The sequence below is a fragment of the Pongo abelii genome, chromosome 20, assembly GCF_028885655.2.
Source record: "Pongo abelii isolate AG06213 chromosome 20, NHGRI_mPonAbe1-v2.0_pri, whole genome shotgun sequence".
NCBI classification, from domain to species: Eukaryota; Metazoa; Chordata; class Mammalia; order Primates; family Hominidae; genus Pongo; species Pongo abelii.
The window spans coordinates 57,344,288-57,408,878 of record NC_072005.2 but is presented as its reverse complement, the minus strand read 5'-3'; the positions used below and the strand labels follow the sequence as shown (position 1 = coordinate 57,408,878).

Genomic DNA, 64,591 nt, shown 5'->3' with positions numbered 1-64,591 from the left:
TCTCTTCTCTTCCCCTCTCTGACCACATCCATTAGAAAACCATGTGAGCTTGACCGCGTCCTGAGGAGGGAGAGGCGAGTGCCAGGGTCCTGGCGAGGATGGAGAGCCCAGGAGTGGCTGCAGCTGAGACCTCGAGGGAGCCGAGGAGGCTTTGTCGGGAGAAGGGGGATCTGGACCGTCCCTGACCAGAGTCTTTGGATCCTTTGGGCTCAGGACTTGGTCCCGGGTTCCTCCTACCCCGGGCTGTGCTGCAGTTCAGGATGCCGTCCCGGGGCGCTCCATCCGCAGCGCAGGCGTCACTCCGGAGCCCCAGGTCCCGGAGCGTGCGCTGTCCATGGTCCTGTAGACAAGAGGCTGCCAGGGGAACGAGTCCCAGGCTCTGGACACATTTGCAAATATTGCTTTTCCAAATGACTGCATTCATTTTCATTGCGCCTACATATTATGACTGTGCTGTCTTTGCGGCACTTCGAAAGATCCAACTTTCTGCCAGGGGAGCATATTTACGCACGACGTCACCATGACCACCCCACTTCCCTCATCCCAACCTCACTGTCCCTAAAATGTAAAATGCTTCCATATCTTCCTCCTCGTTACAGCGTCATTCTCAAATGACTTCCAACCAGGAACACTAATGCGCTCCTGGGGGCTCTCCAGGCCACATGTCTTTGCTTTGCCTGAGTCGAGGTCGTGTCTATTGCAGAGGTTCTTAGCTGGGCCTCCGTCCTTTCTCCTTCAAGTCAGAATAGCACATTGCAGGGCAAGAAGGAGAATGAAATATCACTAGAGGAAAAACTTGGATTCACCCTAATTTCTAGTGAAGGAAACATTTTGCAAGTGCAGCACTTTATTATCAGATGTAATAGTTACTCACTGGTGTGTGAGCGTGACTTCACTCAGTGTGAAGTATTAATTTTTCAAAAGGAAATATCAACTCTTTGTTAAAAGCCAAGGTTGCCTGTGATCTTACCTCTGTTACATTTCATCCTAGTACCTTCTTCCTCTTTTTCTTTTTTTTTTTTTTTTTTTTTTTGAGACAGAGTCTCGGTCTGTCACCCAAGCTGGAGTGCAGTGGCCGGATCTCGGCTCACTGCAACCTCCACCTTCCAGGCTCAAGCAATTCTCCTGTCTCTGCCTCCTGAGTAGCTGGAATTACAAGCATGAGCCACCACGACTGGCTAATTTTTGTAGAGATGGGGTTTCACAATGTCAGCCAGGCTGGTCTTGAACTCCTGACCTCAGGTGATCCACCCACCTCAGCCTCCCAAAGAGCTGGGATTACAGGTGTGAGCCACTGCGCCTGGCCCCATCCTCATATCTTCTTACCGAATTACTTTTTAAAGTTTCCTTTACAAAATAGTGGAGCATCCCTTAATGTGCAGAAGCTGGCCTGGCACTCACAGCCGGGTCTTGGTGCAACTCCTTTTGTCAATCACTGCACAGGACATCAACACCAGACAAGGACATTCTTTGAGCATAATGGATCAAGACAAGAATAAGACCACGGCACAGTCATGCCTCAACACAGACACAAACAAGAACATTGTCCAAATTGGAAAATGGCTACATATTTCCCATCTAGGGTAACAGGAAAGACTGATGATTATTTACCAATTACAGCCACAGCCTTTCCTATAGACTGAATGTTGGTGTCACCCTAAAATTCATGTATTGATGTCCTAATTCTTAGTGTGATGATATTTGGAGGTGGGGCCTTTAGGAGGTAATGGGATTTAGTTGAGCTCATGGAAGTGGAACGCCTATGCTGGGATTATGGCACTTGTAAGAATGAGGAAGGGACCAGAGCTCTCTCTCTCTCCCACGTGAGCATACAGTGAGAAGGCAATCATCTGTGACCCAGGAGCGGGGACCTCACTAAGAACCCAATTGTACTGACATCTTTATTTTGGTCTTCCATTCTCCAGAACTATGAGAAATAGATGTTTCTTTTTCATTTGTTTGTTTTTTGAGACGGAGTCTCGTTCTGTCGCCCAGGCTGGAGTGCGGTGGCGCGGATCTTGGCTCGCTGCAAGCGCCGCCTCCTGGGTTCACACCATTCTCCTTCCTCAGCCTCCCGAGTAGCTGGGACTACAGGCGCCCGCCACCATGCCCAGCTAATTTTTTGTATTTTTAGTAGAGACAGGGTTTCACCATGTTAGCCAGGATGGTCTCGATCTCCTGACCTCGTGATCCACCCACCTCGGCCTCCCAAAGTTAGATGTTTGTTTTTTAAGCTACCCAGTCTGTGATATCTCTTATTCTAGCCCAAACTGACTAAGGTAGCTTTGGTCTAGTTCTTTCTCCTTTTTTATTAGATGTATGAAGATCCAGTGTTAGAATTATGCTGACTTCCTGACATCCAAAGAAGCAAACACTGCTTTTTAAAAAGTTTCCCCAAATCACCTAACACAAGTCCAAATCCTATAATAAGCCAGTTATAATTCTCTCTTACTGATACACCTCATGGTTTTCGTGGTTCCTCACTGCAATGAGTAATAACCCAACTACACAACTATTCCTGGTGCCTGCTGATCTCTGGCCAGAAGACACTGATATGTTTATTGATTTGGTCAATGTTGACATTCGTTTCCTTGAAGCTGTTCCAGGATTTGGATTTTATTAATGACTTTTTGTTCTATTGATGGCAGCTAGGGTTAGTGATATGAGGTGGGTTCCCATCCCCTGCTCACTGCTGACCCAAGGACTCTGTCCCCCTGTGTTTGGAAAGCATCAGCCCTGCCCTGTTTCCTTACTGTCCTCCAGCCCAGCCAGAAGAACATAGGCCAGGTGCAGTGGCTCATGCCTGTAATCCCAGCACTTTGGGAGGCCAAGGCAGGTGGATCACCAGAGGTCAGGAGTTCGAGACCAGCCTGGCCAACATGGTGAAACCCCATCTACTAAAAATACAAAAATTAGCCAGGCGTGATGGTGGGTGCCTGTAGTCCCAGCTACTCAGGAGGCTGAGGCAGGAGGATCACTTGAACCTGGGAGGTGGAGGTTGCTGTGAGCCAAGATCATGCCACTGCACTCCAACTGGGTGGCAGAGTGAGACTCCATCTCAAAAAAAAAGAAGAACGTAATAGAGTGGAATGCATGTTTTCATCTTTTCTAATTACTCTCTCTGCTGGATGTTTGTCTAATGATCTTGTTTTCTGATTGGAAGCAGGAATGTCAACCCTCTCTTAGGAGTATTTTCATTGCAATGAACATAGTCACACTGGAAACTGGTGTCCCTCTAAAGTGGAGAAGTTTGGATAAGTTGTTCCACAAGTCACTTTGCAAGGTAAGATGGAACAACCAAGTTGAAGGAGGGATGGTAGCAGCTGCAGTGAGGTGAATAGTTTTATAGTCAGGAAAGGGTCTCTATCACTGCACTGTGTTTATTTCCTCTTAAGCCAGAATCAAGGTAATCTTCTGAGAGTAAGATGGTGGGAGGCAGCAGAGAATAAAAGAACCCAGTTCCTGAGTTTATGCAAGATGCCCATGGGAGCCCAGAGATGTTCTATGGCGAGACTGGCATGTACTCACACAGCTGAAACCCTCTCAAGATAAGGGTCATTCTTTGACCAGAGGAAACAGCATCCTTCATGCCCTTCCATATTAATCTCTGCCTCCACATCCACTCTGAGAAGCAACCAGTGTTCTGACATTTGTCACCATCAACTAGTTTTACGTTTTACAACTTCCTATAAATGGATTCACACAGTAAGCACTTGCTTCACCCTCAGCATCTCTGCTGTTTCTTTAAAATTTCAGTAATATTTGAAAAGCAGAAAAGAATTTCTTCCATTTGCTAATTTAAAGTATAAAATTCAGGCTGGGCCCGGTGTCTCACGTCTGTAATCCTAGCACTTCAGGAGGCCAAGGCAGACGGATTGCCTGAACTCAGGAGTTCAAGACCAGCCTGGGCAACATGGTGAAACTCCATCTCCACTAAAAATACAAAAAACTAGCTGGGCATAGTGGTGGGTGCCTGTAATCTCAGCTACTCAGGAGATGGAGGCATGAGAATTGCTTGAATCCAGGAGGCGGAGGTTGCAGTGAGCCGAGATCGCACCATTCTACTCGAGCCTGGATGACAGAGTGAGACTCTGTCTCCAAAAAAAAAAAAAAAAGTATAAAATTCAGTGGCATTTATTGCATTCACAGTGTTGTGTAATCATCACCACTCTCTGGTTTCTGAACATTTTTATCACCCTGAAAGGGAAACAGTCACTTTCTATTGCCTGCTTCCCAAAGCCCCTGGAAACTACTAACGTGTTCCTATTTCCACGGATTTATCTATGCTGGATATTTAATGTGAATGGAATCATTTCAGTCTTTCATCATTGGGTGTAATGTTACCTGTGGGTTTTCTCTAAATGGCCTACTAAGCTTGATGACTTTCCATGTCTGGCTTCTTTTACCAAGGGTAATGTTTTCAAGGTAAATCCATGTTTACGAGGATAATCCTTGTTGTAGCATGCATCATTATTTCATTTCTTTTCTGGACTGAGTAATATCCCATTGCATGGAAAGACCACATTCCATTTATCCATTTGTCAGTTAATGGGCATTTGAATTGTTTACACTTTTTGGCTTATGTGAGTAGTAGTGCTGCCATGAAAATTTAGGTACAGGTTTTCATTTGAATATCTGTTTCCAATTCCTTTGGGTACATCCCAAGGAGTGAAATTGCTAGTCAATATGATAACTGTATTAGTCTGTTCTTGCATTGCTATAAAGAAATACCTGAGACTAGGTAATTTATGAGGAAAATAGGTTTAATTGGCTCACAGTTCTGCAAGCTGTAGGGGAAGCATGGTGACTTCTGCTTCTGGGGAGGCCTCAGGAAGCTTCCAATCATGGCGGAAAGTGAAGCAGGAGGGAGGAGTCTCACATGGCAGGAGCAGGAGTAAGAGAGTGAGGAAGGAGGTGCTACACACTTTTAAACAGCCAGATCTCATGAGAACTTACTCACTGTCTTAACAGCGCCAAGGAGATGGTGCTGAACTATGAAAATTCCACCTCCATGATCCAATCACCTCCCACCAGGCCCCACCTCCAACATTGGGGATTACAATTTAACATGAGTTTGGACAGGGTCATAGATAAACCATATCAATAACTCTATGTTTAACCTATTGAGGAACTTGCAGACTCTTCCAAAGCTGCTGAATCCTTTTACATTCCCAAATACAGTGTATGAGAATTCCAATTTCCCCACATCCTCACCAATATGTGTTATGTTCTGTTTTACTAATTATAGCCATCTTAATAGTTGTAGAGTTTTGATTTCCATTGCCATAGTGACTAATAATGTTGAGCATCTTTTTGTGGGTTTGTTGGTCATTTCTATACCTTCTTTGGATAAATGTCTATTCATGACCTTTGTCCATTTTAAAATTGGGATTTTTGTCTCTTTGTTGTTGAGTTGCAAATCTTCTTTGGGGATACTAGACTCATTAGATATATTATTTGCAAATATTTGGTCCCATTCTTTTTACTTTCTTGATAATATCCTTTGATGCATAACAATTTTAAATTTTAAGACCAATTCATCTATTTTTTCTCATGTTGCTTGTGTTTTTGGTGACACATCTAAGAAACACCTTCCAAATCTAAGGCCATGAAGATATACTTGTATGTTTTCTCCTAAGAGTTTCATAATTTTAGTTCTTACACCTCAGTCTTTGGTCCTTTTTGAGTTAATTACTATACTGTGTATTTTCTTTTTTTCTTTTTCTGGTGGGGACAGGATCTCACTTTGTCACCCAGGCTGGAGTGCAGTGGCATGAACACAGCTCACTGCAGCCTTGACCTCCTGGGCTCAAGTGATCCTCCTACCTCAGCCTCTTTGAGTAGCTGAGACTACTGGTGCATGCCACCACGCCTGGCTAATTTTTGTAGTTTTTTTACAGATAGGGTTGTGCTATGTTGCCCAGCCTGGTCACAAACTTCCTGAGCTCAAGCAATCTACCTGCCTCAGCCTTCCAAAGTGTTGAGATTACAGGTATGAGCCACTGCGCTCAGCCTATACTGCATGTTTTATGTGGAAGGAGTCCAACTTCATTTTTATTCACGTGGCTTTCCAGCTGCCCCAGAACCATTTGTTGAAGACATTATCGTTTTTCATTAAATGGTCTTGATATCCTTACTGAATATCAGTGGACCATAAATTTATCGCTTTATTTCTGGCTCTCAATTCTATTCCATTGATCAGTATCGGTATCATCTAGTTTTTTATTTTATTTTATTTAAAGGCAGCAAAAGTTTATTTAAAAGCTTTAGAACAGTAAGGAAAGCAAGGAAAGGAAAGAAAGGAAGGAAGGAAAGTACACTTGGAAGAGGGCCAAGCAGGTGGCTTGAGAAACCAAGTGCCTCCCCGGTCTAATTCCTGTGACTTTGTGGTACATTGTAAAATCAGGAAATGTGAGTCCTACAATGTTTTTATTTTCAAAATCATTTTGGCTATTTGAAGTCTCTTGTGATTCCATATGAATTTTAAGGATAGTTTTTTTTTCATGTCAGTAAAAACATCCACCAGGGTTTTGATAGGGATTACACTGAATCTTGATTTGAGGAATATTACCATCTTAATATTAATTCTACCAATCCAGGAACACAGGGTGTTTTTCAATTGATTCAGGTCTTCTTTATTTTATTTCAGCAATATTTTTTATTTTTCAGTACACAAGACTTACACCTCCTTGGGTAAATGTATTCCTAGATATTTTATTACTTTTGATGGTATTATAAATGGGGGTGGTGTTCTTAATTCTTTTCAGATTATTAATTGCTAGTGTATAGAAATACAACTGTATTTTGTGTCATAATCTTGTATCTGGCATATATGCTAATTTGTTTATTAGCTTTAATAGAGTTTAGTGGGTTACTTACAATGTTCTATATATAAAAAATACTCATCCTTTCCAACTTGTATACCAGTTATTTCTCTTTTTTTTTCCTGTGTAATTGCCCTGGCTAGAACCTCCAGTACGATGTTGAATAGAACTGGTTGAAGTAGGCATTTTTGGTCTCTTTCCTGATCTTAGAGGGAAAAGGTTTCAGTCTTTCACCATTGAATATAATGTTAGCTTTGGGTTTTTCACAAATGCCTTTTATCATGTTGAGGAAGTTCTTTTCTACTCCTTGTGTGCTAATCGTTTTAACATGGAAGGGTGTTGGATTTTGCCAAATATTTTTCCTGCAGCAATTGAAAATGATTCTGTGTTTTTTTCTTCATTCTATTAATGTACTGTATTACATCAATAGGTTTTCGTATGTACACCACCTTTGTATTCCTGGGATAAATCCCACTCAGTATGCTGTAGAGTCTTTTATGCCCTGCTGGATTCAGTTTGCTGGCATTTTCTAGAGGACTTTTTGCATCTATATTCATAAGTGATATCAGGCTGTAGTTGCATTTTCTTGTGATGTCTTTGGTATTATCAGGCAATACTGTGTTCATAGAATGGGTTAGGGCATATTGTCTCCCCTTCTATTTTTCAGAAAAGTTTGAGAAGGATTAGCATTAATTTTAAAAAAATGTAATCTCAGCACTCTGGGAGGTCAAGGCGGGCGGATCACTTGAGGTCAGGGGTTTGAGACCACCCTGGCCAACATGATGAAACCCCGTCTCTACTAAAAATACACAAATTAGCCAGTCATGGTGGCATGCACCCGTAATCTCAGCTACTCAGGAGGTTGAGGCAGGAGAATCACTTGAAACCAGGAGGCGGAGGTTGCAGCGAGCCAAGATTGCGTCACTGCACTCCAGCTTGGGTGACAGAGCGAGATTCCATCTCAAATAAATAAATAAATAAATAAATAAAATAAAATATTAAAAGCAGTCAGAGAAAACCACAAACTACAAACAAAGAAGCAATGATAAAAATTACAGCAGAATTCTCATAAGAAATTACACAAGCCAAAACAATTTAAGTTACTGGAGAGGAAAATGTTAACCTAGAATTCCACATAAATTTCAATAAAAATATTTTTAAGTGAATGTATATGAAATGTTTCCAGACAAACCACAGTCAAGGGAATTCACTGCCAGCAAACCTATACTGTAAGAAATACAGGAGATCTTCAGGCCAAAGGAAAATGATGCCATAGAGAAACTCGGTTGTATACAAAGTAATGAAGAGCAATTGAAGTGGTAAACATGTGGATAAACATAAAATAGTTTATTTTTCTAATAAAAAGTATCTTTAAAAATTGACTGTTTAAAATAAACATATTATGGGATTTGTAAAAATATGTTATGGGAATGAATTTGGAGCTCATGAAACCCACACTAAAGTAAGCACACAGAAGCAAGGTATTACAGGGAAAATAATTGAAATTCTGGTAAAGCATATCAGTCTATTTCCTCACCTGTCCTGACAACCGCTCCTGTAGAGCCATAAGGAAGAGTCATGGGGAACAGAGGTGAGGGGTGGAGAGAGGTTATCCTGCATGAGAGGCGGGGCCAGAGCACCCAGGAGCTCTTTGCTCCAGCCCTGTGCAGGGTAAGTCTCAGGACACGTGGTCTGAAGGACCCTCACCCCTGTCGGGCTCTGGAGCCCAGACCTCAGCCTTGCTGTGAGGAGGAAGCTCAGTCACTCAGTCACCCATAGCAGCACTGCCTCTTGGGATCCTCTGAGCCAGTGGGGTAAACACCGTTCTGAGAGGAGAGACCAGCACTATGGAGGGTTACTTTGGGGAGAAGATGGGTGAAGTCAGCCAAATTTGGGGACTCAAATTCCAGGACACCTTGAGAAGAGTTTCTTCCCTGGTGCAGTAGATCCAGGTGAGGCTGTGAGTAAAAAGAAAGCCATCCCCCGTTACCCACCCCCCTGCCCCCACTTAGGGCCTCCTTTAGCAGTGTGAGGGTCAGAGGTCAGGAGCCTCACTGGTCTCCAGAGATTTGGGGTGAGTAACAGATGGTACCAGGCATAAGAAAAGCTGGAGGCGGACTGAGGTGGGAGTTTCCTGAGTCCACACTTACCCTGCCTATGGCCCCCTAGAAGCAGGTGTTCTGCTAACACTCACCCTGCACAGCCAGGCTCAGGGAGATGGGGTGGGAGCCCAGCAGGGGCTACGCCCAGCAGGTGAATTCTCCTTCATCTCCTGAAACCACCTGGGGCAGCTCCAGGACCTGGGGATGCAAGAGCTGGGAGGGGATCATGGTCAGGCTGCCCTGGGACCAGCACAGCCTGGCAGGGGGTCTGCCATCAGCATTACAGACCAGGTGTAGGGACTGCCCTCCTGCCCCCACCAGGAGGGGGCATTGCCCAGGACCTGAGGGACGAGGAGACCGAGAGAGCCAGAGGGGCAGGGCTGAGAGGCCCTTCTCTCCCTGTGTCCTCCCTCTAGACTCAGGAGAGGAAACAGCGTTTCTGAGATAAGCATCACAAGCAAGGGCAAGTAGGGACGAAGACCCCCAGCATGCAGGGGTAGGGAGGCACCTTAATGAGCCCGGGACAGGGGCTTGGAAACATGGGGAGGACTTGGCCGTATCAGGACAGGGAGAGAACCTCCCAGGATGACCGGCCTTGATGTGCAAAACCTTGGAGGGCGCTAACCCTCGTGGTTCTGGCCACTTGGAGGAATCTAAACAGGTGACACGCTTGGGCTTTCTCCTGGGGCCACAGGAGCCAGGGGAGGAGCTGAGTAGGGATGTGACAGGGAAAGATCTGGTTAGAGAGAGACCCGTTTTTGGGATCTAAATTGTGGTCAGCTGGAGGGAGCAAGACCAGAAGCTGCTAGGCCAGGAGGAAGGCTGCTGTGGGTCCAGGCATCACCTGGGTACAGGTGAGTGAGGCCAGAGGTGGGGATGGAGGAAAGAAGTGAGTTGAGACAATTTCCAGAAGTCAAGTTTGCAAAACTCACCAACTCATGGGAAGTACTGGGGAAATACATGGCGTGATCAGACAAGTGGCAGGGGACCGGGAAGAGGCTGTCGTGGGAGAGTGAGGGGAGACGGAAGGAGGCAGGAGAGGAAGCACCAGCGGTGACAGTGGGTTGTCAGCTAGGAAGTCACAGTGACCCTGGAGAGCCCTGCCTGGGGAGGGGGCAGAAGCGAGACTGGATGGGCTGAAAGTGAGGGGCTGCGTCGGTCACACTTGATGACCTTCCCCTTATTGGACCCCTGAGACCTCAATTCTGCCCAGGGCTGTCAGAGACCCACCCCCTTCAGAGAGCTGAGGGTGTCTCCCACCTGTGCTGCCGTCCCCGAGATGCAGATGCTCAGGTTCCGTGGAGCATCTGGAGTAGAAATCAGTAACTGACCACCTGCCGTGTGATGGGCGGTCCTGAGCAAGGGGGTGGGGTCTGAGTGTTCCCTCCACCTTGACCCCAGTCAGGCCCCCAAGAAGAGGCCCCCAAGAAGAGTCCCCCAGTAACTCAGATTCTCCGCCCCCTTCTCCCAAAACCCAGTGACCTCCAGGACACAGAGACCTGGCCAGGTGCTTTCAGTACACATTGATTCGGATGGTTCTCTCCATGGTCGCACCAGCTCTGGGGAAGGGCTCAGGTGAGGCTGCGCAACCCGGGGGTGAGTTGAGCACCAAGGAGTGAGTGAGGATTCTTTCCCAGGGAGGTGGGGATCACACTGATCCAAGAGAAAGGGGGGTCTTCCTCTTACAGGCCCATGGGATTTTCAGGTTATATTCTTGGAACGTCCAGATTCTAGAGTCCCCTAGACGTGGATGTAGTGTCTGTGTCAGGGCTGGAGATGACAGAGACAGAGACCCAGGCCCTGCAGGTGGGGACCCCTAAGTGTGGACCTAAGAGCAGCCTCTCCCTCAGGCAGCTGGACTCCCCCAAACCCGCCCCAGTGCCCCAAGTCCCTGGGTCCCTTTCAGGGTGAGAAGTTGGGGTCCCAGCCCAGCCTTGCCCTTGGGGGCCCTCAGTACCTACCAGTGTGTTCTTTTCTTGCCCTGATTCCCCACGTGCACAGAGAGCTAGTTCCCACTGTAATTATATCTTGCATAAGCCCTCTCTCCACCCTGTACAAGTGCATCCCTGTATCCCCACCTCTGTGCTTCTCTGATGTCAAGGGAGCAGGTGTTGGTCCGCTGGTCTCCACTGAGGTGGAATCAGCCCTGGGTCTCCCCCTGCATGTTGTGATCTGGGTTGTTTGTGGACACTGGAGTGTGCTGGTATATATGGGCCCCATCTCGGAACCAGTAACCACAGCTGCGGTAGAATCATTGCAGCTGTTTGTTGAGGAGAAGATGGAGCAGTGCATAAAAACGCATGGGCTCAGGCACTTCCAGCCAGAATCTTGCCTCCTGAACCATGGCCCGTGTGGAGACATAAAGGTCAGCACGGTCCAGCCCCCCCAGGCCCTCTCCCCACTGCCCACAGCAGGGGCAGCAGCAGCAACAGCAGCATCTCTGAGGTGGGGCTTCCCGGGATCCCTGTGTGAGCAGAGAAGTGGAATGGAGTGGAGGGGAAGGGCTGCAGGACCCACCAGAGGCTGGGGAGGAGCAGGAGACCTCAGCCCTGCACGGAAGAGGAACCTCAGACCCTCACACAGTCAGAGCTCATCCCTCCGCAGAAAGCCGCAGAAACCCCCAGGCCCAGGACTCCAGGACCCTTGATCCTTTTTCTGCTGTTGATCTGCCTCTTGTCCGTTTATTTCCTAGAGTCAGTTATCAAAACCTCAGGGAGTACAGGGAAACTCTTCCCTCCTCTACAACCCAGAGTGTATATCACAACATCAAGCAGCATATTGGGCATTAAAAAATACGATTATGGGCCTGGCACGGTGGCTCACGCCTGTAATCCCAGCACTTTGGGATGCCGAGGTGGGCGGGTCACACAGTCAGGAGTTCGAGACCAGCCTGGCCAATATGGCAAAACCCATCTCTACTAAAAATACAAAAGTTAGCTGGGCGTGGTGGTGTGTGCCTGTAATCCCAGCTACTTAGGAGGTTGAGGCAGGAGAATTGCTTGAACCTGGGAAGCAGAGGTTGCAGTGAGCTGAGATCGCGCCATTGTGCTCCAGCCTGGGTGACAGAGTGAGACTCTGTCTCAAAAACAACAACAACAACAAAGACCCTAAAAGCCCAAGGATATCACCTTAGGCCACCTTGCACTGAATGGGAGCACTTAGGGAAGGGAAATTCTTTCCGCACTGGCTCCTAGAACATCGTGTTCTCCATTTGCTTTACATGAAAACATCTTGCATGGCTCTTATTTTGGATGCATTCCTGAAATTTCTCGTGGTCACATACTAGATGTCAAAAAAGGCTTCATAATAGTATTTTTTTAATTTTTAATTTTTTTTTTTTTGAGAAGGAGTCTCGTTCTGTCATCAGGCTGGAGTGCAGTGGTGCGATCTCGGCTCACTGCAACCTCTGCCTCCTGTGTTCAAGTGATTCTCCTGCCTCAACTTCCTGAGTAGCTGGGATTACAGGCACGTGCCACCATGCCCGGCTAATTTTTGTAGTTTTTAGTAGAGATGGGGTTTCACCATGTTGGCCAGGCTGTTCTCGAACTCCTGATCTCAAGTGATCCACCCGTCTCAGCCTCCCAACGTGCTGGGATTACAGGCGTGAGCCACTGCGCCAGGCCCATAATCGTATTTTTTAATGCCCAATGTGCTGCTTGATGTTGTGATATATACTCTGGGTTGTAGAGGAGGGAAGAGTTTCCCCATACTCCCTGAGGTTTCGATAACTGACTCTAGGAAATAAACGGACAACAGGCAGATCAACGGCAGAAAAAGGATCAAGGGTCCTGGGGTCCTGGGTCTGGGGGTTTCTGCGGCTTTCTGCGGAGGGATGAGCTCTGACTGTGTGAGAGTCTGAGGTTCCTCTTCCGTGCAGGGCTGAGGTCTCCTGCTCCTCCCCAGCCTCTGGTGGGTCCTGCAGCCCTTCCCCTCCACTCCATTCCACTTCTCTGCTCACACAGGGATCCCGGGAAGCCCCACCTCAGAGATGCTGCTGTTGCTGCTGCTGCCCCTGCTGTGGGCAGTGGGGAGAGGGCCTGGGGGGGCTGGACCGTGCTGACCTTTATGTCTCCACACGGGCCATGGTTCAGGAGGCAAGATTCTGGCTGGAAGTGCCTGAGCCCATGCGTTTTTATGCACTGCTCCATCTTCTCCTCAACAAACAGCTGCAATGATTCTACCGCAGCTGTGGTTACTGGTTCCGAGATGGGGCCCATATATACCAGCACACTCCAGTGTCCACAAACAACCCAGATCACAACATGCAGGGGGAGACCCAGGGCCGATTCCACCTCAGTGGAAGCTCCACCTCCCGCGTTCACACCATTCTCCTGCCTCAGTCTCCTGAGTAGCTGGGACTACAGGCGCCCGCCACCATGCCCGGCTAATTTTTTTGTATTTTTAGTAGAGACGGGGTTTCACCGTCTTAGCCAGGATGGTCTCGATCAGTTTCTCATTTTTCAAAACTGGATTTTTGTTGGCTTACGATTTTCTTGTGAGACTCCTTTATGTTTCCTGGATACAAGCCAGTAGGCAGGCAGATGTATGGTTTTCCGATTATTTTTTCCTAGTCTGTTCATTTTTCTTTTCACTCTCTCAACTACCTTTTACCCAACGACAGGACCCAAGCTCCCAAAAGCGTCCAGAAGGAAGCAGCGTTGATTTTCCAGCCCAGCCAGTACCTTCTGACCTCCAGAACTGTAAGAAAGGAAGTGGTTTTGTTTTAAACCACTAGCGTTGGGGTAACTTGTTAGAGCAGCAAGGGGAAAATAGCACGGGCAAGGACTAATTGCAATGCTTCCTCCCAAAGTCCCACAAGAAACCCAGTGCTGTCTTCTCCATTTTACGTAAAAGGACATTAGGGCTGAGGAGCTACAGATAACCTGTCCGCGTTGGCGCACATGGTTGTGATGGATCGAGGTTCCAATGAAGGAGTTAAAAAATTATGGAATTCAACGGAGGGCCCCTGAGGCCAGGGCAGGGCAGGTGTGGGTGCAGGAGCCCCAGGAAGACGCCCGCCTGACCCTGATCCAGGTTACTCTCCGGTGCAGAGAGCAGATAATAAATCATGAACATAATTATGCAGCTGAGTTATTGCCTGATGGACTGGAGCCAGTGCAGCGAGAGAGAGTAAAAATGTCCCAACACGCTGCAGCCTCTGGGGTCCAGGAGGCCCAGTGTTGTGGGGAAATGGGGTCTGGATCCCACGGTAAAGGGACGTCCATAGGAATAAGCGGGGGAGGCCCATGCAGCTGGTTCTCAGGTGCGTCTTCCTCATTGGATTCTCCCAGGCTCTGTCTTGCAAACTTTTCTTCTCTACCTGCAATCAGCTCTTCCCCTTTCTAGAAACTTTTAAGTGAAGTAAACACACACACACACACACCCCCCAGAAACGTCACCATTGTAATTATTTTTAGGTACACGATTCAGCTCTGTGAAGCATGTTCACTTTGTTGAGCAAGCAATTTTCAGAACTCTTCCATATTGCAAAAGTGACTCTGTACCCACAAAACAGTGACTTTCCACCCTCCCCTCCTCGGCGCCTGACAAACACTTTTGCACTCGCTGTCTCTGTGAATAAAACTCCTCTGGAACCTCATGTAGGTGGACCTGTGCCGTATTTGACTTTTCATGGATGCTGTATTTCCCTTAGGATAATGTCCTCAAGGTCCATCCGTGTGGTAGCAGGTGTCAGGTTATTTTTTTCCTTTTTAAGGCTGACAGATTCAAATCATATTTATACCAGTTTTTGTTGACCCATTCATCTGTCCAGAAATAATTAGGTTATTTTTGCCTCTCAGCTCTCGCGAATGATGCCGCCATGCACATGGAGGTATAAATATCTATTCAGGTTCCTACTTTCAATTATTTTGGGTGGAGAACTGGAAATGGAGTGGCTGGATCATATGTGATCATATAGAATTCAAATTTCTATTTTTAATTATTGGAGGAATTGTCAGACTTGTATCCTCCCCCTTTTCTCCTTACCTCTTGTCATCACTTTACACTATAAAGATTTCCTCTGGAGTAGCCCCTCCATCCACGATGGAGACTTTCCAAGGCCCCCAGTGGATGCCAGAAACCAGGGACAGAGCAAACCCTGTATGACAAAACCTATATATACCTAAGATGAATTTTAATTTATCAATTGGCCAGTAAAAGATGACAAACAATAATTAATGATAAAATAGAATAACTCTAACAATACACTGTAATAAAAGTTACATGCATGTGGTCTCTCTCTGTCATAATACTTTAGTGTACTGTCCCACAGGTAACTGGAGCTGCAGAAATCAAAAGTAGAAGTAAAGGGAATGACTGCATGGAGATGATCAGCTGTTAGAGTCACTACAACCTCAACACCTCCAGCCTGGACAACTCTCCTGATTCCAGGCATTTGCACGCAGCTGTCTCACTCCCATCGCCATTCGGATGTCAGGGGGATTTTCAGAATTATCATCACCCCTGAGAGCCTCCCCTCTGCAGTCGTGTGTGGACACAGCTCCTTCCTTCCCGGTGCTCAGGGGAACATTCTGGCCCCATCCTTGCTCTTCCCTTCCCCTCACCGACCACACCCATTAGAAAACTCTGTGAGCCTGACCTTCCATACACATCTAAACACACGTCCTCACCCCACCCGGCCTCCCTGGCTCGGCCCCCATCCCTCCTCCTGGAAGAACCAGCAGCGCCTTCCCAGTCTCCGTGGCTGCCGTGACCCACGCCAGCCTGCTCTGACCAGAGCAGCGGAGGGTCCTGTTAGAGTGAGAGTCCAGCTGAGCCTCTGCTGTCCCCAAAAGCTCCAGGTTCCTGCATGACCTCGAGGCCCCATGCAGGATGCACCGTTCTTCCTGCTGCTCCCTCCTCCACCCTCCTCTGCTCTCAGACCCGGGGCTCTGGCTGTGTCCACAGCACCCAGGCCTGTGCTGCCTCTGAGCAATGCACTTGCTGCTCCCCTTCCCTCTTCCTGGGACGCTTTTCTCTATTCAGACACAGAGCCTGCCTGCTCAGCACCTTCACGCCTTTGCTGAGACACCACCTCCTCTCGCTGTCAGATGAGACATTGTCCCCAACCTGTCACAAGATCCCTTCCCTGCATGACTTTCCTCCAAACCCAGATCATCATTCCACACGCTCTCGTTTGATGTATTATTTATTTTTTCTTCTGATCTCCGGAATGACAGCACCTTGATGACAGAGACAGTTTTTGTTTCTTTTTTTAATTTTGGTAAAATATATTTAACATATAATTTGCCATTTTTAACATTCTATAGGATACAATTTCCTGGCATGAGGCACATTCACCATGCTGTGCGACCGTCACCTCTCTCTATTTCCAGAACTTCCTCATCATCCCAAACAGAAACTCGGCACCAGTTGCACAATCACCCTCTGCCCCTGCCCTGTCCCCCATCTTCTGGCAACCACCATGCTGGCCACTGTTTCCATGAGTTTTCTGATTCTAGGTAGGCCGCAAAAGCAGAATCATGTACTATAATATTTGTCTTTTTGTGCCTGACTTCTTTCACTTGGCATGTTATTTCAAGTTTCGCCCATGTTGTAGCATGTATCCATTTCTTTCTTCTCTCTTTCTTTTTTCTCTCTTCTTTCTTTCTTCCTTCCTTCCTTTCTCTCTCTCTTTCTCCTTCCTCCCTTCCTTCCTTCTTTTCTGTCTGCCTTCCCTCCCTCCCTCCTTTTCTTTCTTTCTTTTTCTTTCTTCTTTTTTTTTGTTTTTTTTTTGTTTTTTTTTTGAGATAGAGCTTTGCTCTTCTTGCCCAGGCTGGAGTGCAATGGCATGATCATGGCTCACCGCAACCTCTGACTTCAGCCTCCCTCCCTCCGTCCCTCCCTCCCTCACTCCCTCTCTCTCTTTCTTTCTTTCTTTCGTTCTTTATTTCTCTTTCTTTCTTTCCTTCTTTTTTTTTTTTGAGACAGAGCTTTGCTGTTGTTGCCCACGCTGGAGTGCAACAGCATGATCATGGCTCACCGCAACCTCTGACTTCCGGGTTCAAGCAATTCTCCTGCCTCAGCCTCCTGAGTAGCTGGGATTACAGGTATGCACCACCACACTCAGGTAATTTTGTATTTTTAGTAGAGACAGGGTTTCCCCATGTTGGTCAGGTTGGTCTTGAACTCCAGACCTCAGGTGATCCCCCTGCCTCGGCCTCCCAAAGTGCTGGGATTACAGACGTGAGCCATCGCGCCCAGCCGGATATAGAGCCTTTTTCTGTCCCTTCATGGGTCAATGGACACTTGGTTTTTTTCCACCCTTTAGCTGTTATAAATAATGCTGCACTGGTGTACACGTATCTGTTTACGTCCAGGATTTCATTTCCTCTGGGAACATGTCTAGGAGTGGAATGGCTGGCTTGTGTAGAAATTCAGTGCTGAAATTTTGGAGCGAATACTAGCTTTCCATAGGCTGCACCATTTTACATGCAGCGCAAAAAGATTTCAATTTGCCCACAGCCTTGAAAACAATGAGTACTTCTGGGTTTGTTTTGTTTTGTTTATTTAACAGCTCTCCTGATGGGTGTGAAGTAGCATCTCCTTTGCGTTTGGTTTTGCATTCGTCTAATGAGTAATAATGTTGAGCATCTTCTCATGTGCTGTTTGGCCATTTGCACAACATCTGGGAGCAGAGTCCAGCAGGGGACAGGCCGTGCATGGCCTTCAGTCCAGGCTGTTGCATTTGCACCTCATTCTCCACCAATGGAGAGGAAACACGGCTGCTCAGGCTGTGGAGGAACTGGACGAGGAGGCATCTGGAAGCACAGCCTGGAGGCCTGTGTTGGGAGAGATGGAGGAAGGAGGTGAGGAGGGTTCAGTGAGCAGGGAGGAAGTGAGGCCCCCGGCATGGTCAGGGTCAGGGTTTCAATATGAAAACACAATGAATTACCACTTCACACACCCTAGAAGGCTATAGTTCTTTAAAATAAAAAGAGAACAAAAATGGGAATGTTTGAAAGATTACAGAAGATATGCAATCCTTGTACATTTCTTTTTTTATTTTACTTTTATTTTTTGAGACAGGGTCTCACTCTGTCACCCAGGCTGGAATGCAGTGGTGTGATCACGGCTCACTGCAGGCTTGACCTCCCAAGCTCAGGTGATCCTCCCACTTCAGCCTCCCCAATAACTGGGATTACAAGTGAGTACAACCACACCTGGCTAAGTTTTGTATTTTTTGTAGACATGGGGTTTCACCATGTTGCACCAGCTGGTCTCAAACTCTGGGGTTCAAGTGATCCACCCATCTCAGCCTCCCAAAGTGCTGGGATTGCAGGCGGGAGCCACCGCGCCCAGCCCCTTGTACATTTCTGATGCAATGTAAAGCGGTGTTGACTCTGTGAACAACAGTCTGACATTAGCTCAAAAAGTTAAACACAGAATTACAATATGACCTAAAAGTTCCACTCCTAGGTGTATGCTCAAGAGAAATAAAAACATAGGTTCCATCACAAAGTTGTACATAAATGTTCCTAGCAGCATTATTGTCCAAAAGTGTTAATAGCTCTAATGTCCATCAACTGAAGAATAAATGAGCAAAGCGTCATCTCTCCATACAATGGGATATTATTTAGATTTCAAAAGGAATGTAGTACTCATACGTAGTACAGGGGTGCACCTTGACAGCTTTATGTTTTGTGAAAAAAGTCAGACACAAGAGGTGCATTTTGTGTGAGTCCACTTATATTAAAATGTCAAAATAGGCACATCTGTAGAGACATAAGGCAGATAAGTGCTTGCCAGAGAAGTGGAAAATGGGGGTGCAAAAAACTTATGACCCAATTATTTTGCTTTCAGAAACTGACCCCACAGGCATAAACATACACCTGTGGAAGCAGATATCAAATGTAATGTTACTCCTTGTAGTGTTTCTGTGGGTAGAATAAAATTAATGACGTGATTTCCCATTTCAAGATGATATATACAGAATCAGAGTGCATCCATGCAATGGAACACTACCCAGTCCTAGAGGAGAGTGAGGACAGTCTGGACTACTGATGCCAAACAACTGCTGAGATCCTCCAGGGGAACACATGGAGTGACGCTCAGAGCAGCCAGAACAGACACTGGCCAATTCAGGGGAGGGGACAGGCGTGCAATCTGATTTTTCACCCATGTGACTGCATCACCTGGTGAAAAGTACTTAAAACTATTGAGGGAAATGAAAAGAGGAGGCAGGAGGCGTGTTTAGGTGATGAATGCAGGGAACCTAAAAGGCTGGGTCTGTGTGTGAATGTCACCCTGCCCTTGTTGTGGGGCTGAGGGGTGTGTGTGGAGGAGTTTGAAGGTAGTGAGGGAGATGGGGACAGATGCTCATGTGGCCACAGGGGCTGAGGATGGGGAGGGGGTCTTGGTTCACCTACAAGAGGGTCTCAGGTCACCAGGATGAGGATAGGCTCAGCCCTGCCTTGAGCTGAAGGTCCTGCTCCCCCAGCCCCAAGGAGGGAGATCCGTCCTACCTGTGCTTTCTCCTAGGGAGACACTGATCTTCGGGTTCTCTGGAGCACCCAGGACAGCAAGAGAGGATTTCCCATTCAGTTGGGGTAAGGGTGAGATAAGGGCGGCACTCCTTCCCTACCCCAGAAGCTACAGAAATGTAGAGACAGGGCTTGTGTCCTTCTAGGTCTCTTACTCAGCAAAGCCTCCAGGACACAGCCACCAAGTGGCTCCAGTCCTGGTCCTCCTCCCATCACACCCTCAGAGACCTGGGTGTCCTGGCCCCAGCACTCACAGGAGACACTGAGCTGGCTGGTTCTCTCCATGGTCACCAGCCCCGGGGAACGTCACCTGACAGGTGAGGTTGGTGCCGTGGTCCTGGGGCCATGGGGTGGTTGTGAGCACCGAGGAGTGGAGGGTCCTGGGGCCCAGGACGGTGGGGGCAGCTGACATCCAGGAGAAGATGGGGGGTGTCCCCTGCTCACAGGCCTAGGGCACAGAACAGGTCACATTCCCGGGACAACCAGACTCCAGGGTCCCCGGGATGAGGATGTCAGGCCTGTGGGTCAGGGCTGGTGAAAAGAGGATACTATAGAATCAGGAGCGGGGGGTTGTTCAAAGCGCAGCCCTGGGGAAACTCAGGCTCTGGTTCAGCTCCTCCTCTGAGCTGGACAAGCTTCACCCCACCCCCATCCCAGGATGGGGGTCCCATCCCAGCCCTGCCCTACAGCCCCTATGACCTTCCCCTGGGGACAGTCCTGGAGCTGGTTCCTTATCTGTCACACACACACACAGAGATCTGGGAATATTTATAACTAAATTTCATCTTTTCTCTCTCCACCCGAAAGAAGTATGAGCCACTGTCCCTCCTCCTGGCATCTCTGATGCTCAGAGAGCAGTTGTTCCTCTGGGGATCACCAAGGAACAGTCCTGGAACTCCTCATGTATCTTTACATCTGTGTTGTTTGTGGCCACTGGAGTGTCCCAGTCTACACTGGACCCTTCCTGGAACCAGTAGCATTATGGTTCCTTATGGAATCAATATGCTTATGCAGGGGTAGAATCTTCCCAGCCATACTGGAGGTAGAAGACTGGGCAATGCACCAATCTTGCAATGCACAGACCCTCCTGCACCGTCACCAACTCCAGCGCCTTCAGCTGGAATCTTGCCTCCTGAGCAGGGACCCCTGTGGAGACACGAGGGTCATCTCAGCTCATCCCCACAGCCCCTCTTCCCCGGGGCCACTCACCTGCCCACAGCAGGACAGCAGCATCTCTGAGGCAGAGGCTTCCTGGATTCCCTGTGTGAGCAGAGAAGGGGAAGGGAGTGGAGGGGAAGGACTGCAGAGATTCACGGGAAGCGGGGGAGGAGCTCGGGGCCTCAGCGGTTTACAGAAGGGGAACCTCAGACCCACTTGCTGTCAGAGCCCATCCCCTCCTGCACAGAGCAGAAGGAAGCCCCATGACCTAGAGACCCCAGAGACCCTCCCAGAGAGGAGCAGAGTCCATGTCTCACCTCCCACCCCGGGGCTTCCCTGGAGCACAGAGCGTCGATCAGACACGGTGGGTCCTGTCCACCAGGCCTCTGGACCATCCTGATGTCCCTCCTGTCTTTTGAGCATCTAGATGTGGACCTCTTAGGACTGTGGGGCATGCGAGATGGAGGGGCCGGGTGCTGAGTCCCCCTGCCCAGGCTCAGGTAACCCTGGTGCCCTTAGTTTGCACCCAGGCCAGGCCTGGGGAAATAGGGGTGTTTTCTTGACCTAAGGTTCTCATTGGGGCCAGTTCTACCCCCGCAGACATTTGGTGTCTGGGGACATCTCATATCATGAGACTTGGCAGCGGTGGAGTTGGCGGGCAGACGACTGGGATGTTGCTAAACACCCGCGATGCCCAGGACAGGCCCCAGCAACACAGGGTCATCCAGCCCCATGTGTCCGCAGTGCAGAGATTGGGAAACCCTGCTGGAGATCCCAGAGCCATCAGTTCTGCCAGGTGTGGGGCGTTGGAAGTTCTGCATGGGCATTTTGGGTAGAAAAGACAAGGAAGAGTCTTAGTGAAGTGTTGGAGACAGCCATTCATTCACTCATTCATTCATTCACTCACTCGACAACTCAGGGTGAGCCTCCGCTCTGTGCTGGGCTGGTGGAGAATGCAGCAGACCCCACTCATACCCTAAAGGGGTCCCATGCAGCGGATAAGACCAGCCACCAGGCAAGGTGCGGTGGAGGCCATGAGGGTGGAAACCGCAGGCTGGGCCGGCGTCCTCTGGACATGAATGAGCAGCCTGGACATGGACTGGACTCGCAGGGGACAGGGAAGGTTCCCAGCTACAGGGCCCTGATATGCACAGGGGGCTCTTATAGGCTCAGGTCGATGAAGAGGAATAATAGCCATGAAAAAGCATGGTGTGGTGGGGGCTCTTCTCAGCTCCCCTGCCTCCCCCTGCTCAGGGACACTCCTTATGGCAGGGAGTTCTCAGCTGGCCTCCAGGTCCTCCCTCATTTCTCACCTCCTTTTCCCCTGCTCAGCCGCAGGACTCATCCTGTCTGCCCTGCTGGAGGCCTCTTTTGCACCCATCCATGGCTGCTGTGCGCTGAACCTTTGTGTCCCCCGGAGACGGATGTTAAATCCTAACTGTCAAGGTGGTGGCATTAAGAGGTGGGGCCTTTTGGGGGCGATCAGGTTATGAACGTGGAGCCCTCATGAACTAGACTTGTACCCTTATAAAAGAGGACCCCCCAGGAGCTCCCTTGCCCATTCTGCCATGCGAGGAGACGGTGAGGAGGAGCTGGCTAGGAACCAGGAGGCCAAGCTCACCAGATGCCAGATCTGCCAGTGTCTTCACCCTGGACTTCTCAGCCTCCAGAACTGTGAGCAATAAAGTTCTGCCATTTCTAGGCCCCACAGTCTATGATATTTTGTTACAGCCACCTGAACAGACTAAGACACTGTGGTGTATTGGAAAGCACTCAGGTTTCAGAATCTGAGAAACCCTGGCTCAAATCCTGACTCCACCTGTTTCTAAAAGTGTGACAACAGGCCGGGCACAGTGGCTCACGTCTGTAATCCCAGCACTTTGGGAGGTCTAGGTAGGTGGATTGCTTGAGCACAGGCGTTCAAGACCAGTCTGGGCAATATGACCCTATATCAAGACCCCAAGACCCCATCTCTACAAAAAATACAAAAATTAGCCAGGTGTGGTGGGGCATGCCTCTAGTCCCAGCTACTCGAGGGGCTGAGGTGGGAAGATTGCTTGAGCTTGGGAAGTTGAGTCTGCAGTGAGCTGCAATTGCACCACTGCACTCCAGCCTGGACCACAAAGTGAGGCCCTGTCTCAAAAACAAAAAAAAGTATGATATCAGCAAGTCCTGAGTCTCTCTGGGCTTCCATTTCTAGCCCTGGAGAGCAGGGATGAGCAGCGCTTTCCCACGTGGTCTTGTTAGCACCGAAGGCAGCAGCCAGTCCTGAGTGGGTGTGCTCAGTGCTTTCTGGGTTTCTTCTTCCAGGTCTGATGTGCCTGCTGCTCATTCCCCTGGGGTAGGGAGTAGAGAGTCCCAGAGACAGCAGCTTCCCCACAGTCTGTGCCCCCCTGCTCAGTTCTGTTCCATGAATCCCCATCCCAGGATCCCGAGCACTGCCAAGCTCCCCAGACTCTACCATTCCCTCCCCATCATCTCCTGCCATCCCACCAGCATCCCTGGGAGCCTCTGGGCCTCCAATCTCTGGGCCCCCTTCCCATCTCACTCACTCACTCCGGTACTGACCCTGCCTCTCCCTGCCTGAAACAGATTTTAGTTACTGGACCCTAAACATTATCAGCTGCTCAGCCTGGGATGTGAGGCCCTTTCTGACTTTACTCCTGCTTCCTCCTCCTCTTGCATTTCCTGACACCCTTTCCCCCAAGCATCCTACACTATTCCAGGTTTCTAAAACCTGTTCTGCAGAATCACAGCCCATTGCCTTTGCACATAAGGTTCCCCTTCTGAAACTCCACGTGCTAGTCCAGGTTCTTCAGAGAAACAGAACCGACAGGATATGCACAGATACCCAGGAAGAGATTTATTATGAGACACTGGCTTATAGGAGTATAGAGGTTAAGAAGTGTCACGATCCACCATCTGCAAGCTGGAGACCCAGGAGAGCTGATGGTGTAAGTTCTAGAGCAAACCCAAAGGGCTGAGGACCAGGGGAGCTGGTGGTGTAAGTCCCAGTGCAAGTCTGAAGGCCCGAGAACAAAGAGCAGATGGGTTTCCCAGCTCCAGCAGAAGGAACAAGCTCGTGCTTCCCTTTAGCTCTTTTCTCCTGAGATTCTGTCATCTGACCCCTTGCCCCAGCAGAGTCCCTCCTCCATGACTGGAACCTGAAAGAGAGAGAGAGAGAGAGAGAGAAGGACCATGACACCCACTCCTTATGGTCTTCCAGGGGAATTGCCATGAATTGAGTATTTGTTGCATTCAAAAATCACGTTGGAATTTGATTGCCACTGTGATAAGATGGGGAGGAGGGACCTCTCCTGGGCCCTGTCTCCGACATCTTCCATCCCCACATAACAGCACATCTAAGAACAAAGCGCATGCTCAGTGCAGGTCCACACGAATGAATACCTTAATAAATGGTGGGGGCTGTTTCCCTACCTTCTTCCTAATTCACACTGCAAAGCTGCTCCTGATGGGGCGTCCCTCGTCCGTCTTTTTCTTACAGATGCTTCCGCTTCCTGCGGCAACCCCTGCCGAGGCTCCCACATGTGTCTGCTTCTCCCACTTTTCAGGAGCTCTGAGCAACCTGCACGTGTGCCTCCGTGCTGCCTCATACCAGGCAGAGTCGCAGTCTATTCTCTTCTGCAGATGGAAGAGCAACGTGTGTTTGATTTGAATGTAGGAAGTACGTTTGCCCCCATGTGCTGAAAGGTTTTGTTGTAAAACTTCCCTGTAGCGTGGCGCCATGGGAAGCCCTCTTCTCTCTCTGCAGCAGTTCGTGGAATGATTCTTTTTTTTACCAACCTCCAATACGGAACAAGCCAAGGGAGAACCTCCTGTGATCCTCAACACGCGAGAAGTGAATGAGCGAGTATGTTCTCCACTGCCGGGACCAACTTTTATGGGGATTTGCAGAGGCTGTAATTCATAGTATGGCCACCAGAGGGCAGTCATAACCCTTCACTTTGCAGTCCTTTCACACCACAGACAAATCAGGTCAAACGTCATGTGAGACTTGTACAAATAGCTGGAAATAGTTTTTTTAATTGGAGAACGCTGTTAGTGAGCGTTTCGTGTTAGTTAATTAATTAATTAATTATTAATTATTAATTTATTATTAGATGTTCTAAATGTTTTACCTACAACAGATCTTTTGAAACTTATGAGAATGTAAGAGACCAAAAAATACATCACCCCAAAATATGGCTGTAGGAGACCAAAATACGCTACCGCAAAATGTGCCTTTTTGGCATAAAGATTATTTCAAGAGCCTGCAGACACAGGAGACGCTCTGAGAACCAGGGAAGAAGTTACCTTTTTTAAAGGGAAAACCACGTCTACAAAGGAATCTCCGACGGCAAGGGGGTCTCCCTCTGTACCAGGAAGAGAAGACGACTCACTCACTAAACTCTCATCAAGGGAAGAGGCACCCACGTGATCTGCAAAACAAGCCTCGCTCTTGTTTCCTGGTGTGTTTCCCTATCGCCTTCCCACAACTGGCCTGCCCACACCCTTCTTTCTTTGTTTCCATGGAAGATGCTGTTTAAGCCTGAATTCAAAGCCATCTCTTTGAAATTTACTCTTTTCCCCTGGGTCTTTCCCATGTACACACGAGGCATGCAGGTTGCTAACCTCTGTTTTTCTTTTAGTAAACTTTTCTTACTTGGGTTCTTCCCAACGAAGGATTTTGAAGTCCTGTCATTCATAGTTTCAAAAGTTTTTCTTCTTATTTCTAAGGGAAACTTAAACTCCTCACTATCCTAAAAAGAAGTACATGATCTTTTTTTTCCTCCCCCAAACGGCCCGGTTAGCAGCGGAACATATCCAAGTCCTGTGGCAGATCATATTGGGAAGCTGCTGATCACCAATTTCAGGGGGTTTCTATCTACTGGGAGATGGCCTTTCTCTGGCACCAGCTGCGACCAATGATTATTTTAGAGAAACAGTGTAACAACCACCTGACTGTCAGCGGATGGCCACCTGACATTGCCGGTAGTGGAGGACGGAGCCTTCTCCTGCCCTGCTTGTGCTGACTAGCTACCTCCTGTAACAGCCTTAGTAAATGTAATCCACATAACATACAATTGACCCATGTAAAGTGTACAATTCACTGTTTTTTTTCAGTATCATCACAGAGTGGTGCCTCATACCAGGCAGAGTCGCAGTCTATTCTTTTCTGCAGATGGAAGAACAATGTGTTTTTGACTTGAATGCAGGAGGTACATTTGCCCAACATCACTACAGACATTTTTAAAACTTTTTCATTACCTCAAAAAGAAACCCAGTGCTGAATAGTAGTCACACCCCAATCACCTGTTCCCTCCCAGCCCTGGGCAACCGCACTTCCCGTCTCTATAGATTTGCCTATTCTGGGCATTCCATATAAGTGGAATCATGCAGCTTGTGGTCTTTTGTGTCTGTGTGTCTGGCTTCTTTCACGTAGCATGATGTATCCAAGGCTCATCCATGGTGTAGCATGTGATGGTGCTTTGCTCCTTCCTATGGCTGGATAATGTTCCAGTGCATGGATAACCACATCTTGTTCGTGCATTCATCAGTTGATGGACATTTGGGTTGTTTCCACTTTTTGGCTATCACAAATAGTGTTGCTACAAACATTCATGTCCAAGTTTTTGTGTGGACATATGTTTTCATTTCTCTTGGAAGTAGAATTGCTGGGTCGGATGGTAACTCTGTGTATAACATTTTGAGGAACTGCCAGATGTTTTCCAAAGTGGCCCCACCATTTTACATTCCCACCAGCAGTATGTAAGGGTTCCAATTTCTCCACATCCTCACCAACGCTTGGTTTTTTTTGTTTTTGAGATAGAGTCTTGCTCTGTTGCCCAGGCTGGAGTGCACTGGTACAATCTTGGCTTACTGCAACCTCTGCTTCCTGGGTTCAAGCAATTCTCCTGTCTCAGCCTCCCGAGTAGCTGGGATTACAGGTGTGCACCACCACACCTGGCTAATTTTGGCATTTTAAAATAAAGACAGGGTTTTGCCATGTTGGCCAGGCTGGTCTTGAACTCCTGACCTCAGATGATCCGCCTACCTTGGCCTCCCAAAGTGCTAGGATTACAGGCGTGAGCCACCATGCCCAGCCTGTTTTTTGTTTGTTTGTTTGCTTTTTGATACAGGGTCTCCCTCTCTCACCCAGCCTAAATTGCAGTGGCATGATCTCGGCTCACTTGTAGCCATGACCTCCTGGGGTCAAGTGATTCTTCTGCTTCAGCCTCCTGAGCAGCTGGGACTACAGGGGGCATGCCACCACACCTGGCTAATTTTCTTTTTATTATTTGTAGAGATGGGCTCTCCCTGTGTTGCTCAGGCTGGTCTTGAACTCCTAGGCTCAAGTGATCCACCGGCTTCAGCCTCCCACACTGCTGGGATTACAGGCAGGGGTCACCATGCCTGGCCAATTCTGAGCATATTTAAGTGACACTGGCTCTGGGGTTGACATATCCAAACAGTGAGAAGCTAAAGGCAGAAGGTCCACTTTGCAGATCTTCTGGGGGTGACATTTATACTCATATTCTGGGCCAGGACAATTAAATAACTTTAGTAGTAACTGACGCATTATTTTCCTATGCAAACAAACACAAAGGTGTTTTGCCGTAGGCTGCAAATATTCATGTGGGCTTTCAGGGCACAGCAGAAGACTTCAGAGATATTGTGTAAACCACTAGACACCCAGAACTGTATATCCACCTTCCTCTGATTAAATTTGCCTTTAACATTTCAGAATCTCTAATAAAGGAGGATATTTAAGAATATGATCCCACTCTGGTGAAAATACGCCTATGTGCATGAGTGTGCGTAACACATCAAAACTGTAAATAGAGGATGGCGGGTTGGAGGCATTGTTAGCATGCCTCTCCCGCGTGGAAAGATCAAACAGTGTGTAGAGCTTCACTGTAAACTTTTTTCCAAGAAACAACACAGGAACTTAACAGGAAAGTTGAAAGAAACCATGGACCCTTTGAAAGGAGCAGCAGGCAGCAGCCTACACTGTGAGCCAGGCAGAAAACTGTGAGTCCCCAGAGTGTGAGACAGGGAGACGCTGCCTCAGGGATGTGCACTCCCACTGGGTTGCCACGCGGTCCAGGCCATGAGATGGGGAAGCCTTCACCCTGCCTAGCGCTGGAGCTGATTTAGGGAGCGCTGGGGAGTAGATGAGAAGGAGCCACACTGGGACATGCTTTGCGTGCACTCCCAGTCTCCAGCAGGGACAGAGGGAAGCCATTTCTCATTCTACCTTACAGGGGACCTCACAGAAGTCAGCCAGCTGACTCAGGAGGTGGTCGCAGGTTGAGAGAAGCTCCCAACTGAGATTCGCAGTATTGTCTTGAGTGGGGATAAGCCCTATTGGCCAGAACCAAGGAGGGAGGGGGAAGTGGGCTGTAACCGTGGGCACAGGAGCTCAGCACCCCTGCTTCATGGGTGGACTGGGAGGGGCATGGTCTGAGAGCCAAGGTTTCTGCCCCAGGGGGGAAGGCGTTTGGCCTGGAGTAATTTTGGTCTCTGAGTGCAGGCTTCCTGGGACCCAACTAGCTGCTGCTAGTAGAACACTAAAGGTGTGTGACCTACTGTGCCAAGTGCATGGGAGCTGGGTGGGACTTACTGCCCCCTGCTGCTTCCCACTCTCCATGTGGACTCTTCTGTGCAGCCGAGGCAGCTGCGCTCCTCCCTGAACATTACCCCAGCAGCCTGGGAACTGCCCTCTGATCCCCACTGGGACCACTGCTGGTGCCCACACATGTGAAGCCAGAGCACACACCGACCTGACCCAGCCACCACCTGGCTTTGGCCCTCCACCCACCCTGGTAGTGTAACCCAGTGGACAGGGACTTTGGGGAGCTCCATAGCCCTTCTCGTTGCCTAAGACACCAGAGTAGCCACCCTGGGTAACATAAGGCAAAGCACAGAGCCCATCACCACAACCACAGCTGGTGCTCTTTTGCAAACACCACCTCTTGGCTGGAGGCCAACCGACCCCATCCATTACAGCGTCTGCAGACAGAATAACACGGCACCCAGGTAGGAGAGAACTTGTGCACATCAGCTGTCACCATTGCCTGCGTCACCCTGGCTAACCCGGAGGTCCTGAGTCTGTCCATGCGTCCAGTATGTTGCTACCACAGCTGGCATTTGAGGAAGCCAACACACAAAGGCTGTTGAGAATCAAGGAATCTCACAGAGTCTACGTCACTCCCATGCCACCCCTGACAGAGCTCGCGCTGGTGCCGCTGCTGGGAGACTAGAGGACAGGTCACATCCAGGATCCCCTTCAGGCCTTGCCCAGCACCAGCCTGGAAGGTGGCAGCCCCACTGGTGGCTACATCCAGAGGAGCAGCGGGACTCACAGTGGTCTGGCCCTCAGGGACTGCTACTCCTAGAGGAAGGGGCAGCCCATCACATCAAGGGAGCACCCCAAGGGGCAAACGAAACAAGGCAGCAGGACTTGGGTCCCTGTACTCTCTCTCTTTCTTTCTTTTTCTCTTTCTCTGTCCCTTCCTTCCTTTCTTTCTTCCTTCCTTCCTTTCTTCCTTCCTTCCCTCCTTCCTTCCTTCTTTCTCTTTCTTTCTTTCTTTCTTTCTTTCTTTCCCTTTCTTTCTTTCTCTCTCTCTCTTTCTCTCTTTTTCTGAGACAGAGTTTCACTTTTGTTGCCCAGGCTGGAGTGCAATGCTGTGATCTCGGCTCATCGCAGTCTCTGCCTCCCAGTTCAAGTGATTCTCCTGCCTCAGCCTCCCAAGTAGCTGGGATTACAGGCACCTGCCACCACGTGTGGCTAATGGTGATCCACCTGCCTCGGCCTCCCAAAGTGCTGGGATCACAGGCATGAGCCATCGCACCCGGCCAATTCCCTGAACTTTCTGCTTGTAAGAAGTTTCTTTCAGCAGAGACACAGATGCAGTGGTGGACTCACTGGAGAAAGTCTCCAGTACCACTCCAACAGGAACTTATAGGCATTCTTGAGGGAGAAGGAAAAGCAAAGAGTTTAGAAAATTCACAATTGCAAAGATATGGAATCAACCTAAGTGTTCATCAACCCATGAATGGATAAAGAAAAATTTGTACATATATACCATGGAATAGTACTCAGCCATAAACAGAATGAAATCATGTCTTTTGCAGTAACTTGGATAGAACTGGAGGTTGTTATTCTAAGAGAAGTAATTCAGGAATTAAAAAGCAAATACTGCATGTTCTCACTTATAAGTGGGAGCTCAGCTATGGGTGTGCAAAGGCAACAGGGTGGTGTAATGGACATTGGAGACTCAGAATGAGGAAGGGGGTGAGGGATAAAAAACTATGAATATTGGGTACAATGTGCACCCAAGTATTGGGTGATAGGTGCACTAAAATCTCAGCCTTCATCACAATACAATTCACCCATGTAACTGAAAACCACTTGTACCTGTAAAGCTTTTGAAATTTAAAAATTAAAAAACAAAACAAAACTGAAAAATTACACAAAAAAGAGGTGGATGTATCTCTGGGTGATCAAAGTATTACAGAAGATTTTTAACAATAATATGCACTAAATTATAATATATATTTTTTTGAGACAGAGTCTCATTCTTGTTGCCCAGGCTGTTGGTGCCATCTCGGCTCACTGCAACCTCTGCCTCCCGAGTTCAAGCAATTCTCCTGCCTCAGCCTCCAGAGTAGCTGGGATTACAGGTGCCTGCCACCACGCCCAGCTAATTTTTGTATTTTTAGTAGAGATGGGGTTTCACCATGTTGGCCAGGCCAGTCTTGAAGTCCTGACCTCAGGTGATCCGCCTGCCTTGGCCTCCCAAAGTGCTGAGATTACAGGCATGAGCCACAGTGCTGGGCCAATCAATAATTTTATATTTATTTCACATATTTAATATTTATCTATTTCAAAATGTAAAATATATACAGGCATAAATGTGTATTTATGCCCGTATAAAAATATGTATACAGGCATAAATACATAGTAATCATTTAAAATAATTTTTTTTTTTTTTTTGAGATGGAGTCTTGCTCTGTCACCCAGGCTGGAGTGCAGTGGCGCGATCTCGGCTCAATGCAAGCTCCACCTCCTGGGTTCACGCCATTCTCCTGCCTCAGCCTCCTGAGTAGCTGGGATTACAGGCATGCGCCACCATGCCCAGCTAATTTTTATATTTTTAGTAGAGACGGGGTTTCACCATGTTGGCCAGGCTGGTCTCAAACTCCTGACTTCGAGATCCGCCCGCCTCGGCCTCCCAAAGTGCTGGGATTACAAACATGAGCCACCGCACCTGGCCAAACAAGCTACTTTTTAAGAAACCGTTTCAGGGAAGAGGGAGAGCTGCCTCAGGGTCCTCCCCGTGGGTTACTATGAATACATTGCATATTGCAGAACATCTTGATTCAACGAACAGCCGTTCATGGGTGGTCCTTTGTTGCTCTCCTGTTTTAATTTTGTTTCAAAAATCTTGAGTGTGTGAGGGCCTTGGAACTTATTTTTTTGTTGTTGTTCCAGCGAAATTAGCACTGTAAACATAGCATCTGCATGAGAGAAGAGCACGTCTCGGTGGCCTGATATTAATACTTCGGGCAGTTCAATGCTAATGGTGGAAGACCTTCCGCTTACTGGCCTGCGTGGTGCTGAGCAGCTCACCCAGGCTCCTCTGTGGCCTGGGTAGAGCCGGCCCTCTCAAGAGTCACTCTGAGGCCTGCGGAGACAGGATGGGTCCAGGTTCCAGCACAGCAGGTGCCAGCAGGTGTGTTGGCATCAGGTATGTTGGCTTCTTAGGGCTTCCCTATCAAATTCCCACAACCTTGCTGACTTAAAGCCACAGAAATTTATTCTTCGACATTATGAAGGCCAAATGTCCAAAATCACAGTGTCAGCGGGGCCATCTCCCTCGGAAGGCACTGGGAGGATTCTTCCTGGCATCTTCTAGCTTCTGGGGGCTGTGGCAGCAACACCCCAACTTCTGCCTCTGCTGTCACATGGCCTTCCTCCCTATGTGTGCCTTGTGTTCAATTTCCCTCATTGCATAAGGACACCAGTCATGGCACTTAGGGCCCACCTCATCCAGTATGACCTCCTATTAACTTGGCTACATCTGCAAAGACTTTTTCCAAATAAAGACACAGACATAGATACTGGGGGTTAGGACTTGAACATATCTCTTTGGGGGACAAGATTCAACCCAAAACAGCCGGTGCCCATGATCAGGATGATGGGACCCCCTGATGTTTCCCATGTCCATCTCCAGCCCCTCCCTCCTTCCTGAGCTGCTGAATGCCATCTCCACAGGACATCCCAAATGCCCTCGCATGCCAAGCATGGGAATCCAACCTCACTGTTCCCATCCCCTGCCCCAAACACTGGAGAGAAATGAAAATACCTTGATACAGTCTTGCGCAAATATGTTTACAGCAGCTTATATTCATAATCACCAAAACCAAAACAGACTAAATATTCATGAACAGAAAAAAAATGGGTAAACAAACTGTGATGTGCCCATTCAATGGTGTCCTACTCAGCAATAAAGAGGAACAGATGCTGACACACACGACATGGATGAATCTCAGAACACACAACGCTGAGTAAAAAAAGACACAGGAACATACTGGGTGATGCCAATCATATGACGTTCAAGGACGTGGAAAGTAACTTATGGTCACAGGAACCAGAAAGTGGTGGCTCTGAGGGCTGAGGATTGACTGAGAAGGGCCCCAGGATCTTTCTGGAGTGATGGAAAATTTCTCTATCTTTGGGGAGCTGGTGACTCAGGGGTGCCCATTTGGCAGAGCTCATGGAATCGCACATGTGAGATCTGCATGATTCGTGGTAGGTAAATTTGCCTCAAGTGAAAAGCTAATGCTAGTTTCAAATTTCAAGGAAAAACAAGCAAATAAACAACCTGCAATTTTAAAAAACACAGTTTAAAAATTTTGAGAAAAATAAATAAAGACATGACACCCCTTTGCGGCAGAGGTCCCCAGCCTTCACCCCCCAGTGCACCTGCCACATCCGGGAGACTCTGGGCTACTGCTGCCCCCTCTTCAGGAAAAAACAAAGCCCTCGAGGAATATTGTTTCCTGCAAACTTATGGCTAAGAGGTGCCCGGCCTGCTGGTTGCTTGACTCAGCGCCGGATGAGAGAACAGACCTCAGAATCGGGCGGGCTTTAAGTTCCGTCCCTGCCTCGAGTAGCCGAGTAGCCTTGAGACGGCCCCAGTGAGGTTTCCACGCCCGGATACACCATGGAACCATCAAGTCAGCATCATCAGCACACCCATCTGCGCAAATATTGATCTTTGGTGTGAAAACATTTAAAATCCTCTCTCAGCTCTTTGAAAATACTCAGTGCATGATCCTGTCATTTGAGACAACGCGGATGAACCTAGGGGATGTCATGTTGTTTGAAATGAGCCGGGCACAGAGAGGCAAAAGTCGCATGACCTCACCTATATGTGGAATCTTAAATAGTCAACCTCAGCGACATAAAGAGGAGAGTGGAGGGTAGCAGAAGCTGGGGGCAGGGACGGGGCCGAGGTGGCCTGGGAAAGCAGAGATGTTGGTCCAAGTTTCGATTCCACAGGAGGAGGGAGCCCTGGTAACCTACTGCACAGCGTAGGGCTCTAGAGGGCTGTTAATTTTAGAAGAATCAGCTTCTGACTTCTCCTTTGCCTGGAGGGACCGTGACCCCTCAACCAGGCCCGAGTCTCTGCAGTTTCTCACTTGTGTATCTTGATCTCCGAGTATTCACTATCCGTGGCCTCCTGTCCCTGTGCGTTCTGAGGCCTGACCTTATGGAAGCTGAGGGTTGCATGCTGGAGCTCTCCTTCCCCTAAGGAGGAGGCGGCCATGGCTGGGGGAGGCTGCTTTGGGGGGCTGCCATCTGTTCAGGACTCAGTCAGGGGTCCCTGAACAGAGAGAGAGAGAAGGGAGTCAGAGCAGAGCAGTGGGGCCAGGATGAGGCAGGGTGAGTCTAGGAAGGAGGCCCAGGAGATCTGTCCTCCATTCATCCCACCTGCATTTTTGTCGAAGTCTCTTTCATGCTTTCCTCCAATATTTAACACTTACTGAGCACCTCATTTGGTGTTTACTAATCTCATTAACTCCTCCAAGTGTGTAGGAGACTACACACTTAAATACCTCTGCGTCCCTGCTTTGTCTCTTGACAGAGATGGCTTAATTATAATACATTTAAATATTAAGTCTCCATTCCAAAATAAACATGAGTTGCATATAACTTAGGTATTTATCCATTACAAGTATGCATGACATCCTTTCACAAATACCCATAACTCTGCCTATAATGTGTTAAATATGTATATTCAGCCAACCCATCCAACATAAAACTCCTGCTCCAAGCCCTCCTCTCTCAAAATACCTGACTTTCAACTTTTACCAGAGGTTACACTTCCCTGACTGCCTAGATGGCCACTTACAGACTATAGCCCTTTTATTTTTATTTTTATTTTTTTTGAGATAGAATCTTGCTCTGTCACCCAGGCTGGAGTGCCGTGGCATGATCTCGGCTCACTGCAGCCTCTGCCTCCCGGGTTCACACCATTCTCCTGCCTCAGCCTCCCGAGTAGCTGGGACTACAGATGCCCGCTACCACGCCTGGCTAATTTTTTGTATTTTTAGTAGAGACGGGGTTTCACCGTGTTAGCCAGGATGGTCTTGATCTCCTGACCTCGTGATCCGCCCGCCTCGGCCTCCCAAAGTGCTGGGATTACAGGCATGAGCCACCGCGCCTGGCCTATATGTTTTCATGTATGTTTCATGGTCAGTTTTATCTGGAACATTAAATAATTGAGCTACTACTGACAAATTGAAAAATGGTGTATAATAAAACATCATTTTAAGTTTAAAGATTTTACGTATACCTAGAGCAGAATTTATTGTAATCTGCTTTCCTGGCTGTACTGGAAGCAAGGCAGAAATAATATTTTCAAATTCGACTTCGATTCTCTCATTTTCAACTGAGAACACTGCCCTGCTTGATAATTTCTCTTGACTAAGTGATGATCTTAAATAATTCTTAATTCACTTCAGTTTATTTTTTTATTTTATTTTTATTTTTTGAGATGGAATTTCATTCTTGTTGCTCAGGCTGGAGTGCAGTGGCACGATCTCAGCTCACTGCAACCTCCACCTCCCGGGTTCAAGCAATTCTCCTGCCTCAACCTCCCAAGTAGCTGGGGTTACAGACACCCACCACTACGTCCGGCTAATTTTTGTATTTTTTAGTAGAGGTGGGGTTTCACCATTTTTTCCAGGTTGGTCGGGAACTCCTAACCTCAGGTGATCCGCCACTTCGGCCTTCCAAAGTACTGGGATTACAGGCTTGAGCCACCACGCCCGGCCACTTCAGTTTATTGAACCTGTCATTATTTAAAATCTTGATATTGGCTTATCATTGGTTTTTTAAAATTTAATTTTGATGTTTTAAAAAACAATGCATGAAACTTAGTTTTTCTCAATTACTGAGATTTTTGGCATCCCCTTAAATGTTGCATTCAAAGCAAGTGCCTCACTCTTCTCACCCTAACTCTGGCCCTCCTGGAGAGGTAGGTGCCTAACAGGCCAGAACGTGCAGGGCTCCAAGCTGAGGAGTTTGGGCTTTGTCAGGGGTTGGCAAACTACAGCCCTTGGATTGAATGTGGCCCACTGCTTGTTTTTGTTAATAAAGTTTTATTGGAACACAGTCCAACTCACCATTAACACATGGTCTACGGCTCATTTCATTCCACAGCAGCAGAGTCGAGTAGCTGCAACAGCAACTGTATAGTCCACAAAGCTAAAAATACTTACCATCTGGTATTTCAGAAAATGTTTGCTGGCCTCTGATCTAGACAATAGGGGTGGAGGACAGCTGTCCAAATGCAGAAGAACTGGGCAGTGATGCCTTCCAGATGATCCCTCCAGATAGGGAAGGGGAGGTGAGAAGTAGGGAGGTGACAAGGCCCAAGGAAAAGATCCTGAGGCCTCAGCAATGAGAGGGTCAGGTTGGGCGGGGGTGACGCTAGCTGTTCTTAGTGGGGCAAATTGACAAGATATGTTGAATTTTCAGCTGTAGAGGAAGACAGGGAGGACAGAGAGGAGGTAATCCTCCCCCATGCTTGGTCTGGGAGGAGGGGCTGCCATGCTGTCAGCAAGATGGGGAATCCTGCAGGAGAAGCCAGCTTGTAGGTAGGAGGAGGAGGTAAGGAGAAAATTTTGGCCATGACTAGCTGAGCAATCCTGGGGGCCATCCTGTGGGAGGTGTCCAGGCTGAATGCTGGGTATGGAGATGCCCACATCGCTCACCTGACAGGCTGAGCCCCTGACGGCATTTGCATCCTCCATGCCCGTATCCCTGATGCCCACTGCTGGCCTTGCCAATTTCTTCCTGCAGGACCTCACTCTGAGTGAAGAGACCAGAGTCTTTCGGTCTGTACCGATCAAGGTGTAGTGGGTGGACCGACCCCCTGCCCCACCGTGTTTCCTATTAAAGGGCTGGAGGGATGACTGAGGTGAGAGAGGGGTGAACCAGTCCCAGGGACCCCGGTGTTGAGAACACAGGCTCCTGCCTTCTGGCTAGTGGGGCCTGAGGTTTGCCATAGACTTGGAGCCTCAAGAACAAAGGTGCTTGTGAAATTCTCACCGTGCACCTGTGACCTCCTTCTTGCCCTTGCTTTAAGCTCTTGACCAGGCAGGTGCCTCCAGCTCTGGCTTCAGGGATTCTGTTCCTGGCCTGCCCTCCCTCAGGGGTCTCCCTCCCTCCCCAGAGTCAATGCTTACACGATGAAGATGACGCAGAAGGACGGGGCTTTGGCTCCAGCTCCCCCGACCGCCCTCAGCATCACTCCTGATACAGGCCATGTGGTGCCTGCAGATGGATTGGAGTTATCTCTGGGATTTACCTTCAATAACTGGGTCTCTTCACCTTCTGCTGCCTGTAAGGCCCTCGACTTTGATTCTCCTCCCAGCTTTCCCAGACACAAAGAGCAGGCATGAGAAGGAGGAGGATTACGGACTTCTGGTGAGGCCAGTGAGGCATGAGAGTGCTGGGTGCAGTTTTTTTTTTTTTTTAATTTAAAATTTTGATTTGTATTCACCATGGAATTATTTTGCATTAATTTTTATTTTTTAAAAAAGATTATCGTGTCACGATATTATTTCTCTTGCTTTATTTTTGGTTCTTAAATTTGGTGCCAAGGCAAGTGCCTCACGTGCCTCATCCTAGTCTAAGCACTGCAAAGCAAGGCACTTGTCTCCCCAAATACACGTGGCCAGGCCCCAGCTCCTCCGCTCCAAGACCCACTCCTCCCCTTTCCCCACCCTGCGCCCTTTTCCTGGCAGGGAGAGGACAGTGATGCTCTGGGTTGTGGGGAAGTTCTAGGCCCCACAGTTGAGCACACACCAGAGCTGAGCTCCCCCTTGAAGCTCAGGGGCAGTAGGTGGCCCATGAGTGGGGGGCAGGTGTGTTCTCCTCCTCCAGCCCCTCCCCTACCCACCTGTGCCTTCATTCTGCAGGGAGAGGCTCAGGGAAATGTGCTGGGAGCCTAGAGGGTTCTGAGCTCGGCAGGTGAATTCCCCTTCATCCCTCACGTGCACTCGAGGTAGCTCCAGAAGCCCAGGGTTCGAGGACTGTGAGGGGCTCAGGGTCAGGCTCCCTCGGGTCCAGCTCAGCCTGGCAGGGGGATTGCTGTTGACAGCACAGACCAGGCGCAGAGACTGGCCCTCCAGGACTGAGAGGGATGAGCTGTTCCCCAAGGCTGTGGATGCTGTAGAGAAAGTGGTGTGTTCAGGAGGTGGATGATCAGGACCCTCGAGGCTGGTCCTGCTATATCAATGTCCCCCTGCCCTTGCTGTGGGGCCGAGGAGGGTGTGTGTGGAGGATTCTGAGGGGGGTGAGGGCAGGAGGGGAGCAGGGGCTCAGGTGGCCACAGGGGCTGAGGATGGGGAGGGGCACTGGATTCATCCACAAGGGGGTCTCAGGTCACCAGGGTGAGTCCAGGATGAGGAGGATCTGGCTCTACCCTGAGCTGCAGGCCCTGCTCCCCCAGCCCCAGGGAGGGGGCTCTGTCCTACCTGTGCCATCTGCTCAGAAGACAGCCACGGTCAAGTTCTGAGGAGGGTCTGGGACAGAAAGACACGGAGACCCACATCACTGTGAGGGCTGGGGACACTGGCCCTGTCTCTCCAGGAGCCACGTAAATGGGGAAAGTGGAGCCAGCCACTGCAAGCCCAGATTCTGGGAGCCAGCACCCTTGACCCCCCCCCGCTGCTCTCAGCAACACCCCGCCCCACCAGGGACCCAGGCATCCTGGCCCAGCCCTCACAGGACACGAGTTGGACAGTCCTGGTCAAGGTCACACCAGCCTTAGGCAAGGTCACCTGGCAGGTGAGGTTGGTGCCATGGTCCTGGGGATTTGGGATAAGGGTGAGCACTGAGGAGCGGGCTGTGGTGGGGCCCGGGTAGGACACGGAGGTCCCCATCCAGGAGATGGTAGGGGGTATCCCCTGCTCACAGGCCAAGGACACAGAGCAGGTCAGGTTTCCGGGGCGGCCGGACTCCATGGTCCCCAGGGTGGAGATATCGGGCCTGTGGGTCAGGGCTGGTGAGGAGAGGGTTGGGTGCAGGATCAGGAAGGGAGGTCTGAGGTGCAGCCCTGGGGAAGCTCAGGCTTTGGTCCAGTGCCTCCCCTGAGCCTGCTTCACCCCCAACCCCCTCCCAGGACAGGGGTCCCAACCCACCCCTGAGCTGCAGCCCCATGACCTTTTCTTGTGCTGCTTCTGGAGCCTGCGCCTTACCCGTCACCAACACGTGGAGCTGGTTAGACACGTAGTTCCATCTCATGCTTCCTCTCTCCATGCGAAAGAAAATGACCCCTGGTCCTTCCTCCTGGCGTCTCCGATGCTCAGGGAGCAGTCGTTCATCTGCAGGTTTCCAGAGAGACGGAATTGGCCCTGGGTCTCCTTCTTCACTTTTCGTTTTGGGTTGTTCGTGGCCACTGGAGCGTCCTGGGCTGTGTCAGCCCCTTCCTGGAACCAGTAGCCATGAACTTGGGGAGTTAGTCAAGGCAACCTGGGGGTGGGGGAAGGAGCAGGGCACGTGGACACACAGGCCCTCCTGCACCCTCACCTCCCTCTGCACTTGCAGTGTGTAACCATCCTCTTGCTGTCCCTGTCCCTCCACCCCCTCCCTCCCCCAGAGCAGGGGCAGCAGCAGCAGCAGCATGTCTGGGGTTGGAGGTGCCAGGGCCGCCAGGGAACGTCTGTTCCTCAGGGTTCTTCTCTCAGGAACTGAGGGCTCAAGACTTAGAGGAGGCCCCACAGGAAGACAGGGGCGAGGTCAGAAGAGTGACCTCCTCAGAGGAGGAACTTCACAACCCAGACACTGTCAGGGCTGGGTCAGCCCTTGGAAATCAATCATCTATAGTCCCACATCCAGTCCTGGGTCCCTGAAGTCAGACAGGATGAGAGACTCACCCAGATTCCCTCCCCATGCTGAGACTGATCTCCACATCCTGTCTCCCTGTCTCACCATTGCCTCGGCAAGGTGAAACTGGGTCCATCTGGCCAGACCCCCGAGTGTCCTCTGTGGCTATCACTGTTTGTGGAGGTCAGACCTGCCAAAGGTAGGACTCAGGGCCATGAGAGACAGGGGTGCAGGCGGTGTGAGCAGGCAGCCTCTCCTCCCTCCCTCAGCAGCCACAAGGTGGGCACCCCCTTTCTGCATGACGAGATCAACAAGGCAGAGCTGGACACTGTCCCCAAGGAGTCACTGTGCAGTGGGGACACACTGAGGCTCCTGACATCTGAGCTCCCCATGACAGGAGCTTCAGTGCAGGGCTCAGGCAGGTGGGGTCGCTCTCCCCTAGGTTGAGGGTTCAGTCTCAGGAGGACTGAGCAGAGGGATGCGGGGCTGTGGGGGATTTTGTGTGTTGATACATGCCAAGGACAGTGAGGGGAGCCCAGCCTGCAGGAGGCCGGGGAAACTGAGGCTGTTGTTCAGTGAGGCTTGGAAAGGAGGAGGATCAGGAGAGAAGGCGTCAATTTGAAAAGGGCAGACACTTCTCCCTTCGTTGTGGTTATCTGGACATCAGGAGGGGTTTCTTCACCGCTGGCATCTCGTTCAGCCACACTTCCCCTGGTTAGTCCACAGCAGGCAGCGTCCGCTGGGCCCAGGGCTTTGCTCCTGCGAGTGCTGCTCCCAGGGGTCCAGGTGAACAGGAGCCATGGAGCGAGGACCCCAGCCCTGGGGCGTACACCCTCAGTGCTGAGCAGGATTATTTTGGAGAAGAAATGTGCACCTGAATTAAACAGAAGATTATTTTTAACTGTGTGGCTGCAGGCTGAGAGGGAGTGGTGGGGGACCCTGGGAGGTGGAGCCTCCTTAGACCCATGTAAGTTTTCTTGAAACATTTCTTTTGGGGGAATAGAAGACATATAGATAAAAGTAACCCCAAGAGATCATGTCAGGCAGGATGCGGTGTCTCACACCTGTAATCCCAGCACTTTGGGAGGCCGAGGCGGGCGGATCACCTGAAGTCAGGAGTTCGAGACCAGCCTGGCCAACATGGGGAAACCCCGTCTCTACTAAAAATACAAAAATTAGCCGGGCATGGTGGCGCATGCCAGTGATCCCAGCTACTCGGGAGGCTGAGGCAGGAGAATCGCTTGAACCCGGGAGACAGAGGCTACAGAGCCGAGGTCGTGCCACTGCACTCCAGCCTGGGTGACAGAGCAAGGCTCTGTCTCAAAAAAAAAAAAAAAAAAAAAAAAAAAGGAGTGATTAGTGATTAGGACAGAGACATGCTCAGAAGAAAGACCACGTGGGACACAGGGAGAAGATGCCACCCGCAAGCCACGGAGAGGCCTCAGAAGGAAGCAACGCTGACCACAGCTTGGTCTCAGACTTCCAGCCTCCAGAAGGGTGGGAAAACGAAGGCCTTGTTGAAGCCACTCGGTCTGTGTTCCTTTCTCAAGGCAGCCCTGGCAAGAGAGTACATAGAGTGGTCGAGAGGATTCGATGTGTTCCTGTGAGCACAGCCCAGTGTGGACCGCGGTGGATGCAGAGTCCCACAGGGGTCTGGGACAGCCTGCAACATGGGGTTGCTCAGAGAATGGAAGGAGAAAAGGGAAGGGAAGGGCTCCTCACCAGAGGAAACCTGTGCTGCTGCCGCCCTGTCTCTGACATCTGCAGGGCTGCCCCCTCCACCCACACTCACCCTCCCTCCCCAGGACCGGGCAGGGCTCTCAGCCGCAGCCCCTCACTGCCCCTGCACCCTGGGCAGTTGCCTCCCATCTATGGGGCAGAACCTCCTGGGCGTCTGGGCTGGGCGAGGCAGAGCCTGGAGGGGCACCCGCCACGGGCAGGGGAGACAGAGGCGGGCACAGCCTGGCGGGGTCCGGGCTGAGCCAGCGGCGAGGACGGGGCTGTGGGAGCCCAGCGGAGAGGGTGAGGATCCACGGGCAGGTGGGACAGGTGAGAGATGGTCAGGGCTGCCTGAAAGGCAAGTTCATCCCAGAGCAGCGAGCAGGGCGCAGCCAAAGGCTGTGGGGGAAACAGCGGTGAGAAAAAAACGGCAAAAACGGCAAAAACTCTGCCTGCAGTGAGCCTGTATCCTAGCGGGGCGGCCACAAAAATATTGTTGAGTAGCAAGAAGTGTTTCGAAAGTGTGCAGTGAGTAAAGTGTGAGAAAATAAAGCAGATTTAATCAAGAGGAACGGAGTCCTCAGGGCTAGTTGGAGAGGAGCGCGGTTTCAAGAACGTGGTCAGGAAAGGACTCGCTGAGAAGAAAATTGGCGCCCAAACGTTCCTGGCACCGCCCGCGGCTGCTGATTGACTCCAGCCCGTAGGATTCCTCTGGGCCTGAAGGTGCGGGGAGGGACTTGCACTTTCAGCTCCTGATTGGCTGTGCGCCAGCTCCCAGAGGCAAGCGTCGGTGGGGGAAAGCTCCATCTGCCTCGCAGATCTGCCGCGCAGTAGGCACCTGAAGCTGCTGATAGGCTACTAAAGAGGCCTGTGCAGCCACTGATTGGCTGTGGGGTAGACGCACAACGTGCGAGGCGCGCGGGCTGGGCCCAGGGCGGCAGTGGAGCCTTCACACCGCTTCCTCCGCGGGAGCCTTCACACCGCTTCCTCCGCGCGCTGACGGAGGATTCCTGGCCTCACAGCAGTGCTTGGCCTGTGGGCGTCCCCGGCAGTCCTCGGCTGCGGGACCTGTATCGGGACTGCGCAAAGTGGGCTTCCAGGAGAGCGGGGCGTCCCTCAGTCAGCTGAGCCTTGGAGCGTGGGGCAGCCCAGGCCCGTGAGGCCGCCAGTGTCACCCTCAGGCCCGCGAGGCCGCCCAGCCCCTTGTGGGGTCCAAGGCCAATTCTGGATCAGTCACGAGGCAAGACCGCGGACCCTCAGGAGACCACCAGGAGCCCGCCACGCATTCCTCCGCCTCCACCACGCCAGTCACCTGCTCAGCCCGAGGGCAGTCAGCAGCCATCGCCCCAGTGAGGCGGCCCGTGAGGAGCTGAGGCCGTGACCAGGGCAGCGCCCTGCGAGTCAGCGTCAGTCCCCGCGCCAGCCAGTTCCTCAGACAATCAGGTAACGCGCCCCCATGGCCTGCCCTGGCCAGCAGGTAGCTGGGCTCCTGCCAGTCAGCCTCTTAGGAGGTCGTCCCCTGTAAGGCACTCAGTCGTTAGTCACACGGTTACCGCCTGTGTAGACCAGTTAATCGGGTTCACGCTGTGAGTCACTGAGCTCCCTGTAAACCCAGCCTTTATGTCAATCATCCATAAGCCAGTCAGTGATTGACTGCAGCCCCCCACCCCCACCCACCCCTTGACCCCTTTGGCCTCAAACACGTTCCTCATCCTCTCTGCTCCAGGGTCCGAGGAAATCCAGGTTTGCACATCTTCACTAAATCTCCAACTCCATCTCCTCGTATACTATGTGCATGTATATGTATACACACACATATACTATGGACATATATATGTATACATATATATACACACACATATACTATGTACACATATATGTATACATATATACACACACATATACTATGTACACATATATGTATACATATATATACACACACATATACTATGTACATATATATGTATACATATATACACACACATATACTATGTACATATATATGTATACATATATATACACACACATATACTATGTACATATATATGTATACATATATATACACACACATATACTATGTACATATATATGTATACATATATATACACACACATATACTATGTACATATATATGTATACATATATATACACACACATATACTATGTACACATATATGTATACATATATATACACACACATATACTATGTACACATATATGTATACATATATACACACACATATACTATGTACATATATATGTATACATATATACACACACATATACTATGTACATATATATGTATACATATATACACACACATATACTATGTACATATATATGTATACATATATACACACACATATACTATGTACATATATGTATACATATATATACACACACATATACTATGTACATATATATGTATACATACATATACACACACATATACTATGTACATATATATGTATACATATATATACACACACATATACTATGTACACATATATGTATACATATATACACACACATATACTATGTACATATATATGTATACATATATACACACACATATACTATGTACATATATATGTATACATATATACACACACATATACTATGTACATATATATGTATACATATATATACACACACATATACTATGGACATATATATGTATACATATATACACACACATATACTATGTACATATATATGTATACATATATACACACACATATACTATGTACATATATATGTATACATATATACACACACATATACTATGTACATATATATGTATACATATGTGTATACATATATATGATACTGCATGTAACACCTTGGATTCATCTTAAGAATTTCTGCTGTTCCCGTTTGGGTGATGGGAAGCCACTGAAGGGAGCAGAAAAGTGGATTTTTAGAATTTACTCTGTCTTCCCTGTGACAAACAGATTGGAGGTGGGCAGGGAGCAGGTGAGAGGGTAAGTTTCCTCACTGCGTACTGAAGTCCCACTATAGAAAGTGAGTCCCTGAAGGCAAAGATGTACAACTTTCAAAAGCACTGTGGACTTGCTTTGCGCGCAGTGGGTGATACATATGTGTTGATTGGCAGGCTTACCAAATCTACAATAAAGTACTTCTTTAATTTGGTAAATAAAGCATAAAAATATGTATGTCTTCCTTCTCACTGATTTGCTTACTGACAACTATAGGGAATAGTTTTGGAAGCCAGATATGAGAGTAAAGAGAAGTTCTTTGGTTTTTCTGTGTATGGCAGGGCCAAATCAGCAAAGAGCTTCTCTGATGTGCAAAGGTGGGTTAGGAGACAAGAGAGAGGTTTGGGAGCTAATGATCATGGAGTCTCCATGTCTGGACCTTCCCTTCGGGCTCCCATGTCCAGGATCTTCCTCTGTCCTGAGGGAGAAAGGAACTCAAATTTTTCTCACCTTCCTTCTCTAGAGGTCTCCAACCTTGCCAGGAAAAAAACAGTAGTGATGTCAGATGCCTGAAAAGGCTGACTCTGGGCCGGGCGCGGTGGCTCATGCCTGTAATCCCAGCACTTTGGGAGGCCAAAGTGGGTGGATCACGAGGTCAAGAGATTGAGATCATCCTGGCCAACATGGTGAAACCCCGTCTCTACCAAAAATAGAAAAATTAGCCGGGTATGGTGGCACACACCTGTAGTTCCAGCTACTCTGGAGGCTGAGGTTGCAGTGAGCTGAGATCACACCACTGCACTGCAGCCTGGTGACAGAGAGAGACTCCATCTCAAAAAAAAAAAAAAAAAAAAAAAAAAGGCTAGCTGTGGGGAGGACCAGCTGGCAAGCCCTGTTGTAGGGTTTGGGGAACTTACATAAGGTTAGATAAGGGGTTACCTTGGGGAGGGTGTGATCACCTGGTGTAGTAGATCCTGGAAAGGCCACAGGTGTGGAGGAAGCCAGGCCCCTGCATGGGCACCCCTGAGCCCTCAGACAGAAGGGCATGAAATTCCTCTCTGTAGGTCTTGGGGCCCTATCAACAGGGCCCAGACTTCCTGCCACTTCATGACTCTGGGGATCAGGACAGCCTGAACTAGACAGAAACTGCAGGAAGTGTCTAGGGAGAAATCAGGGGTGAGAGCCTTGGAGTCTGAGATCACACACACAGAGAGAACAGAAGGCTTCAGACACAAATGCCAGAAAACACAGAGGAAAATCTTTTCACAGAGTGAAAAAGTGAAAATCTGCTCAGATGGAGAAAGAGAAGTAGCAAGCCTTGCATTTATTCAGGCCTAGTGGGAGGACAGCTGCAACATCACAAGGAAATTTTGTTTCCCAAGGTCTTGTAATAGCTGTAAAATATCCTAAGAATCTTGAGTGATTAACACTTTCCTACCAATGATACCCAAGATCAGCTTTATTATTCCCATCTAATTACTGGGGATACCCATGTATTCTATCCTTTTCCCGGAACTACACCAGTCCCTAGTTAATACCCATAGGGAGTAAGGAGCCCAAGTCTGAGGATGAAAGCACACCCTGGAGGGTCTTAGTTACCCCTGACCAGCTTCATTAACCTAGGAAGTCACCAGACCCTTCCCTGGGCTCCTGCCACCTTTGCACTGGAGTCTGATCAAGGTTCTGCCTCACAGCTCCCAGGAATGATGCTCCACCCACTAGGAGACATTTTGGCCCCTGGGAAGACCCAGGCAGGGGAGCTGTCACTGTCTGTGACAATTTGAGCTCAGATGCTTCCCAACTCTGCAGAAGGTCTTGAACCCAGAGCCTAGCGTTCTAGTCCTAGCCCAGAAGAGTAGAGGGGTGAGAAGCGTCCAGGCCTGCTTGAGAGGGATGGATGGAGTCAGGGGTGGGGCAGACAATCAGGACTGGGTGGTGCTGGGCTCTTCTCTCTGGCCCCTTTTCGCACTGCTCCAGTTAACTCACAAGTAGTGTCCCTCCTGTGGACAGTGTCTGTCCATGCCACCTGGCTGAGCTACAGGGAAGGAGGAGGCTTGGTAAGCTCCTCTGTTTACTGGTCTCTGTACTGCTCTTTAAATACCTTGCTTTATACCAGTCTCTCTCTCTCTCTCTCTCTCTCTCTCTCTCTCTCTCTTTCTCTCTCTCTCTCTCCCTGTCTCTCTTTCTCTCTATCACACACACACACACTTCTGAAAGTGAGAGACTAGACTTTACAATTGATAAAGGAGCAAACCAAGGGTCAGGAATATTAGACACTATGACTGGATCTCTTTTTCCAGTTCTGCCCACTGGTCCCAGTATCTCTGGGCTGAAAAGGAGAGTCTCAAGCCTGATGGAGAATGATAGCACTTCATGGCCACTTGTTTCTGGCTCACACTGATCCCCTTTTCCAGTGATGTGGGACTCTCCTGATGTTGTTGGTGGGGGGCTCCCCTTCCACCCAGGAGAGGATGAACCTTAGGAACTTGCCTAGCTGCCTTCTGCTGCTGGGTCAGGGGCTGTGAAATGGTGGGTTGGGGTGTCCTCCCTCAGGTCGGGGGAGATGCAAGATCCCTGGCCTCTGTGTTGTTCCTCCAGTCATGGGGTCTTAAACCAGCTCAGCTTCTTCTTATCACGCTTCAGAGTTCTCCTTTAGTGTCTCTTGAACCATCTACAGGATTTATAGTTTTGCTTAGAGGGTTGGAGCAGGGACAAAATGGGCCGATGTCATCTTGTCTGGACCGGAAATCTAATTGTTAACTTTTAATGTTTTAGCAGACAGATTGATCCCTATCACTAGCCAGCCATTATCATAGAAAGACATGTGACTCAGCTGTCCCTTTGGGGGATAAGGGAGTGAGGTTTTGACCTCATGGCTTTTTAAAGCAACACCAGAATCTTCCATCTGTTTATTTAAGGGTCATTATGAACTTATGGCATAATGCGTTCACCCCGTCATGGTTTGGGTGCTGCTGGTAAAGTTGGGGCTGTTTTTCTTAAAATGATTTTTATTATTTCATTTAGGCTTTTTAGGAAGGTGGTTAGAGCTTCTGCTTCCCTCTGTCTTCTTAATCTAGACATCCACTTTTGAGGTCATTTTGAAAAATAAGAAGTTGTTAGCCTGATGATGGCATGGTGACAGTCCTTCATGGAGGAGGGACGTGGATGCACACCAACAAGGAGAGATGCATCTGAATGGGGTCCACAGAGCATGGCTTGAGTGTAGGATGTGCCAATGAGAAGTAGACTGGGTGAGATTGAGGGGAACCTAAAGTAGAGGCCAACATACTACATGACCCGTGGGGTGCCTGTTTTAGTAAATATCATTTTGCTAGAACACGGCCATACAATTCATTTGCAGGTTGTCTGTGGCTGCTTTGGTGCTACAATGGCAGAGTTGAATAGTTGCAACAGACACCTTATGGCTTGCAAAGCTGAAAATATCTACTATCTGGCCTTTTACAAATAAGGTTTGCTGATCCCTTACTTAGAATTTCACGTTGAGAAGCTTCAAATTATTCTTGTGGGTTGAGGAGCTAGGGAACTATTTTGACTATGTTCAGCCCTGCGTTTTAGAAAATACCCAAAGTGCTAATATCTGGCTTTGCCTGTAGCAGGACCTGAAGGAGACAGAAAATTTGACAGCAGACAGATGAGATGGAAAGAAAGGATTCAGGAGTAGAGAGAGATGATGTTGGAGGGCAAGTCAGGGAAGACATCTCTGGTGGGGTTTTGAGCATCGAGTGAGACAGACATGTTGCTGATACAGTTTCAGGAATGAGACCATCATGACTCTGGACCAAATGTCACTATTGCCTTCTGTTCGAGGGGGAAGGAACCATTATGCCCCAAACTGTCACTATGCACCAGGAGTGGTGTTTTTCATGTGTAGCTTTATTTAATCCTCACAGTATCTCTGTGAGATAGGACATCTTGCACCCATTCTACAGAGCACGAAATGGAGACATGGAAGGTTAGGGAGCTTGCATGATATCATACACTTAGTAAACGAAAGAGCACAGATTTGATTCCAGGACTCCCTGCTTGCAAAGTCTAAGATAATGTTAGTATAGCAGGAAAGTTCCATAATATCTATAAACCCATTGCCTGTAGGGTATTAAATCTCCAATAATCAGCCTTCGGCCCCCTGCCTATAGAGAATCTGGATCTTCTGGCTGAGCCTGATGCTCTTGTGAGTTCCTCACTGGGTCCTGACCTCCGAGTATTCAGTAGAGGTGCCCTTGGAAGGATTCATCCCATGAAAGCTGAGGGAAGCATAATGCAGCTCCTCACCCCATGGTGGGGGCAGCCCCTGAAGAGCTTCAGAGGTCAGAGGGGCCATGTAACTTGGACCTCTTCTGATGTTCCACGTGGAGAGAAAAGAAGTTGTTCAGAGCAGGACAGTGGGGAGGTGGCTGGAGAGTAAGCAGAGAGAGTCCATTAAGAAAATTTGAACCTGACAGGATGTTTATTCTTCCATTTTTTTTCATCAAATGTTTCTGAATTAAGGCTCCACTTACTCAGTTAAGCAACACAGGTAACACTTATTGGTTGATACTTGGTACTTACCAAGGTCATACATCTGTTGAACCTGAACTGAACCCCAGATCTCTAGGATCTCATATGTGCTGGAAACTGGATCCTCAGGAGGGAGCAAAGCAGAGGAGAGCAGGGGTGGGGGCTGTGACTTCCAGTACTTCAGGGGATGAAGACAGAAACATACAGGTAATTGTAAATTTTGACAGTGTGCAGCTGAATAGGAGAGAGTAGAATGATGGAGGCCTAATTAGATCCCACCGTGTCCTTGTGGAGCTCACAGTGTGGTAGGGAAGCCATGGGAATGCAGTTAGCTCAAGGGGTGAAAAGCCCTACACAAACAGGGAACATGGTATCATGAGAGACACCAGAGCAGATGCTGCCAGAAATGGCAAGTCTACAGGGCACGACCGTATTCTGCTGCAGGCCCATTTCTTGGTTCTAGATTTGGTGCAGTGTTTCTCCAAATAGTACTTGGCACTGACAGTTTCTGCCCCCTCTCCTTTCATTCTCTCTTGAATTCTTTCTAGTCAGGAGATCTTCCTCTACCAGGCAACCAGATCTGCTTTTGTCAATACCAGTTGTGATACCACTTAGCTAAATTCAAATAATCGTTTCTCAAACCCTATCTTACCAGACTTACCAGCATTTGAAACAAATGACCAATCTCTCCTTGAAACTCCAGCCCCCGTTGGCCACCAGCACCTGAACTTGCACTCTCCTGGTCACTCATTTCTCCTCAGTGGCTGCTCTATACAGTCTTCTTGCTGTTTCCACCTCTTCTCCCTGACACTAAATGCTGGAGGGTCCTGTGGCTGTGGCTGTGGACCCCTTCTCTTCTTTGTGGATTCATCTACCATCAAACCTTAATGTGGAGGCTCCCAAACCTGTGTATCTCCCACCTGGACCCCTTTCCTGAGCTTCAGACTCCTGCCTTCTACCTACAATCCCTACATGGGTGGCTCAGAACCACCTCCAAATTATAGTAACCAAAACGATATTTGATCTACACTTGAGAATATTCTCCTCCTGCAGGGTTGGCAATTTTAGTTGTTGGCAATTAAATTATTTAAGTCTCAATTCTGGGTAACCACATGGGCATCATCTTTGGCACCTGTGGGCATCTGTGACATCTATGGAGGTGTAATCAGACTCTCCATGATATTATGGAGATCATGGATGTCTTCATGGATATCCATGACATCTATGATATCTGTGGACTCACCTGTGACATCTGTGGCACCTATCAACCAGAGGCCGTGAGCTATCTTTGCTCTTACCCTACGTGCACTCCATCACTCCATTCGCAAATACTATTGGCTTCATCTTCAAGATGTGTCCAGAACCCAACTTCTCCACATGAGATTCATCATTCTTACCCAGGACTATGTCTGCGTCATCTCTTCACTGGATTATCTCTGTATCCACTAATCTGGTCTCCTCTCGTCTATACTTTCTCACACTGCAGCCTGAGTGACACCACTAAAGTAAGTGTCATTTCATCTCACTCTTTTGCTCAAATGCATGAATAAGTATAATGGACTCAGGACACAGCAATATTTGTAGCCTCCATGTCTCTCCAACTTCATCTCCTACATTTCCTGCGCACCTGTGCTCGGTTCTCATATCCCACATGACTCTGCTTTTTCTAAGCCTCTTTGCAGCTCACCATTCTCACCTCCTGTGCTGGGTAACCATTGATATGCTCTCTCTCATGGTGAGTTACTTTTGTCCACATGAGAATTTCCTAGAAATGTACTCATTTGTGTCTGTATTCTGTCATCTCAGCAGTAATATTTTTGGAAACTGAACCAAGTTGTTGAATGTGCATTGTAACATCTCCAATCTGGACCCCTCTCTTGAGCTCCTGATAGTTACATCCAGCTGTCTCCCTTTTATTCCCATTCTGATGTCAGGTGGATTCTCAGAATTAATCATTCTCTAAGAAAGTCCTTCCCTCTTCAGTCCTCTATGGACACAGCTCCTTCCTTCCAGGTGCCCAGGGGAACATTCTGGCCTCGTCCTTTGTATTGCCTTCCCCTCACTGAACACATTGTTAGCCTGTGATCCTTATTAGCTTGATCTTCCACACACATCCAAAAACATGTCCTCACCCCACCCTGCCTTGCTGGCCCAGCCCTCATCCCTCCTCCTGGAGGACCCAGCAGTGCCTTCCCAGTCTCCCTGTGGCTGCCGTGACCCACTTGGGCCTGCTCTGACCCAGGCATTTGAGGTCAGAGTGAGAGTCCAGTTGTGTCTCTGCCCTTCCCAAAGGTTCCAGGTTCCTGTATGCACTGCAGCACCCCACGCAGTCTGCAGCATCCTTCCTGCTGCTCCCCTCCTTACCCTTCCTCTGCTCTAAGACATGGGGCTCTGGTTGAGTCCACAACCCCCAGGCCTGCTGCTGCCTCTGAGCAATGCACTTGCTCTTCCCCTTATCCTTCTCCTGGGATGCTTTTCTCTTATTCAGACTCAGAGCCTGCCTCTTTAGCACCTTCATGTCTTTGCCTAAACGTCACCTCTTTCCACTATCAGATATAGAAACTGTTTCCCAGTATAGTCTGTGCTTATTTCCTTGTGTTATTTTTCTCTAAACAAATATCTCTATCCAACATGGGAAGAAATATTTTACTTATTTGTTTTTATTTGTATCCTTCTGCTCTTCAGAACAACAGCTTGATGACAGAGATCTTTGAGTCTATATCTATTGATGAACTTCTTGCACATACGGAAATGCTGGCACATAGTAATTATATATGTTCAGTATAGTTACTGAATATGTCTACAAATTAATGAACAAATGCCACATCTCCGCTTAATATCATACAAGGATTACACAAAAATACACACACCTGAGTGACATTTAAGACAACCTGAAGGATGATAAGGACCTGGATTGGCAGGAATGGGGAGGAAGGCCGTTTCAGGAGAAGGAACTACACATGCAAAGTCTCAGAATCGCAGAGGGCTTGGCCTGGTGGGTGTAGGGAGACTTTGGGTGATGCAAGGAGAAGGGGGATCAGGAGCAGAGTCCAGGAGAAGACAGATTGTGAAAAGCCTTCAGTCCAGGCGGTGGCATTTGCACTTCATTCTCCAGCAATGAAGAGGAAACATGGCCATTCAGACTGTGGAGGAACTGGATGAGGAGACATCGGAAGCACAGTCTGAAGGCCTGTGTTGGGGAGAGATGGAGGCAGGAGGTGAAAAGGGTTCAGTGACCAGGGAAGAGGTGAGGCTGCAAGAATGACCAGGGTCAGGATGGAGAAAAGGGCATCAAGATGAGCCCTGCTTAGGAGAAGGAAGGACAAGAGCTAGTAATTTATGGGATCTGGAGAAGGGAGGGGGGTCAAGATGGAGACCCACACCCTGGTTCTGACTTTAGAGATGAGGCCTCTGTGTCATCTGTAGGATGAAGAACCCACATCCCAGGAAAAGTAAGTTTGAGGAGGAAGACAGTTGGCTTAACTTTGGCCATGATGGGCAGAGCAATCCTGGAGGCCATTGTGGAGGAGGTGTCCAGCAGGATGTTGAAGGGTGAGAGGCCCACATCACTCACCTGAGAGATTAACCCATGACAGCATATACATTCTCCTCAACCTCCACTGCCCTCACCGCCTTCTTCCTGTGGAAACTGACATGGAGTGAAGAGACAAGGACCTGTAAGTGTGGCCACATGAAGGGAGCAAAGGGCAGCCAACTCACCTTCCTGTGCCCTGTTAGAGGCTGGAGGGATCACGGGGAGGAAGAGCAGGTCTAGACCTCCTTGATGACAGCAGGAAGCTCCCCATCCTGGCATTTGGCCCTCAGTTGAGGCAGACACAAACTGACCACAAATGGCCCATGTGTAATTCTCACCACCAATTCAGCCTCCAGCCTGGCCCCAGGACCACGTAAACTGTCTGCATACCCCCAGGATTGAGATTCTGGGATTCAGCATCATGTCCTCTGCCCTCTCCATGCCTGTCCTTGGTCTTCAGGCAGTGCTTACCTGAGGATGATGAGGCAAAGGCAGAGAAGCAGGATCTTCACAGCCACTACCCCCATGGCCAAAACAACCACCTCTTCCACGGTTCCTGATTTCCCTGCAAAAAGGTGGGATGAGGCCCATTCACCTGCTAAACCACAATCCATGTCCTTCCTCTCCCAAGACAACTTGGACATTGGTTCTTCAGATCCTTCCTGCATCCTTGGATGTGGTATCACATCAGCCCAGGGCTCACTCTAAGCTGTTCCCTGACTGTCCAGCAGTTGGAAGAAGAAATGATACATAATTTGGACTTTATCAAAATTAAAAACTATTTTGCATTGATTGGCACTATCAAGAAAGTGAATGGACAGCCCACAGAATGGGAAAATACATTTGTAAAGCACGGATCTGATAAGGGTGTAGTATTCAGCATATATAAAGGGCATGTAATTACAAACCACTCAAATTACAAACAACCCAAATTAACCTATTAAAAAGTAGGCAAAGAACTTGAGTGAAAACTTCTCCAAAAAGATACAAATATCAATTAGTCTATGAAAATATGTTCAATACCATTTATCAGTATGTTAATGCCTATTGAAGCCACAATGAATTACTACTTCACATGCACTAGAAGACCATAGTTCTTTTAAAAAAGGAAAATGAGAATGTTCAAAAGAATATGGAGAATTTGCAGCTCTGTACATGGCTGGTGCAATGTAAAGTGGTGCTGACACTGGATAACAGTCTGGCATTTCCTCAAAAAGTTAAACACAGAATTACAATATGAGCTAAAAATTACACTCCTAGGGCTATGCTCAAGAGAAATAAAAACATAGGTTCCAACAAAAAGTTGTACATGAATGTTCCTGGCAGCATTATTAGTAACAGTCAAAAAGTGTGAACAGCTCTAATGTCTATCAACTGAACAATGAATGAGCAAAACATGGTCTCTCCATACAATGGGATATTAGGTTTCAAAAAGAATGAAGTATTCATGCATAGTACTGGGGTGAACCTTGACAGCATTACATTATGTGAAAAAAAATCAGACACAAGAGACTGTTTTTTGTGTGATTCCATTTATATGAAATGTCAGAAATAGGCAAATCTGTAGAGACAGAAGGCAGATTAGTGCTTGCCAGAGGAGGGGATAATGGGAAGTGACTGCTTAATGGGTACAGAGTGGATTTTTTAAGTAAAGAAAATGTTCTGGCATTAGATCATGGTTACAGTTGTACAATATGTGACTAAAAGCCAGTTTAGCATATAATTTAAAATGATTAAAATTGTGAATTTAATGTTATATGATTTTATCTCAATTAAAAAGTGCATTTAATAAAAAAATTATATGGAGATACCAATTTTCACCTAACACTGGCAAAAAGCGAAAGCTTTCATTCCACGTTGGGTTGATGAAGACACACTTTCGGCTGGGTGCGGTGGCTTATGCCTGTAGTCCAAGCACTTTGGAAGGCTGAGGTGGACAGATTGCCTGAGCTCAGGAGTTGGAGACCACTCTGGGCAACATGGTGAAACCCATCTCTACTAAAATACAAAAAATTAGCTGGGCGTGATGGCAGGCACCTGTAGTCTACCAGCTACTCGGGAGGCTGAGGCACGAGAATTGCTTGAACCCGTGAGGCGGAAGTTGCAGTGAGCTGAGACAGCGCTACTGCACTCCAGCCTTGGTGACAGAGTGAGATTCTCAAAAAAAAAAAAAAAAAAAAAAAAGAAAGAAAGAAAGAAAAAAGAAAAAGAAGAGAAAACACTGTCACCCCATGCTGTTGGGATTGTAAACATATCCACCATTCATTGAGAACAATTTGGCCTTATCTCTCAAAATCAGAAAGAACATAAGACCCAGCTATTTTGCTTTAAGTAACTGATTCCACAGACATAGACATACACTGGTAAAGTAGATAGAAGACTGTTCAATCCATTGTTTCTGTTGGTAGAAAGATGATATTCCATTTCAAGAAGTTATATACAGAATTAGGATCCAACTCTTCAATGGAACACTACACAGTCTGAGAGTGAGGACAGTCTGTGCTGCTGATACCAAACGACCTCTGAGATCCTTCCAGAGAATACACCAGGGCCCAGAGCAGCCAGGATGAACACTCTTTGATTCTGGGGAGGAGGACAAGCATCTGAGGACAGACTGTGCTATGGATTTAGCATTTTTGCCCATGCGATTGTATCACCTGTCCAGAAGTACATTAAACTACTGGGAAAAATTTAAAGTTGAGGCTGGAGGAGTATTTAGGAGGTAGATGATAAGGGGCCCAAAGGCTAGTCCTGCTGTATGAATATCACTCTGTCCTTATTGTGGGGCCAAGGGGTGTGTGTTTGGAGGAGTCTGTGGAGGAGTCTGTGGACAGGTGTGGGTGGCAAGCCACCCAGGTGCCAAGGCAAGAGACTGAGGCCACAAGCTGTTCCAGTGTAATAAAATATATAAAACCACAAGAGTTATACTAGATCAAGATCATAGACATGATTATATATGAATATCATTAATCATTAGTTTGTAGCAATTACTCCTTATTCCAATATTATAATAATCCTTGCTCTACAATTATAACCTAGGAAAAACCAGGCTATACAGAGATAGGAGCTGAAGGGACATAGTGAGAAGTGACCAGAAGACAAGTGTGAGCCCTCTGTCATGCCCAGAAAGGGCCACTAGAGGGCTCCTTGGTCTAGAGGTAACGCCAGCATCTGGAAAGACACCCATTGTCAAGCAGACCGTGGTCTAGTGGTAGCGTCAGTGCCAAGGAAAAACACCCGCTACTTAGCAGACCAGGAAAGGGAGTCTCCCTTTTCCCGGGGTAGTTTAGAGACGACTCTACTCCTCCACCTCTTGTGGAGGGCCTGATATGAGTCAGGCAATTATCTGGAGGCCTAACCCTCTCCCTGTGATGCTGTGCTTCAGTGGTCACGCTCCTAGTCTGCCTTTATGTTCCATCTTGTACACCTGGCTCTGCCTTTTAGATAGCAGTAGCAAAATTAGTGAAAATACTAAAAGTCTCTGATAAGCAGAAATAATGGCGTAAGCTGTCTCTCTCTCTCTCTCTCTCTGCCTTGGCTGCCAGGCAGGGAAGGGCCCCCTGTCCAGTGGACACGTGACTCATGTGACCTTATCAATCATTGGAGATGACTCACACTCTTTACCATGCCCCTTTTGCTCTGTATCCAATAAATAACAGTGCAGCCAGGCATTCGGGGCCACTACCGGTCTCCGTGTCTTGGTGGTAGTGGTTCCCTGGGCCCAGCTGTCTTTTATCTCTTTGTCTTGTGTCTTTATTTCTACAATCTCTCATCTCCGCACATGGGAGAAAAACCTACCAACCCTGTGGGGCTGGTCCCTACAGACAGGTGCTCAGGTGTCCATGGGAGCTGAGGATAGGGAGGGTCCCTGAGTTGGCCAACAAGGAGTCTCTGGTTACCATGGTGAGTCAGGATGAGGCAGGAGCCCAGCTCTTCCCTGAGCTGAAGGCCCTGCTCCTCCAGCCTCCAGATGGGGGCTGTGTCCTACCTGTGCCGTCTTCTAGGGAGGCTTCAATCACTGGGTTCATTAGAGGATCTAAGCCAGCAAGAGAGGATTTCTCATTTAGTTGGGGTGGGAGTGAGATGAAGGTAGGCGCTCCTAGAAGCCCACAGAAATGGCAATTGACAGCTTGGGTCCTTCTAGTTCCCCTACTCAGCTAGGCCTCCAAGACACAGCCACCAAGTGGCCCCAGTCCTGGACCTCCTCTCTCCTGGTCCTCTCCCCATCACACCCTCAGGGACCCAGGTGTCCTGGCCCCATCACTCACAGGAGACACTGAGCTGGATGGTTCTCTCTGTGGTCACACCAACTCCAGGGAACGTCACGTGACAGGTGAGGTTGGTGCCGTGGTCCTGAGGCCGTGGGATGATCGTGAGCACTGAGGAGTGGAGGGTCCTGGGGCCCAGGGAGGTGGGGGCAGCTGACATCCAGGAGAAGATGGGGGGCATCCCCTCCTCACAGGCCCAGGGCACAGAGCAGGTCAGATTACTGGGATGGCCAGACTTTAGGAACTCTGGGAGGAGGATGTCGGGCCTGTGGGTGTGGACAGAGGTGGTGTGGCTGGTGTGGATGTCGGGCTGGTGTGGACAGAGGTGCGGACGCAGGATCAGGAGGGGGAACCAAGGTGTGGCCCTGTGGGAAGCTCAGGCTCTGGTCCAGTTCCTCCCCTGAGCCTGACATGCTTTATTCCCATCCCCGTTCCAGGACACGAGTCCCATCTGAGCCCGTCCCAATGGCTCCCATAACCCGCTTGTGCCACTCCTGGAGCCCATGCCTTACCTGTCACATACACAGAGAGCGGGGAATATTTGTAACTAGATTTTGTTCTTCCTCTCGCCACCCGAAAGAAGTATGAACCGTTGTCCCTCCTCCTGGCGTCTCTGATGCTCAGGGAGCAGTTGTTCCTTGAGGGATCACCGAGGAGGTGGAATCGGCCCTGGGTCTCCTTCTGCACTTTTTGAGTTGAGTTGTTTGTGGCCACTGGAGTCTCCTGGTCTACACTGACCCCTTCCCGGAACCAGTAGCCATAAGCAGGGGTAGAATCTTTCCAGCCATACTCCAGGTAGAAGACCGAACAGTGCACAAAGACGCACAGAGCCTCCTGCACCGTCACGGACTCTGGCATCTCCAGCCGAACAGTGCACAAAGACGCACAGAGCCTCCTGCACCGTCACGGACTCTGGCATCTCCAGCCGAACAGTGCACAAAGACGCACAGACCCTCCTGCACCGTCACGGACTCTGGCATCTCCAGCCGGAATCTTGCATCCTGAGCAAGGGCCCCTGTGGAGACATGAGAGTCAGATGGGCTCATCCCTACGGCCCCTCTCCCCAGGGCCACTCACCTGCCCACAGCAGGGGCAGCGGCAGCAGCAGCGGCAGCATCTCTGAGGCAGAGGCTTCCTGGGCTTCCTGTGTGAGCAGAGAAGAGGACTGTGGGGAGGAGCACGAGATCTTGGCAGTTCACAGAAGAGGAACCTCAAACCCACACGTGGTCAGAGGTCATCCGCCTCTGCACAGAGTGGAGGGAGACTGCAAAGCCAAGTGACCTCAGAGACCTGCCCAGAGGGGAGCAGAGACCACTTCCTGCCTCCCACCTCGGGTCTTCCGTCCAGTGCCAGAGCCTGGACCAGGACCTCTAGGGACATCTGAAGCAAGGGACACCTGTGTCTAAAACCCTTTCACTCTGAAGTGTTTTTCTGTGAACCACTGTTTACACCTGGGAACTGGTCACTTCTGGCCCCAGACAGTCACAGCCTCATCTTGAGCCATGAGATAGTCGATCCTGCAGGATGTAGGATTCTGTAGGGTCTATGGGAGTGTCTGGGACTGAAAAAAGGAAGAGTGGTCCTAGGTGCAGTGAAGGTGGCAGCCATTCATTCATTCACCAGATATATAGTGAGCATCTGTGTGTAGGTGGGGATGGAGAGAAGAAGAGATAGCACTGACCTGGCCCCTACCCTTGAGATGCTCCCCATCCATAGCCTCACGTCCTTAGCACACACACACTGTCTGGCTTTAGAGCTGCGGACACTGATGAGTTTGCCATGTGTCATGGTAGCATATTGGGTATTTTTAAAGAAATGTGACTATAGAATTTTTCCCTGATAAATAGTATACAGATTTGCAGTTTCAATGACACCTCCAAAATAAGAACCATGCAGCATCTTCACGTAAAACATAAAGAAGGACACATGTTCTATGAACCAGTGTAGAAGATACTTCTTTTTGGTTAATGCTGCCTCTCAGTGTAGTGTGGGCAGGAGCTATTTTTTTAAGGTCCTCATCATAAAGGTTAGCATTTCCTTTCGTGAAAAAATGTGCTTCTCACAGTTACATGTGGCCCAAAGACATAATATTTTCCGATAATATGAGTGGAATATACAGACAAAATTAAAATTTCAGGCTTAGTTTTTATGTTTATGACTATTTGTCTTTCATGAGTTGCTTGTTTGGGCATTAATTGTCTTGTTGGAATTTAGTTTTTCACAAGTTTCCTAACCCTCTTGCTCCCTCTTGTTTGTCAAAAGTCTCAAACAGGCCAGGCGCTGTGGCTCAAGCCTGTAATTCCAGCACTTTGGGAGGCTGAGGCGGGTGGATCACGAGGTCAGGAGATCGAGACCTTCCTGGCTAACACAGTGAAACCCCATCTCTACTGAAAATACAAAAAAATTAGCTGGGTGTGGTGGCGGGCACCTGTAGTCCCAGCTATTCGGGAAGCTGAGGCAGGAGAATGGCATGAACCCGGGAGGCAGAGCTTGCAGTGAGCCGAGATCGCACCACTGCACTCCAGCCTGGGCAACAGAACTAGACTCTGTCTCAAACAAACAAACAAAAATCTCAGACAATGTGGCCATGCTGATCTCTTATCTGAGATTTGGAAATCTGCCTTCCTAGATCCTGTGGCACAGATTTGACTGCACCCAGCTATGACCTTCCTGACAAGCACACAGTTAAATGTCCTGGCCCATTCTGTTTATAGAAAAAAAGAGTTTTAGGTTCAGTGACATGATTTTCCATCTCACTCTGTGTAGTATGCATCTGGCAAATCCTCAAAATCCAGGGCATAATAATATTTGGTACCATATATTAGTAAAATCTTTGTAACAGTATTATCTAGATAAATGTTCATTTGTACATTTGTCCTTGCTAATGTAGACAGCCATTTGCATTCTTACTTAATATATAAGGAATTGAGTCTTTAATAAGTAACATAATACCTTGTAAGTTCTTTAAAAAGTAAGAATGTAGCACATAATAGGAAATGCAATAATTTGGTCTTAATAGTAAAGCAAATTATATTGTATTTATGGATCAGAATGTTAAATACGAAGATGTGAATTTCACTGGATGTATTTAGTGCACTTTGTTAGGCATAATTTACATGAAATAAAGTACACACACCTGAAGTGTTCATTTCAGTGAGTTTTGATAAGTGTATGCAGCCCCACTATGACTGCCACTGTCAAGATACACAACACTTCTTCCACTCTAATGGTTTTCCATGTTTCTTTGCAGCTCACCATTCCCATCACTTATGCTGGGCAATCATCAATATACCCGCTGTCATGGTGAGTTAGTTTGTCTACTTGAGAATTTCCTAGAAATATACTAAAAAATTGTGTCTGTATTCTGTCACTCAGCAATCATTTTTTGAAACTGAGCCAAGCTGTTGTATATGCCTGTAGTTCACAATGTGTTATTGCTAAGTAGTATTCCATTGTATGGGTATGCTGTTATCTTTTATTTACTCACCTATTGATAGACATTTAAGATTTTCCAGGTTTTTTCTATGGGTATCCAGGTAGAAGTCTTTTTATAGACGTGTTTTTATACTCATTTATACACAAGATGTGGGACTTTTAGTTCAAATAATACCTGCATATTTAATTGTTGTAGGAATTGCAGAATCGTTACCCAAATGGCTTTGACTTTTACCACCATTCCCAGCCATGCACCAGAATTCCAGTAGCTGTACACCTTTATTAACAGTTGGTATTGTCAGTCTTTATATTTTAACAATTCTAGTGAGAGCGTAGTGTCATCTCTAGTGTATTTTGAATTTAGGTACCATCAATTTCATCAATTGAGTATTTCTCATATGCAATTATTTGAGGTTTGACAGATGTATGTAGCTATATACCCACAACCATAGTCAAGACACTACCGAGTGCCATTACTTAAAACATTCCCTCCTGATGTTCCTTGGTAGGCAGCTGTCCCTCCCTATTTAATTCCTGTAAAAACACTAATCTATTCTCTACCCTACTGATATGCCTTTTAAAGAATGTCATATAAACGGAATCATTCAAAATATAGCCTTTAAAATCTGGATTCATTCACTTGGTTTAATGCATTTGGGGCTCGTCCATGTGATTGGGTGTTTATATCAATAGTTTGTTGTTGTTTTTAAATTGCTGACTCATACCTCATTGTTTTCATAGATCCCCATTTTGTATACCTTTACTGGCTGGTGAACATTCATATTGTTTTTAGGTTTTGGTGACTATAAAGTAAAAGTAGTATAAATATTCACATGCAGATTTCTGTGTGTGGACACTAGCTTTTTTTATTTCTCTTAGGTAAATACCTAGGAGTCGGGTGCTTGGTCATATGTGTAAGTTCGAATTTATAAGAAATTGCCAAACTGTTCTCCAAAGTGGGTGTACCATTTTATATTCTCACTAGCAGAATATGTGAGTTCTGGTTGCTCTACGTTTTCATTAACATTTGGTATTATCAGGATTAAAAAAATTTTTCTGTTGGTTTTGTTTTGTAGCCATTCTAATAGGTATGTACTGCTAACCTCGTTCTGGTTCTAATCTGCGATTTCATGACAGCAACTGGTGTTGAGAATGCTTTCATGTGATTATTTGCCATCAGTTTTTCTTATTTGGCAAGGAGGCCGATCAAATATTTAGTGCTTTTTAAAATTTGTGTTAAAATGTACATTAAAAAATTATCATTTTAACCATTTTTCAGTGCACAGGTAAGTGGCACTAAGTACATTCACACTCTTATGCAATTATTAATCATTGATCTCCAGAAATTTCTTCATCTTGCCAAACTGAAACTGTACCAACTAAATGATAACTTCCTATTCCATCCTGCCCCCAGCCCATGGCAACCAACTTTCTACTTTCTTTGTCTATGAATTTGAGCACCTCTGGGAGATTGTGGGGAAAGAACTGAGAAAAATTCTTCTTCTCCAGATCCATTTCTCTGTTCCTTTTTGTGTCTCTGCAACATGACCTCAGTTCTCTCAGGAAGCCCCAAAACCTGTGAAACTAACCTGTACTTGCAGCTCTGCTTGCTGCCAGAAGCAAAGGCTGGGAGCCAGCAACAGGAACCAGCCAGGGGATGAGTTCAGCCCAGAAGTGCTGCCTGGACCTAGATTCCTGCCTCAGTGCAGGCCTTGACCTGATTGCTTGCTGCATTACCATACTAAAATCTCCACTCGGGGGCGAGAACTGTGCCTTGCTAGGCACAGAAGGTGCCAAGTGCAAAAGAAAACACAAGAGTGTGCACACTGCAGCCCCTCCTGGAGGAACCCACCTTTTTCCAGATCTGCCCGCCTCAGTCTCCAACTACCTGCCCTAACGGCCCTTAAGATCCCCTTTTACCAACCCCTGGGAGAAGGTGCTTTGCACATGAACTCCCTTTCTCTCCATTTCTTGATCAATGAATAAAGTTTCTTCTCTGCTTTGCCGATCCTGGTCTCATTCTATTGGTGTAAGTGGCAGGGGGCAGAGAAAGGACCCACTAGGGCCAACTCACCCTTCCAAGGGTGGGTAACATTTGCAGCAAAACTCCTCAAGAGGTTTTTTGTCGTCACTCTTCCTACCTTCCTTTCTTCGGTTATTTTCCAAAGTAGCTTCCAGTCAAGTCCCTACCCTTTCATACATGTTCATCAAAGCTGCCATTGCCAGTTATCTCAGACGCAAACAAAATCAACTCAATATGGATTAAAGATGGAGATGTAAGGCCTGAAACTGTAAAACTCCTTGAAGAAAACATAGGAGAAAAAGCTTCTTGACATTATCTGGGCACAGATTTTTTTAGATACTGTAAACTAAAAATAAAATCCTAAGCCCTGTAATCAACTGAACAGACCCCCTCTTGGCCAGGGGGACCCCAGAAAAATCTTAAAAACTGAGTTGCAGCTACAGTGGGACGAGAGGTCAGACACACCTCATTATAGCCCCTTCCTTTTGCAGTTGAGATGCAGCAACTGATTAGCCTTAATGTGAAAATGGAGATCAGAAGACTGGCAGAACAGACTCTGTGGCAATGAGATACCAAATCATATACAAAACCTAAGGCCATGCCAGGCAGGAGTTAAATTACACACCCCTACACTTAGAGAATAAACTATGTTCTAACTGCCACAATATGTTTATTTTTCTCTGGTAGCTAAGCAAGCACTGGTCTCAATATAAGTAATATTAAAACAATGTACAGCTCACCACCAGACACTGACCCCACACCCTTGTGACTGGACAAAAGACTGATTTCAGTAACTTTCTCTTGATAAGAACATGGAGCATGGACTGGTTATGGCAGGTTTTACAGAGGCTGCGTGCTTGAGGGCTGCTGTGTCCTTAAAAGACCTTTTGACATATAGGGCCTAATTGTAATACATTTACATATTAAGTCTCTACCCTAAGGTGAACATGGATTATATGTAACATGCGTGTTTGTTCAATATGCTTGGTTCAAAACCCCTTCATGAATATTCAAAGCTCCTTCTGTCACCTGTTGAATATGTATACTTGGCCAGCCCATTCAGCTTAAATTCCTGTCTTTCTCCTCCCTCCCTTAAAGTGCTTGTCTCTGAGCCTCTTCTGCAGGCTCTGCTTCCCAGCCTGTCTGGATGACCACCTTGCAGGCTGTAATCCTTTATAAGAAATAAAGCTCTTTCTTCCAAATTGGTAATTGTGTGATGTGTAAGTTAACAACACCAAACCACAGGCAACAAAGGCAATAATAGATAAATGGAATTTCTTCAAACTAAAAAGTTGTTTTAGTTTGTTTCTGCATGGCAAAAGAAACAATCACAAAAGAGTGAACAGACTACTTATGGAAAGGGAGGAGATATTTGCAAACCACACATGTGGTAAAAGGTTAATATCCAGAATATATAAGGAACTCAAACAACTCAACAGCAAGAAAACAAATAATCTGATTTGAAAAGGCATGATGGACTTGAATGGAGAGTTCCCCAAAGACACAGAAATGGTCAACAGGCAGAGAAAAAATGATCAACATCACCAGTCATCAGGGAAATGCAAATCAAAACCACAATGAGACATCACCTCATACCTGTTAGGGTGACTATTATCAAAAAGATTGAAGATAACATATGTTGTCATGAAAGCACCAATGACAAATGTGTGTCCTCCTCTCTGCCTGTCATCACCCCTTCCTTACCTCATCTGTGATCATCACTACTCCAGCTGTGCATTGAAACATCTTCAGCTTGGACCCCTCTCCTGAACTCCAGGCATTTGCATTCAGCTGTCTCTGTCCTGTTCCCATTTGGATGTCAGGGAGATTCTCAGAATTATCGCACCTGAAAGCCTCCCCTCTGAAGTCCTCTATGGACACTGCTGCTTCCTTCCAGGTGCTCAGGGGAACATTCTGGCCTCATCCTTGGTCTTGCCTTCCCCTCGCTGACCACATCCATTAGAAAACTGTGAGCACGACCTTCCACACACATCCAAAAGCACATCCTTACACCACCCCTGCCTCCCTGGTTCAAGCCCCTATCCCTCTTCCTGGAGGACCCAGCAAGCACCTTTCCAGTTTCTATGTGGCTGCCATGACCCACTTGGGCCTGTTCTGTCCAGGGAAGCCGAGGGGTTCTGTTAGAGTAAAAGTCCAGTCTAGTCTCTGCTCTCCCTAAAGGCTCCAGGTTCCTGTGTGGCCAGCAGGGCCCACCCAGTCTGCACCATCCTCCCCGCTGCTCCCCTCCTCTGCCTTTCTCTCCTCTCATATGTGGGCCTGTTTGTGTCCACAAATAAATGTAACGTAACTTAAATGAATGCAGACTTTTTATTTCCATCACACATATATGCCTCTTAAACAATAAGTATTATTTTCTATATTATTCATCACTTATTTGTGTTTAATAATGATGTCTAATAAAAAATGTTTAACATTCTGTTCTGACAATAGTTTACATTTGTGACTTTAAAGTTTTTGTATGCTTTATTTTTGGAACAGCTAGAAGAAAATAAATCATTTCAATTTTTTATTTAATGTTCCAGCTTATAGACTCTGCCATATGAATCCATATCCAAGGTTATGGATGCAGGCAAACTGATCAAGTGTCTGCTGAAAGACAAGAGAATTTTTATGCCTTAAAATTTGGGGGATGTTCTCTGGGGTTCTAGTGATATCAGAGTTCTGAAATAGATATGACCTTTTTTAGAAAGTATTGGAAATTTATGTTTAAAGAAATTTATCCCAGTATTTAAAATTATTTTTAAGGTTTTAAGTTTTTTTCTGAAATGTTTTAATGTAGGAGGAAGGAAAGTTAGTGCCCCATTTTAAAATAAAAGTCTTAGCTTCAACTAGCAAAAATACAATTTATGTTTTAAGAGTGTACAAAATGAATAAACATAGTCTCTTTCATTCTTTGCTATTTGGAAGTTATTCTGATTACTCCAAGGAAGGTTTAAACTCAAAAGGAAAGGTGGGCTCGAAGGGAACCGTTGTGAGATGCACAAATGTTCAGGTATAGAGTTTGAGTTTATCAAACAAGGAATTTCTCTTAGTTATCATTGAGAATGTGAGGTGTGTAGAAAAATAACTTCTGATGAATAAGAAAGAGAACATGAATATACATATAAAAATCCCTTTCTCACTGGGCAAAAAGCCCATTTGAATTGTTTAGGAGGA

General features: G+C 47.8%; 1 protein-coding gene, 1 long non-coding RNA gene and 2 pseudogenes across 2 annotated transcripts; 1 reads left to right on the top strand and 3 right to left on the bottom strand.

Moving 5' to 3' along the window:
• Nucleotides 1–9,064: 9,064 nt before the first annotated feature.
• Nucleotides 9,065–20,963, bottom strand: LOC134760671 (myeloid cell surface antigen CD33-like; annotated as a pseudogene).
• An 11,120-nt stretch (nucleotides 20,964–32,083) lies between these two features.
• Nucleotides 32,084–38,776, bottom strand: LOC100447715 (sialic acid-binding Ig-like lectin 8; annotated as a pseudogene).
• A 2,834-nt stretch (nucleotides 38,777–41,610) lies between these two features.
• Nucleotides 41,611–61,391, top strand: LOC129052024 (uncharacterized). The gene is made up of 3 exons (XR_008516697.2): nucleotides 41,611–42,139; nucleotides 59,207–59,259; nucleotides 60,993–61,391. It is a non-coding gene; the product is annotated as an uncharacterized LOC129052024 (long non-coding RNA).
• Nucleotides 51,736–56,837, bottom strand: LOC100440300 (myeloid cell surface antigen CD33-like). The gene is made up of 5 exons (XM_063720230.1): nucleotides 56,462–56,837; nucleotides 55,957–56,228; nucleotides 55,677–55,724; nucleotides 52,160–52,253; nucleotides 51,736–51,802 (listed from the first exon to the last, which is right to left on the bottom strand). The coding sequence occupies exons 1-5, from the start codon at nucleotides 56,812–56,814 to the stop codon at nucleotides 51,736–51,738; spliced, it is 834 nt and encodes a 277-aa protein (XP_063576300.1). The 5' UTR covers nucleotides 56,815–56,837.
• Nucleotides 61,392–64,591: the final 3,200 nt, after the last annotated feature.

What these genes read in the sequence shown, in the direction of transcription:
- LOC100440300 (XM_063720230.1), bottom strand. Translation starts at nt 56,814, where the DNA reads ATGCCAGAGTCCGTGACGGTGCAGGAGGCTCTGTGCGTCTTTGTGCAC. An exon ending in CATCCAGCTCAGTGTCTCCT is followed by an intron (nt 55,725 to 55,956) that starts GTGAGTGATGGG and finishes TTGCTGGCTTAG; the next exon opens with ATCCTCTAATGAACCCAGTG. An exon ending in CTTTGCCTCATCATCCTCAG is followed by an intron (nt 51,803 to 52,159) that starts GTAAGCACTGCC and finishes ACTCCATGTCAG; the next exon opens with TTTCCACAGGAAGAAGGCGG.